Source organism: Theropithecus gelada, chromosome 7b, assembly GCF_003255815.1.
Source record: "Theropithecus gelada isolate Dixy chromosome 7b, Tgel_1.0, whole genome shotgun sequence".
Lineage (NCBI taxonomy): Eukaryota > Metazoa > Chordata > Mammalia > Primates > Cercopithecidae > Theropithecus > Theropithecus gelada.
This window is the reverse complement of record NC_037675.1, coordinates 21688972-21750381: the sequence shown is the minus strand read 5'-3', so window position 1 is coordinate 21750381 and position 61410 is coordinate 21688972. Positions and strand designations below refer to the sequence as shown.

Genomic DNA, 61410 nt, shown 5'->3' with positions numbered 1-61410 from the left:
GAACTTTTTTGAGTTCACAGACTAAGTTCACTTGGGATGGCAGATACTGGCTCATATGGTTTGGCTGTGTGTCCCCACCCAAATCTCATCTTGAATTGTACTCCCATAATTCCCACATGTTGTGGGAGGGACCCGGTAGGAGATAATTTGAATCATCGGGTGGTTTCCCCCATACTGTTCTCGTGGTCGTAAGTCTCACGAGATCTGATGGTTTTATCAGGGGTTTCTACTTTTGCATCTTCCTCATTCTTTGTTGCCTCCGCCAAGTAAGAAGTGCCTTTCACCCTGTGCCATGATTGTGAGACCTCCGCAGCCATGTGGAACTGTAAGTCAAATTAAACCTCCTTTTCTTCCCAGTCTCTGGTATGTCTTTATCAGCATCGTGAAAACGGACTGATACACTGGCACAGAAGTTAGCACAGAAGAGTTGTTCATAAAGGTTTGGTGAAAGAGAGAGGAAAGGAGAGGAAAGGGAAGGAAGGAAATAGGGAAGAACGGAGGCAGGGAGCTCTGAGCAGTGCATGGAGGTCAGCAGTTAAGATTAGCTCAGCAAAGGAAGAGGCTCCCCTGAGAGATGACCTCTGACAGGCTTCCAGGTTCCCGTGCTCTTTGAGAGAGTCTTTCTTATTCCCTTACCCAGTATACAGGTACTTTGGCCTGGCCTGGCTGGCCAGATATGCAGTTGAGGTTTTACCTTCAAAGATGGCGGCTAGAGAAATAAGAAAAGGGAAAGCATTTAGAATCCATAATAAACCGTACTGATAAGTAACACACATGCAGATCTTATGAATTAATGTTGATCTTCTTAGGTAAGACCTTCATAATGCCAATGCTGTTATGTTAGAGAATGTCCTTATTCTTAGAGATGCATGCCAATATATTCAAAAGTGGACTGATAGGCAAATTGTCTGCAGCAGTTTACTTTCAAATGGCTCAGGAGAAAACAAATGTATGGAGCAAATTATTGACTATTGATGGTTTAGGTGAGAGGTACACTAGTGTTCGTTTATATCCTTTCTAGTTTTCTGTAAACCTAAAGATATTCCAAGTTAAAAGTTCAGGACAAATGGACATTAGAAATTTTCCCTAAAATGTATAAAATCCGTAGTAAGCACACCTAACTGGTAACAGTGCTTGCTTATCTTGGCTGAGAGGATAAGGGGTTCTTCCTTGCTTTTTGGTGCTTGTGCATGTGTGTTTAAGGCCACAGCTAGGACCTTTCTTTCTGCCCCTCTGGCCTCTTTCACTGCACCAAACCACCTGCTAATCCCCCTAAGAACCACGTTTCTCAACAAGTGTTTCTATGCCTATCAGTAGCCCCACATGCTTCTTCCCCACAAACCCTTTCCTCATAAACCATTGCCCACACAAAACACACCCCCTTTAAACTGCTGTTCTGGAACAAATGGCTTTCTTCTCTACTGAGTGCACCTCTGCCCAAGGCTTCCACCCACAAACGATTCTTTCTCTAAAGTTCCTGTGTAACCCTACCCCACCCATCCTCTCTGAATCATTGCCTCAATCCCCTGAGGTCTATCTTGTTGCAAATTGAATTCCTGCTGGTGTTGAACCGGAAGATTTCTCAGTTTGGTAAGCTAAAGAGTTGCCCTTCCCTGACAGATGAAGCAATGAATTGCTTCCACTTTTGTCTAGGATCAGGCACAGACCTTACTGTTTCTGCCCTAGCACCCCAGCTCCTCAGGTCCCACTTGAGTGGCGTCAAGCAGAAGTGGACATGCATGGATAGGTATATAATTATTGAAACATGAAAGCACAGTGTAACATCTCACTCTCCTTCTGTAGAACTAGAGTGTTGTGGAACTGTAATTGTTGCTATTCAGGTTTTCGCAGATAAAATGTCTTGAAAAGAATTTTAGAGGTCATAAGGTCAAATATTTCTGTCTACAGCCTTGTCAAATACTCCTCTAGCTCCTATTTCAACATTTCAGGAATGTAACATAACAATGTCTTTTTTGTAGAGCTCTTTTTCTAATATTGAGTGGGATCTCCTGTCCTAGTCAACTCTCCAAAGTTACACGGAATAAATTTGATTCTTCTATATAAATAATGTTTAAAAATAATATAAGGCCGGGTATGTTGGCTCATACCTATAATCCCAATACTTTAGGAGGCCGAGGTGCTAGGATCACTTGAGGCCAGGAATTCGAGATCAGTCTGGGTAACATAGCAAGACCTTGTTTCTACAAAAAAATATTGTTTTAAGTAGCTGGGTGTGGTGGTATGTGCCTGTAGTCCCAGCTACTCAGGAGTTTGAGGCAAGAGGATTGCTTGAGCCTTGGAGTTCAAGGATGCAGAGAGCTATGATCATACTACTGCATTCCACGGAACCTGGGTAACAGATCAAGATTCTATCTCTTAAAAAAATGATGATGATAGTATTAGTAGAAGACAGTTCTTCGCTACCTTCTTTCATCTTCTGTTTACCACCAAACTTAACTACTCTCTGACTTTTCATTCAACGTAAACGTGATGCCTTTTTACACATTCTCCATCCCCATCTCTATATGTAGATCCAATGGTATGGAGACAAAAGTCCTGAGCCTGAAGGAATAGCTTAGCTATTCCTTTGCTGTGTGATGTTGGAAAAGTCAGATAACCTTTCTCTAAGCCTTTGTAAATCAGAAAAATGAAAATGAGAATAATATCAATGATACCTGCTCAAGGATCTCAGTAAGTATCACAACTAAAAGTACCAAAAAATGTAAAATATTTTGTAAACTATAAAGCACTATGTACATATTACCTGCTGTGACTATTCACATTAAAAGTCCAGTCTCAGCATGAGTGTCTCCCTTCTTCCCAGCATAAATTAGGTCCTTCTGTACTAGGTTTTTTTGGTAAAATGTAGCCACACACATTGGAATTCAGCATCAATGGCTCTTATGGAATGATAGTGAATGGCAGTGATTACTCTGGAAAAATCAGTCTATTCATAATGACAATGGTTCAGACTAGTTTGTTTTATTGTTATTGTTTTGTCTTGTTTTTTAGAGAGGGACAGGGTCTTGCTTTGTCACCCAAGCTGGAGAGCAGTGGCATGATCATTGCTCACTGTAACCTGGAACTCCTGGGCTCAAGTGATCCTCCTGCCTCAGACTCCCAAGTAGGTGAAACTACAGGTGTGTGCCATTACAATCAGCTTTTTAAAAAAATTTGTGTAGAAACAGGGTCTTGCTAGTTGTCCGGGTTGGTATCAAACTTCTAGCCTCAAGTGATCCTCCCACCTCAGCCTCCCAAAGGGTTGGAGTTATTGGCATGAGCCACTGCACCTGGCCTAGTTTTTTTTTTTTTTTTTTTTTTTTTTTTGAGACGGAGTCTTGCTCTGTCACCCAGGCTGGAGTGCTGTGGCTGGATCTCAGCTCACTGCAAGCTCCGCCTCCCGGGTTCCCGCCATTCTCCTGCCTCAGCCTCCGGAGTAGCTGGGACTACAGGCGCCCGCCGCCTCGCCCGGCTAGTTTTTTTTGTATTTTTTAGTAGAGACGGGGTTTCACCGTGTTCGCCAGGATGGTCTCGATCTCCTGACCTTGTGATCCGCCCGTCTCGGCCTCCCAAAGTGCTGGGATTACAGGCTTGAGCCACCGCGCCCGGCCAGTTTTTTGTCTGTTTGTTTTTAATGCTTCAATATAACAGCTACATCTTCCTTCTGTACTAGCCATTCTTTTACACTCAATCAGCTTTATAGTTGCTCCCTCCCCTGCAGGGCTCATAGCCTGCCATGTTAGGAATTGTATCCCACAAAGTCTGGAGCCTTTGGGGTCTCTAAGCAAGAATTTAGCACTGAGGCTCTGGAGAGGAAGGGCTGAACTTTCTTTAACATATTTAAAGAGTTTGCTAAAAAGTCTTTACCCTGCAGGGATCACCTTGCAGAGTTTTTCTTTGTTGTTGTTGTTGTTGTTGTTGTTGTTGTTTTTAATTTCCTAGCTCTGCTGCCCTCTTATGGACAGCTATCAAGTCAAAACCAATCTCCTATCTTAGACCAATTTCCTTCTATTGGCAAGATTCCCTATCACACAACACAAGTGTAACTGTACTATAAGCAAGTCATAGGGTATTATATCAATAATCAGTAAAGGTGCCATTTAACTCTCAGACTATGGTACAGGCCATCTTCTCTTCAAATAACACCCAAGTCCCAGTTGGCTTCTTTCCAGTTCAAAATGCCTCCCATCATTTTTTTAAAAAGGGAAAAAAACCTTCCCCTGAACCCATATCCTTTCCCCCAGCTACCACTTCCCTTTAGAGCAATTTTCATTGTTTTCGCTTGCTGCCTCTATTTCCTCATCTCTCATTCTTTCTGGTGTCCGCTCTAATAAATATATCATTTTTGTTACCCCACTGAGACTACTTGTCAAGGTCAGCAGTGACCTTGATCAGTCTCTTTCTTCACTTTCCCTCCAAAGCATCCTACTTCTTGGTTTTCCTTCTACCTCATTAATGTCTCCTCAGACCCATTTGCTAGATCCTTCTGCTTCTCCTGACTTCTGTCCTGAAGTGATATCATCCAGATCATTTGGTTTAAATGCCACCTATGTGCTAATGACTTCCAAATGTATTTATCTAGCTTAAATCTCTTCCCTTGGACCCGAACTCATATACCTGACTGTGTAATCCACGTGTCCATCTGGAGGTCTAGCTTTTCAAATGTGACAGCAGTAAAAGAAACTTTTGACTATCATGCCAAAACTGCTCCTCTGTTAACGATATCTTGGTAAATGGCAACTCCATTCACCCAGTAGGTCAAGCTAAAAACTTAGGAACCTTTCTAAATTCCTCTTTTTTACTCATACTTTATTTTCTATATGTCTATAGAAATAAGGTAGGTCTTTTATATATATATTCTATATATATATAGAATATGTAAATTATATATCTATATAAATATAGGTAAGTCCTATCTGCTCTATCTTCAAATATCTCCAGAATCCAACCTCCTTTTACTGAAGCAGCATCGTTCATCTAAGGTAATACCTGAGGTTTGCTGCCTCACGCCAAGGAAATCAAGGATGTGGACACACAAGGAATGAGGTTAAAAGCGGAGGTTTAATAGGCAAAAGAAAGAGAAGAGCTCTCTGTGCAGAGAGGAGTCCTGGGGAAAATGGACTGCCACTTCCACAGTGAAATGCAAGAGGTTTTATAGATGAGCTTGAGGAGGCAGTATCTCATTTACACAGGGCATGAACGATTGGTTGGACCAGGTATGCCATTCGCATAGCACTCAAAGAAGCTGGCTGCCCCACCCTAATCTTTTATTATTTGGATGGGTTTTTTACCTGGCCATTGCCATGTTGCCTGATTCTTTACTGTGCACGTGGTGACAAAGAAAAGGGAAGATGGAGCCTCCATGTTGAACATTCCTGGTCCTCAGGTAGCCCTTTTCTATTGGCACAGCAGCCAGCATTCACCTGTGCAAACTTCCAGCTTGCTTATCTATGTCTGCAGCTCAATTTTTCAGGTCGCTTTTTGTTAGAAAAGAAATGATTTGGGGGTTGCTTTTAGTTAAAAAAGGAAACCTTGCCAAGGACTCTTGCCCTCACCATCTGCGTAAATAATTTCTTCTACTTCCTGTATCATTTGTCATGTGCGTCCGTGTGAAGAGACCACCAAACAGGCTTTGTGTGAGCAACATGGCTGTTTATTTCACCTGGGTGCAGGCGGGCTGAGTCCAAAAAGAGAGTCAGTGAAGGGAGATAAAGGTGGGGCCGTTTTATAGGGTTTGGGTAGGTAAAGGAAAATTACAGTCAAAGGGGGATTGTTTCTGGCGGGCAGGAGTAGGGGTTACAAGGTGCTCAGTGGGGGAGCTTTTTGAGCCAGGATGAGCCAGGAAAAGGAATTTCACAAGATAATATCATCACTTAAGGCAAAGACTGGCCATTTTCACTTCTTTTGTGGTGGAATGTCATCGGTTAAGGCGAGGCAGGGCATTTGCACTTCTTTTGTGATTCTTCAGTTACTTCAGGCCATCTGGGCATATAAGTGCAAGTCACAGGGGATGCGACAGCTTGGCTTGGGCTCAGAGGCCTGACATCATTGCCATCACTGGTTCAAGCCTAAACCAGCTTTTACCCTAATCTACCTCCAAGGTCTCCTAACCAATCACCCAGTTTTTGCTTAATATTATTGATTTTCTACAAAGCAGCCAGTGAGGTTTTCTTTTTTAAAAAAGTAAATTGGTTAAAAATCATTTCAATGACCTTCTTTCATGCTCAAAATAAAACCTAAACTTGCTTACGTCTCCAATCTTGTCTACTACCACCATTTCCCTTGTTCAGTCTACTCTAATAGTTGACCATCTGTTACTGCTAAATTGTTAAGTTCCCTGAAAACTTGTATGTTTGCTTTACCTTCTGCTTGCACACTCTTCTCTAATCACTACATCGTTCACTCCCTCATTTACTCAGGTCTCTGCTCAACTGCCAGCTCCTTGGAGAGGCCTTCCCTGAACCAACCTATTTGAAATCACTCACACTTTTATCACTTTTTTTTTAAAAAGCAGCCTTAGTGAGCTGTATTTCATGTATCATAAAACTTACTTGTTTCAAGTACAAAATTCAATGATTGTTAGGAATTTTATTCAGTGTTGCAACAATCACGTAGATCAGTTTTGGGACATTTTTATCCCTTAAATGAGATCTCTATGCCCATTTATATTAATCCCCATCTCAACCCTAAGCCCCAAAAAACCATTAATCTACTTTCTGTCTCTATAAATTTTTCTGGATGTTTCATATAAGTAGAATCATGTAATGCAGATTTGTATCTGGATTTTTTTATTTAGCATGTTCTTGAGGTTCATCCATGACATAGCATGTGTCAGTAGTTTGTTCTTTTTTATTAACAAATAGTGTACCATTGTATTGATGTACATTTTTTTTTTCTTTTTCTTTTTTTTGAGACAGGAGTCTCACTCTGTCACCCAGGCTGGAGTGCAGTGGCATGATCTCAGCTCACTGCAGCCTTCATCTCCCTGGTTCAAGTGATTCTCATGCCTCAGCCCCTGAGTAGCTGGGATTACAGGTGCATGCCACCATGCCTGGCTAATTTTTGTATTTTTAGTAGAGACAGGGTTTTGCTGTGTTGGCCAGGCTGGTCTTACACTCCTGGCCTCAAGTGATCCACCTGCCCCAGCCTCCCAAAGTGCTGGGATTATAGGCACAAGCCACCACACCCGGCCTAGATATACATTTTTTTTTAAAATCCATTTACCAGTTGATGGGCATTTAGGATGTTTCCAGTCTTTATTATTTTAAAAGTTGCTGTGGACATTTGTGTATGTTTGTGTGGTTATATTCTTATTTCTCTTAGGCAGACAGCTACAAGTAGAATTGCTGGGTCATATGGTAGTTTTGTGCTTTGCCTTCTGAGAAACTGACAAATTGTTTTCCAACTGGCTACACCATTTTACATTTCTACCAGAAAATGGAAATTCCACAATTTAAAAAGATTCTTGTTTTTCTGCATCCTCACCAACATTTGTTAATGTGTGTCTTATTTATTATAGTCATTTTAGTGAGTGTGAAGTGGAATCTCATTGTAGTTTTAATTTGCCTTTCCTTCCTCTATTACCTTCCATCCTCTTTATTTTTTTCCTTAACACTTATTATTACCTTAGGTTTTTAAAAACATTTATATTTATTGGTTGTCTGACTCCCCTAATTTAATGTAAATACCATGAAGGCAGAAATATTGTCTTGTTCTTCTCCATATCCCTAACCCCTAGAACGTTTGTTGAGTAAGCAAGTAAACATATCCTCCTCATGTGTTCATGTCTTCTTGTTCAGCAGCCTAGAAAGATACACTTCATAGGTGCCCTGTCTGGAACATTGAGAAGCTGAAAAGCTCAGCTTCTTCCAGGTTTCATGCAGATGACAGTTTATAAATTGTCAGTTTTGGTTTTTGCGTATATGCATATATGTATACATATGTTTGTGTATGTATATGCACACACACATAGACATACACACACATCCTGACATTTCTATATGAGGCTTAATGCATCTGATTATCAAAAGGATAAAGTTCAAAGCAAATGCAGAAAAAAAATGAATGAGTGTAAGTGCAATACAGAGTTGTCAAGTAAATGTTATGGTTATCTAGAAACTGAATGGCCATTACATTTACAAATGTCAATACTAGGTACAGATTGATAGCAAGACCTGACACAATGTCACTTGAATAAATCAAACAAGGTTATTTATCCAAAGGGCATGGCATAAAGTCAGCTCAGTCAGAAAAGTGAACACATTTTCCAATTCAGACAGAAGTACATCTTGACTCCAACATCTTCACCAAAAGTGTGCATTGTTACGGAAAACTCCTAAATGAGTGAGAAGACTCCACAGAAATTTAGTCTCTCTCGATACAGCCTATCTGTGCTCGTAAACAAGGGTGAATCTGCCTAGAACCCCTCCTTGGGCAGAGGTATCTCCTGTGTCTAAGGGTTATATAATGACAGTACTATCGCTGGGTCTTAGAGAACAGTTTGGTTCTCTAAGGCATCTCTCTCAGCATATCCTGGTCTGAGAACATTCTTGAACTCAGTATTGTGGAACTGAAGCAGGGATCAGTTTCCTATATCTTTGAGAGACCAGCTAACAAGCCTTCGATCTTTGAGAGACCAGCTAACAGCCATAGGGTGTATCCTGAAGTGAAGAGTCTGTAGATAACAAAGAGTTAAGAAGCTGGACAACCATAAAGAATGGCAGATTGACAGAAAATATCCAAAATTACTCTTACCATAATTCTGTCTTTTTTAATACTGGCCGTTTCTATTTGTGAGGGGGAGGGGAATTTGGCAAAGTAAGCATCGAAGGAAATCTAATGACCTGCCTGCCTAAAAAATTTCAGGCATAACTCAATTTTGCTTTTCAGGGACTTTACTGACTCCATAACATCTTATCTATGATGTCCAGAGTGAGAGCTTTCCCACTGCAAAACAACCGTATGAAAAACAACTACTGTGCCAAATGTCAAGTTTATTCCTTTGATCACAATGAAATAATTTTCATACTTCGATGACATTAGTGGAACAGTAACAATGGTGGTAGCTATGTATTATTATTTTGGGGGAGACGACACAGGCAGACAATAATAAAGATTAATACTGTGAACCAGAATTGACCTTAAACAATCTCTGACAGATAAAAGAATAGTTGATAGAACTAGATCAGGTCAGGCTACACAAGACAAGTACTATATTCTACTAACCTTTTATTATAAATTACAACAGGAGCTTAGATAGAAACAGTTCAAATAAAAGAGGAAAAGGGAAAACCAAGGCCAAAATCAAGTAGCTAGCAAGTGAAACTGTGTTTTAAAAAGAGTAACAGCAAAAAGAGGAAGAGAACAAGAAAAAAAAAAAAAAAAACATTGGCAAGTGAGATAAAATAAAAGCTTTCTAGAATGAACAAACAGACTCAGAATGAACGCGAGTGTAAAAGCCCAGTGGAGGGGTACGGGTTCTTTGACCTGAAAACAAGAGAGCAAATTCAGATTAATCCAGAAGAATATCAACTCTAATTTATGCCAAACTAAAAGACAAATTGATTAAAGACAGGAAAATGTCTATTTTTATTAAAATCCAAATTTACAATAACAGAAAAACCAAGCAGATAACCAGTGTTTGTTCAAAGGCGTCCCTTAGAAACAAAACATTATTATGAAAATCAGGGGCCTATTTGCAAGAAAAAAAAGGCAACACAAATCTAAGCCAAATCGAATTCGGCAGAAGGCACAGCACAAAATGAATAGCTGTCTTCTTCCCACCTTCTTGCTTTAAAGGAGCAGCAGGTGGCATTATCTCTTTGTGTCTATTCCTATTAGTAATCAACGAACGAACTGAGAAGTGGCGAAAAAATTAAGACCATATTCTTCCTTTGCTTCTAAAAAACTGGAGGTGACAGACACATATCCTTGGCAGCATTGATGTAAGTCATCAAGAAAGCACACTAACTCACTGATGTGAAAAGATCTCCAAGATACGTTCAAATAAAATAGCAAGATACAGAAAATATATATAACATACTAAGTACTGTTTATAATAAGAGAAGAAAAATAGAATTTGTATTTGTTTATGTTTATATAGATCCTGGAAGAATGCAAAAGAAACTAATAACGCTGGTTACCAGTGGGTAGGGAAGGAAGGGCGTATGAGAACAGGATGGAGGTGAGAGTTCTCACTAAACACATTTTATGTTGCTTAATTTTTGAACTATGTGATTATATACCTATTCACAATTTTATATTAAAAAGAAACTATTGACTTAAGTGTGTATTTTCATCTCTAAGTTGTTTGCACTTTTGCCTTTACATTTTACTTTATAACAGCTTAGTCTTTTTTTTTGGTGACAGTCTTGCTCTGTCACCTAGGCTGGAGTGCAGTGGTATGATCACGGCTCACTACAGCCTCGATATCCCAGGCTCAAGCTAGCCTCCTATCTCAGCCTCCCGAATAGCAGGGACTATAGGCGTGCAACACCATGCCCAGCTAATTTTTAAGTTTTTTATAGAAACAGGGTCTCACTATGTTGCCTAGGCTTGTCTCAAAAAGTGCTGGGATTACAGGCATGAGCCACTGTGCCTGGCTAATTTACTCTTTTTTATTTTATTTTATCTTTATCTTTCGAGACAAAGTCTTGCTCTGTCACCCAGGCTGGAGTGCAGTGGCGCCATCTCGGCTCACTGCAAGCTCCACCTCCTGGGTTCACGCCATTCTCCTGCCTCAGCCTCCTGAGTAGCTGGGACTACAGGTACCCACCACCATGCCCAGCTAATTTTTTGTATTTTTAGTAGAGACGGGGTTTCACCGTGTTAGCCAGGATGGTCTCGATCTCCTGACCTGCCCGCCTTAGCCTCCCAAAGTGTTGGGATTACAGGCGTGAGCCACCGTGCCCGGCCAAGTTTATTCTTTAAAATGCTACGGAAGACCCCAACCTGACTAAAAATTAAATACTTAACACCAACCATTATGCTATTCTATACGGTTAATTTTGGGTGAAAGTAATTCTGCTATCAAAACAAGCCTCTCTTTTAGTCAGGCTTCTAGCCACCAAAATGCTATAGTGCAATTTTCACCTACCAGTCCTTAGTTTAAAAACCGTCAATGGCTGGCCATCTTGCTTAGAAAATAAGGTCTTATTCTTTTGTTTTGTTTTGCTTTTTAGAGAACAGGGTTTCGCTCTGTTGCTGAGGCTGGAGTGCAGTGGCTCCATCATGGCTCACTGAAGGCTCAGCCTCCCCAACTCAAGCAATCCTCCCACCTCAGCCTCCCAAGTGGCTGGGACCATAGGCATCCACCACCACATCCAGCTAATTTTTGTATTTTTTGTAGAGACAAGGTTTCCCCATTTGCCCAGGCTGGTCTTGAACTTGGTCTTGAACTCCTGGGCTTGAACTTGGTCTTGAACTCCTGGGCTCAAGCGATCTGCCCAACTTGGCCTCCCAAAGTGCTGAGATACAGGTGTGAGCCACTGTGCCTGGCCCTAAGGTCCTACTCTTGAGCCTGGAATCAGAGCTCCTCTCTACCCTACTGCCCATACTCCCATTTATGTCTTCATTTTAACTATTTCAATTTGTTAAATGATTAAACATTTCTGGATTCATCTGTATGTAATGCTCTCTGCTATGTCCTCTTAACCTACCTTTTTTTTTTTTTCAAAGGTGGAGTCTTACTCTCTCACTTAGAGTGCAGTGCCGCAATGACAAAGCCCACTCCAGCTTCAAACTCCTGTGCTCAAGTAAATCTCCCACCTAGTATGTGTGATTATAGGCATGAGCCACCATGCCTGGCATTTCTGTAAGGCCTAAATAATGTCTCATCAATCCTTTCCTACTCCCCAACTCCGGTGATGGTCCTCTTCTCTGAGTTCTGTAGCACATACCATCATTGACACTTAGCATACGCTACTTTTCACACATTACTGTATTCCTTTTTTAAAAAATTAGGCCCTCTTCCTCAGTTCAGTCAAAAAAGCTGATTCTAAACAATGACAATATAACATTTGAAGAGACTAGTAATAGTCTTTAGCAGCTGTAAAGGACTCAAATAACTCAGCCTAGTTATTTCTTTTTCATGCATACATCTTATCTCACATCTAGACTACAGGCACTTCATCTTATACCAACTTACATTTTGGTTTTTAGGACAATGTTCTCTACATTAATACATGATTAATGAATACTTATTGATGCTAATAAAGATGATCATGATAAGGTCAAGAAAACAAGCCTGACTTCAATGTGTTTGGACATCTACCCTAAGATTCAGTAAAATCAATCTCTTTTGCAGGCATTCTGCAGGCCCCTCCAGAAACGAATGGTATCATCACCAGTTTTTTTCAAGAATGTCTTTTCTCTGGGAAGCTCTCCCACACCTACTTCCCTTCACTGTGTGCTGGTATCCTACAATCCTAAACTGATACATTCAGCTTTGGCTGGACTGGTTGGCTTTTTAAAATCAGACACTTGATGAACAAAATGTGGTGTATCCATGCCATAGAATATTACTTGGTCACAAAAAGGAATTAAGTACTGATACATGCTACAACTTGGATGAATCTTGAAAACATTATGCTAAGTGAAGGAAGCCAGCCACAAAAGTCCAATTTCATTAGTGTGAAAGTCCAACATAGTTAAATCTATAGACACAGAAGGTAGATCAATGGTGGTTTGGGGGTATGGGGAAGCAGATAAGGTTTCCCTTTGAAATGATGAAATGATCTCAAAATAACTGGTAATAATTGTGCTTATTTATGAATACACGAAAGACCATTGAATTGCACACCTTAAATGGGTGAATTCTATGGTATGTAAATTTTATCTCAATACAGCTATTTTTAAAAAAGAAACTGAATAGGCTGGGCGCGGCGGCCCACGCCTGTAATCCCAGCTCTTTGGGAGGCTGAGGCAGGCGGATCACGAGGAGGTCAGGAGATCATGACCATCCTGGCTAACACAGTGAAACCCCGTCTCTACTTAAAAAATACAAAAAATTAGCTGGGCGTGGTGGCAGGCACCTGTAGTCCCAGCTACTTGGGAAGCTGAGGCAGGAGAATGGCATGAATCCGGAAAGCGGAGTTTGCAGTGAGCCAAGATTGTGCCACTGCACTCCCGCCTGTGTGACACAGTGAGACTCCATCTCAAAAAAAAAAAAAAAAAAAAGAGAGACTGAATACATTATGTCTTCATATAAATAAATACAAATTTAGTAAATCTACTTACTAAATCTAAAAAGCTTACAATGCTCTTAAACATTCCACTCAATTATCTCTAGGACATATTTTTCAGACGGCCCCATTCTGATTCCTGGTCAGTCTGACCAAGAGACAGATTGGGGTAGGAAAGCCAAGTACCAAATGCAGCTCTCCTCAAACCAATTACCTTTCTGCCTGTCTCACTAGAGCCTTTCATGTCCTGATCTAGTCACACCAGTTGTGACAATGACTCATGAACATGCCTAGTACTTTTTGCAGCTCTGCTTTGGCTCATCCTGATGTGAAATCCTCTTCCCCTGCTTCATCCTTCAAGACTAGGCTCAAAGTTTTCTATAAAACTTTACCTAAGTATCCACCACTTTAAGCAAAAGAAAAAAAGAAAAAAAAAAACTTTCCCTAATCTACCCAATTCTCACTGTTGGGTGTATACAATCAGTCCCTCCTTTGAGCTCCCACGTGTGACTTTGTACTCATTTTGTACAAGCGTTATACAACGGTGACCTTGTAAATGAATCTTAAGATTGTAGAGCAAGGCCAGGAGGATGGTTCACTCCTGTAATCCTAGCACCTTGGTAGGCCGAAGCAGGAGGATTGCTTGAAGCCAGGAGTTTGAGACCAACCTCAGCAACATGACGAAACCCCATTTCTACCAAAAAATACAAAAATTAGCCAGATGTGGTGGCATGCACCTGTGGTCCCAGCTACTCAGGAGGCTGAGGTGAGAGGATCACTTAAGCCTGAGTGATGGAGGTTGCAGTGAACTGAGATCACACCACCACACTGCAGCCTAGGTGACAGAGTGAGACCATGTGTCAAAACAAGAGACAGAGCCACTCCAAGATGCTTTTTCTTTGTGTTGGGCAGTTAAGTAGGTCAGTTAACCAAACAAAGGATAATTTGAAAGTTCTCCAAAGCAGCCTGTGCAAAATATCTCTTCCGTATTATACCACTAACAACTAAAATGTTGTCACTACTAGAGGCTCCTCCAGACTGGTCTTTCTCAAAAGGCACACAGGCCTGGGAGGGCAGTGTGGTTTTGAAACATGCCAGCCAGCTGAATGCAAGTTGATAAGCAAAGATAATAGTGCAGTGAGCCAACAAGGGGGAAATGCCTGGATACAGTATCACAGGGAGGTTCTGACCAAGTAAAGAGAAAGACTGGAGCCCAGAAAGGAAGTGGAAGGACAGAAGCAGACACTCAAAGAGAAGCAGAGTGTGAACCAACTTCACAGGTTTGCCTGGGGCTGGCAGCAATCCAATGAACAACAGAGTGGCTGACAGCAGAGAGAGGCGTTTACCACTGCCTTGTCAGAATGGAGTGAATGGAGAGTGTGGTTACTGACGTTAGAGAAGAGTAGGAGAGAAAAGGCAAACAAGAGGAAATATAATTAGGGCTTTGGTAAGGAAGCGGGAACTAAGGAAGAGGCTAATCAGTGAACTGGTTCAGCTATGATCAAATAGACAGGAAATGAAACAATCAGAAGGCAAGGGAGAGAGGAAGGACTAGCCTGACGGAAGTGGCCATCAAGTGCCAGAAGTTAACTTTTCCTTACCATCTCGTAACCTCTTTCCCACCTTTCATCATTTTGCCCTTCTTCATCCTTTGTTACACTCACATACTATCTCATCTCAGTTCCTAATTACTTGTCTGAGAAGCAGATAGTCACACAAGACATGTGGTCTCACATCCTTTCATGTCAATCTTGTCCTGTGCCTCAGCCCCATCCCAAGCTACACAAAAAATGAAACTATTTCATCTTTCTCTTTATTCTGATAATATTATGACATTAAATAAAGTCCAAGAGGTATTGGGTTAGTCCTTGTTTGGTCTCTGGTGATTTAGATAAGGCAGAACAGAGCCCCCAGGAATGTATTATCTCAAAAAGCTAGTAGCAGCTGCTGTGCAAAGTTCTAAGGCCCAAGTCAAATCCTGGGCACCTCCACAGATGCGTGGTAGGGCATGGGCTCCAGATCTTGTATAAGAAAGAACAGAAATGAGAACAGCTTTATTTTGTAGCGCCAACGTCTCACTATGCTCACACCTGTAATCCCAGCTGTGAGAAGAGGATCTGGCACTAGAAGGGTCTAGTGGAAGAAAGTGGGAAAGGTGAAGGATAGAAATCTTTTCCTTTCTGCTACAACCTAAGGACAGAGGCACGTGACTCCAGCAAGGGGTCAAAGAAGGTAGCAGCTACTTGGATCTTGTGTGAGAGACGCCAGACCACTCCAGGGCAGGTCAACTGGCTTTGTCAGGGAGTGGAATGCTGGCCATAAGAATGGAGACCAACTGTTCCAATTTCTGTGTAGCTTGTTTGCCAGCCGCTAATACTTCTTCATGGTTGGCCTTCTCCAGGCTTTCATAATCCATGATGACCTTGTTGGTGATGAGTGAGAAGCCGAAGACTCGAAGTCCACAGTGCCGTGCAACGATAACTTCTGGTACTGTACTCATGCCTGATGGTGAGAAAGATGGAAACCAACTGTCAGGATCCTCAAATAACTCTTTTCCTTGCCCTTTAGCCTCACTTTCAACAAGAATTAAAAATCTCAAAAAACATCCAAAGATGGCCAGGTGCAATAGTGGTTCATGCCTGTAATGGCCAGGTGCAGCGGTTCACACCTGTAATCCCAGCACTTTGGGAGGCCAAAGCAAAAGGATGTCTTGAGCCCACGAGTTTGAAACCAGCCTGGGCAACATAGTGAGACCTCAGTTCAAAAAATAATAAAATTAGCCAGATGTGGTAGTGTATGCCTGTGATCCTAGCTACTCAGGAGGCTGAGGTGGGAGGATTGTTTGAGCCCAGGCAGCTAGAACTGCAGTGAGCTAGAGACGGTGACACTGTACTCCAATCTTGGCAACAGAGCAAGGTCCCACCTAAAACAAATCCAAAGCAGCAGCTAAATTATTGTTGAGGTATGTTCTTCTGTATTGCCTAAAATAAATACACATTTCTTAAAATCACCAGTGCAATGCTTCATTTCTGTATTTGTGGCAATTTTGAAGTCAATCCTAATGATAGAGTTCCATCTTCAGCTAGAGGTACAGAAGGTGGCTATAGTGAATTTTTTAGAATTCTTAGAAACAGTCATCAAATTGGCCAAGTGCAGTGGGTCACGCCTGTAATACCAGCATGTTAGGAGGCCGAGATGGGCGGATCACCTGAGATCACAAGTTCAAGGACCAGCCTGGCCAACATGGTGAAACCTCGTCTCTACTAAAAATACAAAAATTAACTGCGTTTGGTGGCACACGTCTGTAATCCCAGCTACTTGGGAGGCTGAGGCATGAGAATTGTTTGAACCTGGGAGGCGGAGGTTGCAGTGAGCCAAGATCATGCCACTGCACTCCAGCCTGGGTGACAGAGCGTGACACCATCTCAAAAAAAAAAAAAAAAAAGAAAAAAGAAACAGCCATCAAATCATGGATAGGTCATTCATTAGCACTGCAGCTGTTAACCCCTTGGTGCTTCGTAAGGAGATTTGATGCTACACCAAATCTCACCACTTTGTATTTCAAGAAGTCAGTTTAATTCACCCTTCCCTGAAATCAGATCCTCTCAATCCAATGAGGCCTGTTATCTCCTACTCCTTCCCAGTCCCATTTTGCTAAATCCCTCCCTCTTCAAGCCTCCAGCCAAATTCCCCTTCTCACCAACAGCATCTGCTCCCAGCTTCTGCAGCAGACGAGATTCTGCCACAGTCTCAAAGCTGGGGCCTGCCAGCATCACATAGGTGCCTTCCTGTAGCTCACGTTGCTCCCCCATTTGTTTCCACATACTGAGAGCCCTCTGCCTCATAGTCCGGTCGTAGGCATCAGACATGGCAGGGAAACGAACTCCAAACCTAGGACACAGGTTGAATTATCTCACATAAATGGAATTTTAAAAATTCTCCCAAGGCTCCTAGAGAAGTCCTTAAATCCTACCCATCTGAAAAAAACAGAGTAAGATGCATACCTTTCATCATTGGGCCCTCTGAGAGGGTTCTGACCACTGAAACCAGGTAGGTTGATATGGTCACGGATCAGCATGATATCTCCAACCTCAAACTTGGGGTTCAGCCCTCCTGCTGCATTGGTGACCACCAGGGTGTGCACACCCAGAAGGTGGAAAACCCTCACTGGGAATGTCACCTTTGAAGCAAAAGGTCAGAAAAAATTTTTACAAAATTTCATCAATCCAGCTACACGGAAATGCATGATATACATTGTGAAAGAAAAGGAAAGAGGGGACCAAAAATCCACCTAGCCCAGATAGCTAGGTAGTGAAAGAGGCTAGATAGTTCTCTCCTGCCTCTTCCAGATCCAACCAGCCTATTCCCCTGATTTACCTTCCAGAGCGAGTACCCTTCATACATATGGAACCTGCCCTGCATTATCACACAGGCTCTGCCATTCAGGAACCCAAACACCAGTCGGCCAACATGACCTGGCACTGTATACAAAAAAGGAAGAGAAATGAATGGGATTATACTTTCATGCAACACATATCCATTGAGCACCTACTGTGAGTTACTTGCTCTGCTCAAAATGTTAGGATATAATTAAGTAAGAGACTCATTATTATCTCTGCTTTCAGAAAGTTTAAGTCTGGTGGGAGAGCCAGGCATTACTCATAATTATACAAATACAACCTGAGATTAGAGATATGGGGTAAGGATGTTCAGCATGAACATACAAAGTAGGAAGGGCTTTTTAAAGAAATTTCAAGATAATACAAGCCATACTGCCAGAGAGTAAAAAGGGAGTAAAAAAAAGTAGATACTCAGAAATGGAAGGTTCAATACCACATGCTGTCACTTATAAGTGGGAACCAAATGTATACATATGGACCTACAGAAATAATAGACACTGAGGACTCGGAAGTGAGAAAGTGGGACAGGGATGAGGGATGAGAAATTACCTAATGAGTACAATGTTCACTGCTCAGGTGATGGTTACACTAAAGCACAGACTTCACCACCATGCAGTATATCCATATAACAAAACTGCATTGTACCCCTGTAAATCTATAAAAATTAAAATAAAAAATAGGCCAGGTGAGGTGCCTCACGACTGTAATCTCAGCACTTTGGGAGGCCAAGACAGGTGGATCAAGAGGTCAGGAGTTTAAGACCACCCTGGCCAACATGGTGAAAACCCATCTCTACTAAAAATACAAAAATTAGCCAGGTGTGGTGGCACATGCCTGTAATCCCAGCTACTCGGGAGGCTGAGGTGGGAGAATCACTTGAACTTGGGAGGCGGAGGTTGCAGTGAGCCGAGATCACACCACTGCACTTGAGCCTGGGTGACAGAGTGAGACTCCTTTTCAAAAAAAAAAAAGTGAATGCAGTAATTACAGACCTCTTCAAATTTTTCAAAGTTCTCAAAACATGTATTCTTATATATTGCCCTAACTTAATTACCTACCTCCTCAGTCCAGCAAGCAAGCTCATAGTATACTTACTCTGGCTTCCTAAAGAAGAGGCTACTGAACTAGGGGAAAAGAATTTGAACACATGCAAGTCTCTTTCCTTATGACCCATAGAACAGTCCTATGGGAACACACGTCCATGTAGGGGTGCGTGGGAGAGCAAAGATAACTCCCCACAGACATAACAGCCATTATTACCACTCCCTTATCTGGCAATCTCTTCTAATAGATGGTCAACCTATCCCTTAGGGAATGGGAGAGGGACCAGAACCAAGAGGAAGAGCTGAGGAATTCTCAAAGATAGAGGAGCTTAGGCAAAAAAAAACAAAATGAAACAAAAACAGTAATAAAGTTGACATAGGAAACCCAAGTGGAGTATAAAAAATAAACATGTTGATAAGCTTATAACCCCCTTATCGTTTAATGCAGTGCCCTTCTCACCGGGGGTAGGAGTGGCCAATGGAGCCAACGTCACTACTATCTCCCTTAAAGAAGTATGCCCTTCATACACCCTCTCTTAATGTTTCCCACACCTTCCCCCTCTGCTCTCCCAGTCTTGTTTCAAAGGGTTTAAAAAAATAGCTATTAAAAGTCTTTTCCTGCTGTCAGGTCTTAAAAAAAATTCTTAACTCTCCAGGGAAAAGAAGAAAGAAATCTTAAAAATTAATAAATAAACCAACAGAAGTTAGTTATTTGAGAAATTAAGTAAACCAAATAAATGACCCTTGCCCTTTACTTGGCCCCTGTCACCTGGCCCTCTGCTAATCTTGGTCTCAGTCCACTGACACACACATGCCCTGTCTCTTGTGGGATGTCTGCTAGAGGAATCTCCTGAGTCATTCTGACTCACGGTGGGCTTTTCTCCTCTCTTACAACATTTGTCTTCAGTGAAATGCTAGGTCAAGGAGTAGAAACGTTGGCCTCCTTGGTTGTGTCCCACAGAATCCCAATAACATCCCTCAGTCCCATTCCCCGCTTTCACTTGTCAGTACCTGTACTTTGGGGAAAGTTGGGGATTTCACTGTAGTCAAAGATCTGGGCCTCAGTTAATTTATCAGTCAGACCTCCTAATCCAGAACCACAGATTATTGCAACTTGAGGTCGGTGCTTAGTGTGAGACAGAAGCCATTCTGCAGTGTTCTTATAATCTTCATATGTGTATCTAGGGGAGAAAAAACATCAAGGTGAATTCTGCTCCCATTCCAAGGGCATCACAGACAAATGACCTTTGGTGCAAAAAGGCTGGCAGGTACACTGAGGCAGCAGGGACAGAGAAGTTGGCACAGAGGGAGAGGCCATACTATGCTCACCCATCTACTCAGCCACCCTTCTTTCTGAATCAAGCCCACTACAAGTCTGATATGAAACTCCCTCCATTCCAGAGCCTGGCAAAAATGAATAAAGCCTGTTTCTACTAACAGACCCAACTCCAGTGTTGGATCTACTGAACACTGGCAAGTTGCATACTTATCCTTATGACAAAGGTTTAGAGAGGAAGGGATCAGAGTCTACAGGGAAGTGCAATGAAATAATCAAATTAGGGTGGGTAAAAGGGCTTGACCAGGAGGGAGCCCAATAAGAGTACTCAAAATAGGATTAAGCCCTTCCTGAGGGTGGTGACCACCTAGTAAAATTCCCCTTATTACCTTACCTATTCCCCAAAGACATTCAAAATGTAATTAAGACCAACTACCATGAAGGCAGGGATAAACTCAGATTTCCTTTTGAACCCTCATCCCTCCAGTTCCTTCCTCAGCCAAAGACTTAAGGGCTACATTTTTTTTTTTTTCAGACCAATAAAACACAATGAGAACACACCTGGTAGAGGTCTACATACCATTCTTAGCTCCCCAGATCACAAAGGGGTTAATTCCAGACAAGAAACTAGATAAGCTGCTGTACAAAAAAGCAGACCCAGTCCACAGTACTGGTTGTCAAAAGGCTAAACCAGGACTGACTACACTAATTCTCAGCAGACGCTTGTTAGAAAGACAGATTCTGGCACTCCAGCCTGGTGACAGGGTGAGACCCTATATAAAAAACAAAAAACAAAACAAAAAACAAACCAAAAAATGGATTCTGAAGCCCATGTAATTTTGATGTTAAAACCAGGTTTAGGGGCCAGGCACGGTGGCTCATGCCTGTAATCCCAGCACTTTGGGAGGCCGAGGCGGGTTCACGAGGTCAGGAGATTGAGACCATCCTCGCTAACACGGTGAAACCCCGTCTACTAAAAATACAAAAAAAAAAAAAAAAATTAGCCAGGCGAAAAAAATTAGCCAGGCGTGATGGCGGACGCCTGTAGTCCCAGCTACAGGGGAGGCTGAGGCAGGAGAATGGCGTGAACCAAGGAGGCGAAGCTTGCAGTGAGCCGAGATCACTCCACTGCACTCCAGCCTGGGCCACAGAAAGAGACTCCGACTCAAAAAATAAATAAAGAAAAATAAAATAAAATAAAATAAAATAAAATAAAATAAAACCAAGTTTAGGAATTGCTGGTCTAGAGGGAAGCAGAACTCAACCTAGATTCTAGTCTCAATATTGTCTTTTTAGGCATGTAATTTGTGCTCCAAATTATCTTCTCAGGTATAAACAAGGGAATGTAAATTGGCCCCATCTACCTTATAGGCTCGATCTGAAAATGAATTGAATACTTGCTAACAACCTCTAAAGACCTATGGCTCTGTTACACACAGTATTTGAACTTTTCTCCTGCTTTCCACCTGCCTGTGGTCTTCTTCCTGTCCTTCCCCCTCTCTGCCTCCTTCCAGTTTCCTTTCTCTCCACCGAGGATCTTTGCTCTTCAGGAACCTAAGGGCGCTTACCCAGAACCCCTACACTAGCAAGAATCAACCCGTGTTACTTTTCTTCCATTTCCAAGTCCAGTTCTCTCACACCCATCTGGGAAGACCAAAGATTGCCTTCAGAGGTGGCAATGAGGTGTGACAGAGCTGAACATAACTAACCAAGCTTTCACAGGAAATTTTTTACTCCCAAAGCAGAGCCTGGGAAACCAGATATGATTGCACAATACACCAGCCTACCCTCAGGGAAGCAGTTGGATACGGTAGGTTGGGGGCTGGTCAACACAGCCACAGGATAATGGAGAGAAGCAATTAAGTTGGTAAAATGTTAATCAAATGGCGGCCCCAAAAGGTGCAAAGGAAATGAATGGTGTGTGAAGCTGCCACCACATGGCATGTCTAGCTACAACTCATAGCACTTCCTCATTGGTTATCAGTCCCCACAAGAACACCCTGTCTCCCTGAGCATCCAAAAGCAACTGTGATGCCTAATGCAGGTCACTTGGACTGGGACATCCAGGACCAAAGCAGAGAGAAGAGTTTTCAAAGGCCTGGGGTGGGGGAAGTGAGCAGAGGACTATTGCTCAGTTCGATGACTGATTTCCTTCTCCACTTAGGAGTCAGTTCCCACTGAGTTTATCATACTTCCAGTCTGGAAGGAAGGGAGGAGTGCAACTGGCAAAGGAGGTGAGCAATCTTTCCTCTAAAGGAGGAACTCCGAATTTGAGCACCAAAGTACCTCGCAGCTTTACCCAGACCCTAGCATGGGAATTTATGAAGAGCGCAGGGGGTGAGGACACCTCCTCCTGGTATGGAGTAAGGGATATATATATATCTCTCTCTCTCCATACACTCAATCTCCACTTGTACCCCTAACACACACACGGAGACACACAACGGCTGCTTTTACGGAGTAGCTTAGACCGCACCAAACTGTCCCCTTCCTGCTCCGGTGGCGCCACCCCAGCTCGATTCCCGCGTGCGTCCCTGCCCGCGCTGGCTGCCACATGACTCTGCCGCCTTGCCCCCGACAACAGGCTCCGTGCCAGGCCTCTCTGCATCCCCTGGGCGGCTCGCTCCCTTCCCCGGCTCCCTCTGGGCCCAGTGTGCCAGGTTCCCGGGTCTCACAGCACCCGCCCCTCCCCAAGGGTCCTGCGGGCCTGATGCCCGCCTCACCCGTTCTCCATGGTCTCGCAGCAGCCCTCTCGATGAACCTGCTCCGGTGTGCTCCGGTGTGCTCCGGTGTGCTCCGATCCGCTCGGATCCTCTCCGCTATGCTGAACTGAGCAAGGCTGCCCGGTCTGGTCCGCACAGTTCGCTCACTGGTCTAGGCTCTGGCTTATATCCCCAGCCCTGGAGTCCCCAGCCAATGGCAAGCAAGCACGCGGGCCGGCCCCGTCTCCATGGTGACACACCCTAATTCAATCGGCTGAACCTGGGCTGTAAATCTAATCGGAGTTCTTCCCAGCCCTAAACCTTCTCCCTCGGGGCGCGGGGTTGGGGGGCGGACCGGAGCGCGCCCAGCATTTCATCTCCGTACCCATTCCAGTCCGCAGGGCAGGAATTCCCAGCAAGAAGGCCTGTGCGGAAATAGGGCTAGAAGTCGAGAGGAAAGTCCCCAGCCCTCTCCCTGCAACCTCATTCCAGCTGTGTCAATAGCAAACCGTGAGAGATTCAAAAAGAAAAAAATTTCAAACCTTAGATTGCACAACCCCAGAATAAAAATTAAGCGAGCCTGTGTCTGAGTTGCTGCCTGGACAAGGGAAGCTGGGTCGCCCCTGGCAACAGTTCTTACTTGGAGGATACAGCGTTTAGGAGAGCACATCCAGGCCCAGACCGGGAGAAGAAAAAGTTCTCAGGCAAGAATTCCTGGGTCCTAGATGCCGACGGAAAGGATGAGGACGGATTTGGTGGGTAGGGACACAGATAATCCCTTGATCTGCGCAATACTGATCCAAGCAATTCAGGTAACTAGAGGACTCTTCCCAAGAGGAAAATTCTGTTATCAGAATACATGGGTATCAGAATATAACATAAATAGCGTGTCTTTGGTAGAATACAACTATTTCTTCTCCCCACATTTACAAATTAACCAACCTTACATCAAATCACAAATCAATGGTCCTTTCTTAGCTATTGGAATCTTCCACTTCTTCCTTCCTCCAAACTCTTTCAGCTTGCCGTTTTACCCACTTCTGTGGCCAGCCACTATTTTCCAACTGTTTTTCTCATTCATTTAACAAATATTTATTGAGCATCATCTATGCACCAGTACTGTTCTAGTGCTAGGGACACAAGAATAAAAACAATATCTGTAATATTAAAAAAAAATATATATATACATATATATATATATGAAGGTCAGGAGCCGTGGCTCACACCTGTAATCCCAGCACTTTGGGAGGCCGAGGTGGGCGGATCGCCTGAGGTCAGGAGTTGGAGACCAACCTGGCCAACATGGCAAAACCCTGTCTCTACTAAAAACACAAAAAATTAGCTGGGCATGGTGGCAGGCATCTGTAATCCCAGCTACTTGGGAGGCTGAGGCAGAGAGAATGGCTTGAACCTGGGAGGCAGAGGTTACGGTGAGCTGAGATCGCACCATTGCACTCCAGCCTGGACAACAGAGCGAGTGGCTGGTTCCTGAGAACTTATTAGCACTTTGAAAATAACAATGCACACAAATTGAAAGAAAAATATTTCGTTCTTAAATAACCACAAATAGTTACTTATGGGATGTGTGCATCTGTTTGGCACTACTCAACTTCTCACATGTTGGAATCCAATGCTGCCACCCTCAATTTCTGTTCCATGCTGATTTTTACACAGTACTTTTTTTTTTTTTTTAACATATTACTTAATTTTTATCAGAGGGACCTTCTAAAACCATCTTTTGTAAAGATATGTTGTCTGTATATATATATTTTGAGACAGGGTCTCACTCTGTCACCCAGGCTGGAGTACAGTGGCATGATCTTGACTCACTGGATTCTCTGCCTCCTGGGTTTGAGCCATTCTCTGGCTCATCAGCCTGCCGAGTAGCTGGGATTACAGGCTCCTGCCACCACACCTAGCTAATTTTTTGTATTTTTAGTAGAGACAGAGTTTTGCCATATTGGCCAAGCTGGCCTCGAACTTCTGACCTCAATTGATCTGCCCGCCTCGGCCTCTCAAAGTGCTGAGAGTATAGGCATGAGCTACCACACCCGACCAGATATACTGTCATCGAAAGGAATGTAGCACAATCTAGTGTTCCAACTGTGAATCACCTCAAGTTAATAGGTCACACTGTGTTTAAGAAATATAAAATATTGATGTGTTTCCTTTGAAAATTAAAACTACTCCACAGTACCCTTGGGAGCTTGTACTTTGGCACAGAGTTTGGGAATCATGGCCCCAGTCCCTCCATGACACCTCATTCCTGAATCTACATAGTGTAAATGAATGGGCTCTAATAAAACTATCTGTGTATGAATGCCATCTTCACCCCTTATTTACTCGTTGTGTGGTCCTATGCAAGTAAAATTCTTATTATGCCTCAATTTTTTCCTCTGTAAAATAGCGATAATAGTACTATTTTTGCAAAGATTATATAGAGTACCTTTTACATGTTTAGGTAAGTGCCTGACTATATAATAAGCATACATTAAATGCTGGCTATTATTATTAATCTCCATTGTCTCTTTCTCTTTTGATCTTTCTAGACTCACCTAACCATAAATTGAATCAAAATAAAAACTAGAGGTATATCCAGCCTATCAATTTCAGTGAATCCCACACTGTTCAAAACAGAAGGCACTAGCCATGTGTGGCTATTTAAAAGTAATAAAATTAAGATGAAATATAATAAAAATAAAAATTCAGTTACCTAATCATACTAATTACATTGTAACTTCTCAATAGCCACATGTGGTTAGTGGCTACCATATTGCATAGCATAATTACGTTTTTATGCTAGAGCACAGCACTGCTCTTATCTTTTCTAGTCACTGCTACCTTGTATCCACATAAAAGAAACTGGAACTGTGCTTTATTATTTACTTTTAGGGTAAAAGAGTTCCTGTAGCATTCCTATAGACAGGAACCAATCATCAATCTTGGATGATTAGAGTTCATTAATGCCTTATTACCCTTTCTTCTATCTTTTCATCACTTCTATCTTCAGAGGAACTCCTTGTCCAGGAACATACTTAGTAACACACTTATCCTCTACCCTCAAGATCAAGGAAACTAAAAAAAGGTGGCAGGAATAGGTTCTCAGTCACTCAGTATTGCTTTGTGAAGTGGGGAGACATCTCTAGATAGTGACTCCCAATGTCAACAATTATAGAAGGAAGCTCTATAGGCCTGTCAGGATCCTTTAGATAGGGAACCTATTTTATTCCTGCCCTCTCAACTGAGATCTCTCATTATCTCTAGATCACAAGCTAAATATGCTCTTTTAAAAATATCTACCCCTGGCCAGGCACAGTGCCTCAGACCTGTAATCTCAGCACTTTGGGAGGCCAAGACAGGAGGATTAGTTGAGCCCAGAAATTTGAGACCAGCCTGAGCACATGGTGAAGCCCCACCTCTACAAAAAATACAAAAATTAGCCAGGTGTGGTGGCATCTGTGGTCCCAGCTACTAGGGAGGCTGAGGCAAGAGAATCACCTGAGCCCAGGAAGTCAAGGCTGCAGTGAGCCGTGATGGTGCCACTGCACTCCAGTCTGACAAAGTGAGACCCTATCTCAAAAAATAAAATAAAATATCTACTCTCCTTACCACCATAATCTTTGATCTTCCATTTTCTCCAATTACTGAAATTAAAACATTTTAGGGTTTTTCCTGGTTTTTTTTTTTTTTTTTTAGATAGGGTTTTGCTCTGCCACCCAGGCTGGAATATAGTGGCTCAACCTCAGCTCACTGCAGCCTCAATCTCCTAGGCTCAAGCAATCCTCTTTCCTCAGCCTCCCAAGTAGCTAGGACTACAGGCATGCACCACCACATTCGCCTATTTGTCATTTTTATTTTTTTAGAGATGGGGCCTCTTCATGTTGCCCAGGCTGGTCTCAAATTCCTGGGCTCAGGTGATCCTCCCACCTCAGCCTCCCAAAGTACTGGGATTCTGGGTATGAACTGCCACATTCGGCCCTTTTATTTCTGTTACAGAGATCACTTTTATTTCTCTTTTCTAAGAGTGAGACTTCCATTTGTGCCTCACTCAGTAGTAGGAAGAACAGAGTAGAGATTAAGGACTGGCCTACCACCCTCTATTCCAAAGACCTTAGCTCCTAGAAAGGGAAGCCAAGAATTCCCTAAAGGAAAGAGTAAAGAACTGAGGCCTAGGAAGAGCAAGGAGCACAAGGGAGCAAAGTCCCAATGTAATTAACATAAATTAATTAAAACCAGGCCATACCCTACCCCAATCTCATCCAACTCCCGGCAAACTACCCCTGGTCTCAGTTAACTCACTCTGCACATTACCAGAAACTTTCTGTGCCTTTGAAATGCATTAAGGGATTGTGTTGTTTTCACACAGGTGATAAACTACCACTTCAGGAAAGAGGAAAAAATAAATAGGGCATGTGGAGTATGTGAAAAAAAAGAAATCAAATTGGGACACTTTGGGTCATAGAAGCCAAGCAGATGTTTTCCACCGCATCCTCTGGCCATATACACACTGTAGTGGTTATCACTTTGTTGGAAATCTAAAGAAAAAAATGCTTTGAAATCTTCACAGTTTCTTTATATTCTATTATACAACACACTGAACTGTGTTCCCCCAAATTCTTATGTTGACTCTCTAACCCCCATTGTGACTATATTGGAGATAAGATCCTCTAAGAGGTAATTAAGGTTAAATGAGGTCATAACGGTGGGGCCATAATCCAACAAGACTGTTGTTCTCATAAGAAGAGAGGCCAGGCAGGGTCTGTAATCCCAGAATTTGGACACCAAGGCAAGAGGATCACTTGAGCCCAGGAGTTAGAGACCAATGACCAGCCTGGGCAACATAGTGAGACCCTGTCTCTACAAAAAATAAAAATATTAGCCAGGCATGGTGGCATGCACCTGTCGTCCCAGCTACTTGGGAGGCTGAGGTGGAAGGATTGCTAGCACTCAGGAGTTCAAGGCCACCATAGACTATGACTGCACCACTGCACTCCTGCCTGGGAGACAGAGTGAGACCCTAAAAGTGTGGGAAAAGAAGAGAAAGGAAGAGAAAGCAAAAATGTGTGCAGAGAAAAGTCCATTTGTGCCACAGTGAGAAGGTGGCCATTTGTAAGCTAAGGAGGGAAGCCTCTAGAGAAAGTAAACCTGCCAATATCTTGATCTTGGGCTTCCAGACTCCAGAGCTGTGAGAAAATAAATGTTTGTCGTTTATGCTATCTGTAGTGTTTTGCTATGTCAGTCCTAACAAATCAGTACACCTCAATAGCCTAATTGTTCTCAATCTAAGTGGGAAGATCCCACCCCATAAGTAAAAATCAGGCAGTACCTGAGATGCCCAATATTTACCCGAGACAATATTAAAATGATTTATCTGTATAATACAGGTACCAACCAATCAGAACCAATGCCACCATAAACCAATGCCAGCCACCCTGTAGTGTCCCAGCTGAATATCCGCCCTGCTTGCAACTGCAGCTAACAATATTGTTCAGTACCCAGCAAATTTATCCCAAGATGGGGCTTAAGTTACTTTGTTAATTAATTTGAGAGCCATTTATCAAGCAGCTTCTATGTTCCAGGCATTTAGCATAAAAGGGGGCCCATCCCAAGCACCTTCTCTTTGCCACCTCTGTGCTTCTGCCCCTTTCAGTCTACCTATCAAATTATTTGAATGTAAACCATTAGATCATAAGTCAGAAGACCGGGATTTAGAGCTCCATTTCAGTCTGTCACTTAGCTTAATTGACTCCAGTTTACACAGTTTCAGTTTCCACATCTGTAAAATAAAGATATAGTTTTGGCTTCCCTGTCCATTTCACACTGGATTCTGAAATCAAATGAATACAACTATGAAAGTGCTTTATTGGCTGAGCACAGTGGCTCACGCCTGTAATCACAGCACTTTGGGAGGCCGAGGTGGGCAAATCAAGAAGTCAAGAGATTGAGACCATCCTGGCCAACATAATGAAACCCCATTTCTACTAAAAATACAAAAATTAGCTGGGTGTGGTGGCGTGCGCCTGTAATCCCAGCTACTTGGGAGGCTGAGGCAGGAGAATTGCTTGATTCCGGGAGGTGGAGGTTGCAGTGAGCAGAGATCATGCCACTGCACTCCAGCCTGGCGACAGAATGAGACTCTGTTTCAAAAAAAAAAGAAAGAAAGAAAAGAAAATGCTTTATTAACTGTAATCAAGTTACAAATATTATTATTTTTTGCATTTTTCTGCCTATTGACCTACTCAAGACAGAGCTCAGGTCCTAGTTATCCATGCACAATATTCATTTTTCTTTATGTTTTAGAAGTTTTCTCTTGCTGCTCTAGTTAGACGTGATCTTTTCTGGAACTTGTATTACATTGTTTAATTCTTTTATTACGAAGCATGTGCTGTATCATGAATTTCTAGTATTGATATTTTTCCATATCATTTTTTTTTTTTTGAGACAGGATCTTGCTCTGTTGCCCAGGTTGAGATCATGACTCATTGTAACCTTGAACTCCTGGGCTCAAGCAATCCTCCACCTTAGCCTCCCAAAACATTGGGATTACAGGCATGAACCACCACTCCTGGCCTGATATTTTATACTGTCAATGTTTACAGTATTCTGTCTCCCTGCCCAGAATGTCTTTCACACTCCTTTTTAAGGAGTGTCTTTCACAAAGTGTAGATATTTAAAAACTATTTTTAGGACAGTTTTTGGAATATATGTGTAACTACGGCACACATAATGAAATCTACTCCAACCTCAGACAATGCTTGAGTGTCCGTGTGCCACAAACAGCAGAAAGAGCAGCAGACTGGCCTCTATGGAGCTACAACCTCTTCCCTATTTTGTATCTGGAGCTTCCTTAGTTCTTTAAGTGTCTGTGAGGGGCTCTTATCTAACTGGTCGAAGGTTACTAGCTTCTAAGTAGAAGTTGGCCTGAGAAAACCCTGTCTAAAAAAATTAGGAACTAGATGAAGTCTCCAGCCCCTGTAGCAGCCAAGTGCTGGGACGTCAGCAGTTCCTTTGTTATTAAATATTTGGGGCTGGCTGTACTTTCTTTCATGCACGTTCCTTCTCAGTGGAGAATCTGCTAGCCAAGCTGATAATGGACCTCCTCGCGGTTTATTGTTTTTATCGATTCCTTGTTGCTTCCCATATTTAAAGCAGTCCCAATTTGGGCTATGACTCGGGAAAAAATCCAAGTGCGGTTCAGGTGCCCATAAAGACCACAGGAGACTTCAGGTAGGGGAGGGAGGCACTGCCCCTTTGCTGGAAGCAAAGTTGAGACAGGTCTAAAGACTGTCCCATCTGTCAAATAAGGTGACAAAAATAACCTTGGATTTGATTAATCCAATCAACAAACTGCTAATAACAAATGTTAAAGGTTGGTGGTCATAAAATTGAGTAAAGGTACGGTGGCTTGCGCCTGTAGTCCCTCCCAGCTATTGCGAAGGCTTAAGCGGGATATCAAACCCAGGAGTTTGACTCCAGCACAGGCAAGACCCCATCTTTATTGAATTTTTTTTTTTTTTTTTTTTTTAGCAAAACGACGAAATCTTCTAGTATTGGAGACACTCATGAAAAGATAATTTAACAATTTGATCAGTAGTGGGGAAAGACGGGCTCTGTAAGGGCAGCTTCCAGGAGAACCGAGTCTTGTGTCCTGTCCCTAAAGTAACTCCAGCGACAAAGGCTGGAGAGATAATCTTAACTTTTTAATCCATTTCCTCCTGGTACATCATTACCCTGACTTTTTAAAGGTACTTCTTCGAGCAGAATGGCTAACTTTGTCTACTGTTCCCCACCGTCCATCTTCTCCCCGCTCTGAAGATCCCAAGCTTCCGCACTCCTTGATTGCACCCGCCCAGCCTCCTTTAAAATGCATAAGCCACGCCCCCCATGTTCTGGCGCTAAGTTCGGGCCAATGCAGTTCCGCCGCTAGTATCACAGGACTAGGGAAGGAAAGTCACCAGCCAATAGAAAACCAGTTATAACGCAAAGCCGGAGAAAAGTGTTTCAGTGTTGTCTTTGAACCAATGAGGGGCAGAGCAACAGAGCCCGTGCAGCTTCCAGAAGACCAGTTGAGCAGAAGCAGCCTAGCCCCACCTCCTGGTCTGGAGGTAGCGCGATGGGCGTCGCTCCCAATAGCTTGCAGAACCTCTAGTCACGTGCAGGTTTTGCAAGCCCAGCAGCATCTGGCAGGTCATGTGACAGTTGACGTTTGTGCGACGCTCCCCAATGGAAAAGGAGAGCTGCCTTCACAGGACTAGGAATTGGTTTATCTACGCGAATAACAGCATGACAGGGGCGGGGAGAGCCTATCAAGTGCTGCTAGACGGAACGGGGCGGGGCAGGCCACTGGTTGCGGAGTGAGCTGGGCGCGCGGCGCGCAGGCGCCCTGGGGACCCGGTAGCGGCGGTGGCGGTGGCGGTGGCGGTGGCTGCGGCGACGGCAGAGGCGAAGGGAGCCGGATCGCCGTCCTGAGCGGGAGGCGGCGGTGGCGGCCATGGCGGCAGATGGAGAGCGTTCCCCGCTGCTGTCCGAGCCCATCGACGGTGGCGCGGGCGGCAACGGTTTAGTGGGGCCAGGCGGGAGTGGGGCTGGGCCCGGGGGAGGCCTGACCCCCTCCGCACCACCGTACGGAGCCGGTAAACATGCCCCGCCCCAGGGTAAGCCGGGGCGGGTCCGAGGTGCTCCCCGGGGTACTCTGAAAGCCGGGAAGGGGGCGGGACCGAGGGCAGAGGCGGGTCCCAGTCGCCAGGTGCGGGACTGCTGCACCTGTGACTGGGCGAGGCTTCCTTCCCTCCGCAATCGCGACCACAGCGTGGGACGGAAGGGGGTTCTGAGCAACCTGATGGAAGCGCCAATTATGAGAAGCCCTCCAAGCTTGGTCAGAGGGTTGAAGATCAGAAAGACTTCCCTACCACCGTGGAGCATCAGTGGAGGATATCTGTAAGTGATCCCAGCCCTTCTATTTTCTTCCTCTCCAGCATTTCCCCCGTTCCCCGAGGGACATCCAGCCGTGTTGCCTGGGGAGGACCCACCCCCCTATTCACCCTTAACTAGCCCAGACAGTGGGAGTGCCCCTATGATCACCTGCCGAGTCTGCCAATCTCTCATCAACGTGGAAGGCAAGATGCATCAGCACGTAGTCAAGTGTGGTGTCTGCAATGAAGCCACCGTGAGTTATACATATCTATGAAATGGGCCCTGTTTCCTGGATCCTCTTTCTGATGTCTTGATTCTAGACCCCGACCTTGCGGCTGTTAGCCAAGTGCTCTTGATGATACCCAGGTTTCAGTTCCAGGTGTCTCACACAGCCATTTCCCCAAAAGCCACTCACCAAAGCTAACGTTTACTTTCTCTCACTTCACACCTAGCCTAGTTCCTATTTGCAAATCTCATGTTATAGTCTGTTTTATTTCTCCTTCCTGGCTAGCACCTTATTTTTCTGATCTCATAAAGTGTTTTTGGAGGGAAGTGGAGGGGATTGGGATTAGAGGTTTGCTTGCTGATGACCCTGTTATTCTCTAGCCAATCAAGAATGCACCCCCAGGGAAAAAATATGTTCGATGCCCCTGTAACTGTCTCCTTATCTGCAAAGTGACATCCCAACGGATTGCATGCCCTCGGCCCTACTGGTAAGAGGCATAATGTGGGGAAGGGCATAAGTGGAGAACTGGAAAGTCAAAAAAGGATGAGCGTATGTAGAGAATGTAAAGGTGAGAGAGCCTAGTGTTTAGTTAGAAGGAGAAAAGACTTTGAAGCATATCCCTCAGGAATGTTACAGCTGTCTTTCTCATTTCTCAATAAAAATATTGGGATGAAATGATGTCGTTTAGGAGAATAGAGAGCTTTGGGGACTGGGTGTGTTATCCTGAGGTCGGAGGGGAATTGGGGACCTGAAGTTTAAGCAGTGCTCTTTCTTTCTCAAGGATTCTTGAGGGTATACAGTGTACAAAGTGTACAAAGTCGAGTGACTTGATAGGCAGGGAGTGGAGGATGTGAAACAGGGACTGTGTGAAGATTTTTAGGATTAAAAACTTTTCAAACACAGTCTTTTTCTTTTGTATAGCAAAAGAATCATCAACCTGGGGCCTGTGCATCCCGGACCTCTGAGTCCAGAACCACAACCCATGGGTGTCAGGGTTATCTGTGGACATTGCAAGAATACCTTTCTGGTGAGGAAGGGGTATTGGGAAGGGGAGGGGAGAGGAGACTAGGAGTCATTTCAAGTATATTTCTTGGAGTAATGGTAACGACCCCTGAAAGTCTGTCCTATGGGAACATGTTCTGCATCCCCACCCCAAGGTTCTCATTGAGGGGGACCCTGCTTGTGCTATTATTTTCGTTTTCTTTCTCCATAGTGGACAGAGTTCACAGACCGCACCTTGGCACGTTGTCCTCACTGCAGGAAAGTGTAAGTGATTAGGGATTGAGCTGGTCATTGATGTATGGAGTAAAAACTCTATGGCTGTAGAAAGCATCCATTTCTATTTGCCTCCCCACAGGTCATCTATTGGGCGCAGATACCCACGTAAGAGATGTATCTGCTGCTTCTTGCTTGGCTTGCTTTTGGCAGTCACTGCCACTGGCCTTGCTGTGAGTACCCTTGCCCCAGTCTCTTTCATTCTGCAGCCTCATCTCCATAGGCTAAGATTTGGGAAATTGCTACCCTTAAAAAAAGTGGAAGAAACTTGGGGGAGTAGTTTGTTTTAAGATATGGATGAGCTAAAGTGTAAGGTGGCTGATCAAACAGACTTTATTACTACTAAGAGTGCAAAATAGCCATCCTTTGTCTGTAGGATGAGGATAGGACAGTGAAGTGCTTAATTTAAGAGTTGCTATTTGCAAACCTGGCTCAGTTGTCAGATATGAAGAAAAACTGAGATACAGTGTGGGATGGGATGAGTATGTTACTGCCTAAGGGAAGGGAGCTGAACAGCTCTGCCTTTAAGAAGGTCCCTGAGGGTGGCTACATGTGGATAAGGAACAAGGACTGAAGCATGAGTTATTACTGTTCTTAGGACTAATAGGAGGTAGTGGAGACCAACATTAACCCCATCTTTCTTTTCTTCTCCCTCCTTACCTTCATCAGTTTGGCACATGGAAGCATGCACGGCGATATGGAGGCATCTATGCAGCCTGGGCATTTGTCATCCTGTTGGCTGTGCTGTGTTTGGGCCGGGCCCTTTATTGGGCCTGTATGAAGGTCAGCCACCCTGTCCAGAACTTCTCCTGAGCCTGATGACCCACAGACTGTGCCTGGCCCCTCCCTGGTGGGGACAGTGACACTACGAAGGGAGCTGGGGTAGTTAAAGGCTCCCGGGGCTTCTATAAGGAAGCCAAGCAGCTGCCTTCCTTTTCCCTGGGGAGAGGTAGGAAGGAACCAGGCCCTCACTTAGGTTTGGAGGGGCAGATAAGAGCACTGCTGACCATCTGCTTTCCTCCAAGGGTTGCTGTGTCTAGGGTGAAGTAGGCAAAACGTTGCCCTTAAAACTGGGTCCTAAAGACGGTTCCAGCCTTGTCCTTCCTGTGTGCTCCCTGAGAGCCATTCCTGTCCCTTACACATTCCAGGGCAGGGTGGGGGTGGGTAGCCCTGGGGGTTCCCCTCCCTCTTGTGCACCATTAGGACTTTGCTGCTGCTATTGCACTTCACCAGAGGTTGGCTCTGGCCTCAGTACCCTCAGTCTCCTCTCCCCACATTGTTTCCTGTGGGGGTGGGGTCAGCCGCTGCTCTGTACAGAACCACAGGAACTGATGTGTATATAACTATTTAATGTGGGATATGTTCCCCTATTCCTATATTTCCCTTAATTCCTCCTTCCAACCTTTTTTACCCACCCCTCCCCCCCCCCAGTTGCAGTATTTAACTGGGCTGGGTAGAGTTGCTCAGTCTTTGGGGGAGGTTAGGGACTTATCCTGTGCTTGTAAATAAATAAGGTGATGACTCTACCCTTTTTCAGTTGTTAACTTGTATGCACGAAAATATGAGGAAGGGAATATGTAGCCCCACGAAGGGGTAAGACACAAAGACAGCAAGGCTGAAACTATGGCTCTTTATTTTCGTGTGGATAATTCAAACAAACTCATTAGTAGTCTTTGTTCAATTTTTCTTAAAAAAGAAAAAAACCCTCAAATAAAAACTCTTGGGCTTAAAAGAACTCTAAGTCTGTCACAGGAGCCTGGTTGGAGGATTCTTATTTTTATAGATGAGAAATACAATGCAGATTTCTCCAAAGAGTGTTTAAAGAAGGAATGGTAGTTGAGAGGGCTTATTTCCCAGGCTCAAAGTGATTTAGGGGTGGTGTCACAGTGCTAGGTATAGGGTGATAGGACAGTGATCACTGCCGAGGGCCTTGGAACGGATCTTGCTATCACACAATGCAGGTAACAGAGAGTGGGACAACAAAAAGTAATCAAGGCGCCAACCAACATTCTTGGATCGAGCATTCATCATGTAAGTCCAAAAGGTGTAGGCATAGGGTGTGTTGGGGTAGAGGTGCCTAAAGCTGTCAGCCAGTGGCACAGCCTGCAGTAATTCCCCAAAGCCTTGGCGCTCTTGTGGCGTGAAGCCAGCATTCTTTTTGTTTCCCTTGGGGTTGCGAAGGTCAATTTCTTCATGTGCCACATTGAGGTCTCCACACAGCACAAGGGGCTTTCGGGAAGCCAAGCCCTTCAGGAACTTGCGAAAGGCTTCATCCCAGCGCTGCCGGTACTCCAGTCGTACCAGACCCCGGCCTGCATTAGGTACATAGGTTGTTACCAGCACAAACGAGTCAAATTCAGCCACAATCACCCGGCCTTCCTGATCATGCTCCTCCTCGCCTACAGAAATGAAACAGAATTAGCATAAAAAACTGTAAGAAAAGGGAAAGCCATCAAGAGGTGGGGCAGAGATGGAGAATTAGCAATTGGTCTTGAAGAGTTCAGGCATTAAGCATCAATAGGGTCTCACCTATGCCATAGGAAACTTTGAGTGGGCAATGGCGGGAAAGTAGGCCCACGCCACTGTATCCTTCCTTGTCTGAAGGAGCGGACCAGTATTGATGAGAGAGTCCAGGCAGCTCTTGAAGTTCAGCTGGTAGTTTGTTCTCTGAACATTTGGTCTCTTGAAGGCACAGTATATCTGGGGCTTCTTCCTTTACCCACTATAAGTGAAAAGAAAGGTGATAAATGTATTATCAATTCAGCAGAACATTTATTGAATATATGCTAAGTCATAAATATGCACAGGTTAAACAGTCAAGCAGTTCGAGGTTAAACAATATTTAAACAATTCAAAGCTAGATAAATGAAAACAGAGGTAAGAAAGTCTTACGTGCTATACTATGTGTTTTTTCTATAGGCAAGCTAAGAATTTTTTTTTTTTTTTTTTGAGACGGAGTTTCGCTCTATCGCCCAGGCTGGAGTGCAGTGGCCAGATCTCAGCTCACTACAAGCTCTGCCTCCCGGGTTCACGCCATTCTCCTGCCTCAGCCTCCCAAGTAGCTGGGACTACAGGCGCCCGTCACCACGCCCGGCTAGTTTTTTTTTTGTACTTTTTAGTAGAGACGGGGTTTCACCATATTAACCAGGATGGTCTCGATCTCCTGACCTCGTGATCCGCCCGTCTCGGCCTCCCAAAGTGCTGGGATTACAGGCTTGAGCCACCGCGCCCGGCCGGCAAGCTAAGATTTTTAAGCTATAGTTAATGAAATGGAGGACATGCTGAAGATAAAATGGAGGAAATATAGTAAAGAGGTTTTTGCAACATTCTGGGATGAGGAGAGAACATTAAAAAAGAAAATGGCAATGGAAGTGAAGGAACAGACATTTAGGAAATACAACTGGCAAGACTGGGGAAGCCCCACAGAAAACTGCAGGCAGGAGAAAAAACAGCCTGAAGGCTATACGGAGAAAAGGGGTGACTAAACCCTAAGATCATTCAATACTAAAGAATGTCTCTCCCTCAAATACCACTCACATCTAATCCTTTCTTCTTAATCCAGGCTCGAAGCCCATCCACGTTCCAAGAGCAGATCTTGAGTGTGGCAGGTTTGCCACTGGGTGAGGTTTTCTGATCGGGGGGGTCCTCATACAGGGCTGGGCCCTCTCCTGCTGCCTCCTTGTCATTTTTCTTTGCGGCCGTCTTACTCTTCTTGGGCTCTGGCTCTATAAAATGAGTAATATATACTGACAAAAAGTGGGTGGTTTCCAACCGCGATCCGGCGTTAACTATGGACCCAACGAAAGCCTGCGGTTACTGCGTCTTCACAAACCCCTGCAAAAATGAGTCGGCCCGTACTTACCGTTCATCAAGGGAATTACAAACACCCCCGCCGTAGCTTCTAGGAAGAGGGGCTCATTTTATTCTCTTACCTGTCTTGAGCTCATCCCCGTCTTCTGCCACCGCTCCCTTTTTCCCACGCTTCGGCATTCCCGTAACGAACGCTCTTCGGCACCTGTACCGCGTAGCCCACCAAAGCAGTATTTTTACCGCGTTGCCTACAGACGCAAAGAAATCATGAAACCAGCTAAGCCTGGGGAGAAGACTCCTCTCAAGAGCGTCCCCGCACCAGGTCCCGCCTTTCAAACCACGTTATCTCTAAATCCTTTCCCCGCCTCCGTGCATCATAGGCCCTTCAGCCCCTCACCCACGTAACTAGATCATTTCATAGTGCCTTGTACCCTACTCGCGAGATCTGCCCTCCAGCCAATTGAGGATCTTAATTAAGGGTCCTGACTCAAGCTTGCCCTTCAGACTGCCAGCGATGCCCCTCTTACGAGCAAAAGAGCAACCCCGTATCTGCACCGGTCCGATGGCAGCCTAGCTCCTCCTAACCCGAGCACAAAGAAGGATGCACGCTGAGCCCCCACGTGGGTAGCGGACCTGGTCACGTGATCAGAGGCACGCGTCACATGGCCGAAGAACGCGCGTGATTGGTCTGTCTGACACCACGTGATGAAGTCGCTTGGCCTTGCCTCCCTCATCTAATTCTCTGGGAGACCTAGGGCCCCAACCCTCCTTCGGGCTGTTTATCGTTGTGCCCGACGCACGGCACATTGTTTGACTCTGACTTAAGAGTCTAACGCTGTGCAAGAGGGAAAAAAAAGTGGAGAAGGTTGGGCTGGACCACGGGAAAGAGATAGGAAAACGGATAGGATTGTAAAGCACAGAGTCTGCTCGGCGTCCCTGGCAGTTAGGAAGACAGGTCCTTGGAGGGGCCTTGGCGGGTCTCCGCTCGCGGGAGTTCTGCGCTGTCTTTCCCACTGTTATCTGCAGGCTAGCCTGCTTCGTCTGCGCTCCGGAAAGGTGCGGCCCAGCGCAGACTAGTGAGGACTTCCACAGCTCCTGACGTTGCTAGGAGTCCTGTTGGCGTTTTCTCCCAGGCTCCGCCATGCCGGCGGTGCTGGGTTTTGAAGGCAGCGCCAATAAGATTGGCGTGGGTGTGGTGCGGGATGGCAAGGTGCTGGCGAACCCGCGGCGGACTTATGTCACGCCTCCGGGCACAGGTGGGTGAGTAGGGGAGTTAAGAGTTTTCCGCGCACTTCCCCGCAGAAAATCAGCCTTCCATCTTCCTAAATACTAGTGAGGTGCAGCTTTTGATCTGAGTCTTATTGAAATTATGTGATATTATTAACGTCACAAGGCTGATGACTAGAAGAGTTACAAGCACTTGGACGTGGATCTGATGAGTTCGTTTACCGTTTATTGAGCTCATTTTATGTGCTAAGCATTCAGAAATAGATGTTATGATACTGCTGTGGAGTCAGACATATAAATAGATGTTTATACTACAGCATGATAAACAGTGTAATAGAGATGGACTCGAAATATTCTGTTTAAAAAACGCTTAGCAGGAGTATATATTCCAGTTGCCCTGAATATACACTCCTTTTTTAAAACAATTTATTTTTTGAAATATTCTAGGATGAGTAGAGAGATGACAGTGGAAAGACTCCCAGCTTACATGTCAGAGAACTGGCTGGCTATGCTGTATTCACATTAAATATTTATGTTTTGGACATTTGGTCTTTATTTTTTATTTTAATTTGTTTTTGAGACAGTCTTGCTCTGTTGCCCAGGCTGGAATGCAATGGCACGATTTCGGCTTACTGCAATCTCTGCCTTCCAGGTTCAAGAGATTCTTCTACCCCAGCCTCCCGAGTAGCTAGGACTACAGACAGGTGTGTGCTACCACACCCAGCTAATTTTTGTATTTTTAGTAAAGGCGGGGCTTCACCATGTTGGCCAAGCTGGTCTCCAACTCCTGACCTCAGATGATCCGCCCACCCCAGCCTCCCAAAGTGTGAAAATTACAGGCATGAGCCACCGCCCCGGCCTAGTCTTTGTTTTTAAAATGGGAATAATACCTGTATCATTAGGTCTTGAAGATTAGATGAAAGTACCAAACACGTCTGGGTGTGGTGGCTCACGCCTGTAATCCCAGTACTTTGGGAGGCCGAGGCGGGGTGGATCACCTGAGGTCGGAGTTCAAGAACAGCCTGACCAATATGGAGAAACCCTGTCTCCACTAAAAAATACAAAAAATTAACCGGGCGTGGTGGCGCATGCCTGTTAACCCAGCTACTCGGGAGGCTGAGGTTGTGGTGAGCCGAGATCATGCCATTGCACTCCAGCCTGGGCAACAAGAGTGAAACTCCGTCTCAAAAAAATAAAAAAGAAAAAGAAAGTACAAAACACATAACAACTTGTAATTGATACTTTTAATAAGCCATTGTATCTTGCCTACTCTCCCCTCAAACACTTGCATACATAGGAGAGGGGCAACTGATTTGCATGTATCTGAAAAGCCTCCCTGAACAGGTGATGTGACAGATTACTCATTAGAAATAGGTATGTATGTTTAGCATTCACTCCTCTAGGCACTTGGGCACTGGAAATACAAAGATAAACAAAATACTCATTGCTTTGAGATACTCATGATTAAGCTGAGCAAACCACAGAAAATTATAATGCTGTAATTGTTAAATAAATGACATCATCATGCACAGAGTTCTGTAGGGTCACAGAGAAAGAAGGTCACCAGGCCGGGCGTGATGGCTCAGGCCTGTAATCCCAGCACTTTGGGAGGCCAGGGCAGACAGATCACGAGGTCAGGAGTTTGAGACCAGCCTGGCCAATATGGTGAAACCCCGTCTCTACTAAAAATACAAAAATTAGCTGGGTGTGGTGGCGTCGCCTGTAGTCCCAGCTGTTTGGGAGGCTAAGGCAGAAGAATTGCTTGAACTCAGGAGGCGGAGGTTGTAGTGAGCCGAGATCGTGCCACTGCAGTCCAGCCTGGGCATCAGAACAAGACTCCGTCTCAAAAGAAAAAAAAAAAGGCCGGGCGCGGTGGCTCACACTTGTAATCCCAGCACTTTGGGAGGCCGAGGCGGGTGGATGATGAGGTCAGGAGATCGAGACCACAATGAAACCCCGTCTCTTCTGAAAGTACAAAAAATTAGCTGGGTGCAGTGGTGGGCACTTGTAGTCCCAGCTACTTGGGAGGCTGAGGCAGGAGAATGGCATGAACCCGGGAGGTGGAGCTTGCAGTGAGCCGAGATCGCACCAGGCCACTCTAGCCTGGGTGACAGAGCTAGGCTCCGTCTCAAAAAAAAAAAAAAAAAAAAAGATCACCAAAGGGTATGGGTAGATACCACTTGCATTGAGACATGAAGGCTGAGTAGGGTAAGAGGAAGATAATTTCTGAAAGTTGAACAGCCTATATAGAAGCTGGAAAGAGTGTATCCGAAAATGTGGACGATAGGATGCTTGGGGAAAGTGAAAGGACTCTTACTACATCACTAAAACTCCTGTTGCTTTCTTTAACTTCCTACCTACCTTTGCTACCAAAAATCCCTGTGATCTCTGACCTGTGTTCATTTTCTAGGATTCCTTCCAGGTGATACAGCCAGGCATCACCGAGCTGTTATCCTAGACCTGCTGCAGGAGGCACTAACAGAGTCTGGATTAACCTCCCAGGATATCGATTGCATTGCATACACCAAGGGTATGGCTGGGAGAGTGGTCAACGATGGAGGAATATACCTGCAACCTGGCTAGGTCAAAATAGCCAACACCTTACCTCTGCCACCACCACTACCCCTACCCCACCTCACATCCCTTACTTCCCCCACCTATTTTTTTTCCAATCTCTAGCATTGTAACTTCCATTTCTATCTCCCTAGGCCCTGGCATGGGTGCCCCACTGGTTTCTGTGGCTGTTGTGGCCCGTACTGTGGCCCAACTGTGGAATAAGCCATTGGTGGGTGTGAACCACTGTATAGGCCACATTGAGATGGGCCGCCTCATCACTGGAGCCACCAGCCCAACCGTGTTGTATGTCAGTGGAGGAAATACGCAGGTAATTAGGGTGCTCTACCCATTCCATCTCAATTTCTGAGGCACTGAACCAATATCTTCTTTGTTCTATCTGAGTCATGGGAATGTCAGGAACAAAGTGAACTCATCTGAACCTAAAATACTGTAGACCAGAAAACTCCCAACCGAGTTTGTAACATTGCAAATTTTGGCAGCATGTTCAGAACATTAGATGACTTATCATTATCAGACTTTATATCTGATCATAAAGATTAGGAATTTCTACTTCAGGAAAGGAATGAATGGTAAGGATTGAAGCCTTCAAAATAATGAATATCTGAAAGATCTTGCATTATTTTGAAGCTTATTTTTTCTGTAAATCTTAGCAACTGAAACTAACGGTTACTGGGCATGGCAACTCACACCTGTAATTCCAGCACTTTGGGAGGTCAAGGTGGGTGGATCATCTGAGGTCAGGAGTTTGAGACCAGCCTGGCCAACATGGCAAAACCCCATTTCTACTAGAAATAACAAAAATTAATTTGGCATGGTAGCAGGTGCCTGTAATCCCAGCAAGTTGGGAGGCTGGGCAGGAGAATTGCTTGAACCAGGAAGTGGAGGTTGCAGTGAGCCGAGATCACACCATTGCACTCCAGCCTGGGCAACGAGAGCAAAACTCTGTCTCAAAAAAAATAAATAAATAAAAATAAGGAACTAAGGGACGCTACCTGATTTATTATTTTAGGGCAACTACATGTTTTGTTTTTGTATTACTGGGGATGATTATATAGACTTTGTTCTAAAAGTTTAGAAATATAAATAACTATAAAAATACTTTATAAATTATAGAAGATATTTTATTTTATCTTATTTATTTATTTGCAACGGAGTTTCGCTCTTATTGTACAGGTTGGAGTGCAATGGTGCGACCTTGGCTCACTGCAACCTCTGCCTCACAGGTTCAAACTATTCTGCCTCAGCCTCCCGAGTAGCTGGGATTACAGGCACCTGCCACCACACGTGACTGACTTCTTGTGTTTTTAGTAGAAACGGGGTTTCACCCTGTTGGTCAGGCTGGTTTTGAACTCCTGACCTCAGGTAATCCACCTGCCTCGGCCTCCCTAAATGCTGGGATTACAGGCGTGGGCCACTGCCCGGCCAGAAGATATTTTAAATTTATAAGTGAAGCTAAAGTTGTTTGGGATACCTTATATGACCTTTTGAAGGTTGGGATTGGATTCCTTTCCAACAGAACACTTAATTATCATTAGAAATAGTTCAGCATTGTCCCCAGCCCATGAAAGGGTTGTGTCTAGAAGATGAGGCACGTGTTTCCCATGAAAACGATGCGGAAACTTCAGCAGGTAGAGGGCAAGTAGTTGGTTGAGGCCTGAAGGATGACATACAAGGTTAGAGACTTGGGTTGTGGAAAGTATAATGGAGACTACAAGAGGTGATAAAAAGGAGCAATGGCGGCTTTGTCTTCCTCTTTTAATGTTTGCTTAGGTGTAAGAAACAGGGAGGGTAATTAGGTGGAGGGGAGTGGATAGCAGGAGCAGAAAGGCAGGGTTTTTCCTTCTCCTTTGTTACTATCTTTTTGACAGCAGATTAAGATGTGTATCAGAAAGGGAAGAAATCCCTGACAGCACTGGGAAGGGAAAGGGACTTCTTAAGGTTCCTAGGAAACCCTTGGTGTTCTAAGTCTGCAGCATATGTGTCAGTAGGTGACAGATAATCTCTGTGCTAAAAGTTGGTCACATATGAAGAATGGCCTTAATACGTAAAATAGTTGGGCATGGTAGTGGGCGCCTGTAGTCCCAGCTACTCGGGAGGCTGAGGCAGGAGAATGGCACGAACCCGGGAGGCAGAGGTTGCAGTGAGCTGAGATCATGCCATTGCACTCCAGCCTGGGCAACAGAGCGAGACTCCGTCTCAAAAAAAAGAAAAATGGTCTTAAGTGGACTGCTATTGCTGACTTGGCTGGGCCATTAATCTGCCTCCATATGAGATTTTTGAGTTCTTCAACTCTGCTTCTTGGTTCTAAATACCAGTGCCCAGCTGGATACAATGATTCACACCTATAATCCCAGCACTTTGAGAGGCCGAGGCAGGTAGATTGCTTGAGACCAGGGGTTTGAGACCAGGCTGGGCAATATAGTGAGACCCGATCTCTACAAAAATATAAAAATTAGCCACACATGGTAGGCCAGCTACTCAGGAAGCTGAGGTGGGAGGATCCTTTGAGCCTAGGAGGTCGAGTCTACAGTGAGCTATGATCACACCACTCCACTCCAGCCTGGGAGACAGAGCGAGACCCTGTCTCAAAACAACAAATATCACTGTCACTATGTCATAATTTAGAAGGATTCATGTTCTCTGCCTCCCAGCAGAAAAGCCTGTTCCCTACTGTCAAGACTGCATTTAAGGAATATATTAGGAACTTCTAAGCTGGAAAAGAAATGTATTTGAAATGATAATTTATTTCTGCTTGGACCTAGACTGTCTTGTAGATTAGGACTCTATTCCTGGAATCCTCAGGGTATGCAGATTTCTTTTCAAATCAGAGCTGTAAAAACATTACCCATTCACCATTTGGGAAACACCTTTCTTCCACTTCTTATTGGAAGCTCTGGTGGTCATGTTGATCCTCTGCTATGTTTTTCTCCCAAAGCCAAATAATCCTGTTTACAGACTTGGGGTTTCATGGACATCCTCATCACCCTTAGGTGATTGCATACTCGGAACATCGTTACCGTATCTTTGGGGAAACCATCGATATTGCAGTGGGTAATTGTCTGGATCGTTTTGCTCGAGTGCTGAAGGTAAGCCAACGGGGCTGCAGAGAACATAAAATGCGGGTGAACTTTTGGGAAGCCATGGAGGTGGAGGGAGGAAATAGTAAATAATCTTCTTATGCTTCTTGCATATCTGATTTCATCCTATTCCATTCCCTCTTTCCTTATTTTTTTCTTCTGCTAGATTTCTAACGACCCAAGTCCAGGATACAACATTGAACAGATGGCAAAGCGGTAAGGGAACATAAGGTGGAAGCAGGCTGGCTGCTGGGGCTTCAGGGATTTCCCCATATACGGTATATATGAACAGAACTTGGGAGGGGCTTTGGAGGGTCAGAAGCCGGTTGACTGTAGGCTTAGTGCCTGGTGTACTCATTCCCACACAGAGGCAAGAAGCTAGTTGAGCTGCCGTACACTGTAAAGGGGATGGACGTCTCATTCTCAGGGATCCTGTCTTTCATTGAGGTGAGTGTGAGAGAGGTGATGAGACAGGGGCACCTTCATGCTTTTTAAATGAGGCATATCTGTTTTACTTACTGTTGTATTTCACATAGCTCAGTATGTTCATATAGCACATTCCTGGTCCATATCATGTGCTGAGTAAATTCATTTATAAGGTATTCATTGAATATCTCTGTGTGCCAGGTACTGTTCTAGGTAGTAGAGATGCAGCATGGAGCAAAACAAAAATCCTTGCCTACATGGAGCTTAGATTCTAAATGGGGGGGGGGGGGGGGGGGAGATAAAAGAAAGAGGAAAATAAATGAAGTGTTAGATGATGATGAGTACAGGTGAAAAATTAAGCAGGATAAGTAAGGGGTGAGACATGTCAGGACAAGCATTCAAAAAGTTAATTATTGCATCTTAAATGAGTGCTGTTCATTCTATACCATGATGCCAGTGAAGGGAATGTGGTACAGGATGTGCTGGTAACTTGAATTGTGGTGAAACATGGTCACTCTCCGAATGCATTAACTTTTGTTCTTATGTAATCTCAAAACCATGATTTGCTGATTCATTTGTTTTTCCCTTTAATTGTAGGATGTAGCCCATCGGATGCTGGCCACAGGCGAGTGTACTCCGGAGGATCTGTGTTTCTCCCTGCAGGTAATGCAGTAAAAAGCTGGGACAGAAAGTTGGGACTGGAGGAGGTTTTATATTGTAGAGCAGAACTAATCTGGGGCGCCCCTCTAATATTTTCTCCTTATGTGTCCCCGACAGGAAACTGTGTTTGCAATGCTGGTAGAGATCACAGAGCGAGCCATGGCACATTGTGGCTCCCAGGAGGCCCTCATTGTGGGAGGAGTAGGGTGTATGTATTATTGAACAGTGTTCCTCTTTCCTGTTCTTAGCACTGTGCGTCTTCCTTCTGATACTCTAAATCATTAAGGGTTTGGAGTAAGCTTCCCAATCCTTGCCCCGGTCCCCTACATCATTGTTCTAAGTAAGTGCACATGACGTGTTCTGCTGGACCATGAGGAGACAGCTAAAACTAAGCTAATCCTGTTCCCTACCTCTTTGTAGGTAATGTGAGGCTACAGGAGATGATGGCGACAATGTGCCAGGAACGTGGAGCCCGGCTTTTTGCTACAGATGAGAGGTAAACACACTTTCCCTTTGGTTTCTTTTTTACTGCTCCCTGTTATAGGGATTTTCCACCCTTAGATCCCAATTTTCATGTCTCTTGCATCCCAGATTCTGTATTGACAATGGAGCCATGATAGCCCAGGCTGGCTGGGAGATGTTTCAGGCTGGACACAGGACCCCACTCAGTGATTCTGGGGTTACACAGAGGTGAGTGATTCAGCTCTTGGTGAGGGTAGATTTTTGGGATGTAGACAAAACAGCAGGGAAGAGAGTCCAGGAACATGAGGGCAGAGAAGAATGGAAGATGTTAAGGGCTAGCTCTCTACCATGTTTCTTCTGTTTTTCCACAGGTATCGGACGGATGAAGTAGAAGTGACCTGGAGGGACTAATAAGATTAACAGAATCACAGCAGATAGTTCCTTAATTGGAACCCAAAGGACCATGTGCCTCAATCTCTATCCTGATGTCACAGGAGTCCTAGCAAAGATATAGACTCCAAGCAAGGCTTGGGGTCCTTTATGGAACCCCAAGATGACTCAGCAATAAAATATTTTTGGTTTTTTGGTTTTGTATGTTGGTGATTGGATTGTGTTGTTCAGGACCAATATAGATTTGGTGCTGGATAAATTCTTGTTGGAGGCTACTGCTGTGGAACGAAGAATGAGGTATCTTTTTTTTTTTAAGAAACGGAGTCTTGCTGTGTTGCCCAGGCTGGTCTCAAACTGGGCTCAAGCTGTCTTACCACCTCAGCCTCCCGAGTAAGCATGCCACTGTGCCTGGCAACAATAGTATTATCGTACCTATTAGTTTAGTATCAGATCCTGTGCTAACTGCTTTACTTTCATCCTCTCATTTAAATTCTTTGAAGTAGGTACTCAAGACTTCTCTCAAAATAGCCTGGAGGCTAGGTGCAGTGGCTCACACCTATTATCCCAGTGCTTTGGGAGGCCAAGTCAGGAGGATCTCTTGAGCCGAGGAGTTTGAGCCCAGCCTGGGCAACGTAGCAAGACACCACCTATTTGAAAATTTTAAAAATTATCTGGGCATGGTGGTGCACATCTGTAGTCCCAGCTCCGAGGGAGGCTGAGGCGGGAAGATAGCTTGAGCCTAGGAGTTTGAGGTCGCAGTGAGCTATGATTGAGTCACTTCTCTCCAGCCTTGGTGACAGAATAAAACCTTGTCTCTTAAAAACAAACAAATCAACAGCCTGGAGATTGGTCTAATTTGTAACTCTAGAGTAAAACTGCATCTACTCCATATACTTTCTCCTACATGCATATCCATTGGCAGGCTTGAGGAATGCCCGTAGATGCACATCCCTCCCTGTCACAACAGAACGAATCTCATACCCTTTATCTTATTGACGTTGGTATCAGTCATCACAATTGGTCCTAAACTACTGAGTCATCTCTTATTTTACACTTAATAACCACATATCTCCACTCTGTTTTGTCTCCATCTACCTAACTTTTCCAACTCCGGAAGCTCTTCTACTGTACCCTCTGGAAATGATGGCCAGTCATTTGTCAAATTCTCTGTATCCTCAACCTCTTCTCTGAATGTTCCTTCACATTTATGCTCTCCAGACTTGGTTTCTTATGAGGACTCTGCTTCTCCTAAGGTGGTGTTTTCCCTTCCACACCCATTGTACACTGGGACTGGGGGTGGTGCACATGTCCTCATTTTTACTCATACTGTTTCCAGACCATTGTCCCTCATCCCTAGTACCCTTCTGCTTTGAAACAAACTACCACATGAACACCATTCTTGTCATAAATCTTGATGATTTCAATATTCAGGTAGATCATACTAATAGCCACTTATTTCCTTGGTCATGTTCTAGAGCTGCAGATCCTCCACATCTCAGTTTCAGACATCCCACTCTCTGGGATGAACCACCTGTCTTTCCAGTTCATTTTCTTTAATATGATAAATCCAACAGTTCATCCCTTCACCAGGACCTACGGTCCATTGTTCATACTTCCTTTCTACAGATTTTATCCCCCACGTATTTTTATTTCCCTCCGCCTTCAGCTAAATTCCCATAATCCACCTCATTTCCCTTCCTTTTTTTTTGCTTTTGTCATATTCAACTCATCGCCTACTTTAGACCCATGCAGCTGAAAGGGGTAGTAAAAAATAGCCGTGCTGACTGCTCTTACTTTAAACTTATGACCACGACACTAAAATGGGGGCCCTTTATGCCACCCAGAAATATTCCATCTCTCTAGTCCTTTCACTTGCCCTGTTCTCTGGTGACTGTTTCATACCTTCTGACCCCTCAAATCTCTTACATCTCCTCCTGTTCTGACTCTTAGTTCCTATTTCAGTAAGAAAATAGAAGCAATCGGTATACATTTACAGGCTTTTGCCCGTGAAACTAACCACCTTCCAGTATCTGTACCCATGTACTCTGCCTTCCTGTTACCATAAACCAGTGGTTCTCAACCAGAGCCGATTTTGCTTCTCAGAGGACACTGGATTGTCACTGTAGATAGGAGGGTATTTTACTGATTAGAAGTCAGGGCTGGGTGCAGTGGCTCACGCCTGTAATCCCAGCACTGGGAGGCCAAGGCAGGTGGATTACTTGAGGCCAGGAGTTCAAGACCAGCCTGACCAGCATGGTGAAACCCCTCTACTAAAAATACAAAAAATCAGCTGGCATGGTGTCGCACGCCTGTGATCCCAACTACTTGGGCACGAGGATCACTTGAAACCAGGAGGCGGAGGTTGCAGTGAGCCAAGATTGTGCCACTGCATGCCAGCCTGGGTAACAGAGCGAGACTCTCAAAAAAAGGGATAATTCTCCCTCTTTTCCCAGAGAGTCAGTATTTCCTTCTCTCCTGAATCTTGCCATTGGCACACAAATATGCCACTGTTTTCCTCATTTTACAAATAATGCCCACTTGGCCCCATTTGCCCTTCCAGCTGCTTCCCATTTTTCTGTTCCACATTACAGCAAAACTTAGAAAGACTTGTCTTCGATTTCTCTCCACCAGTTCCCTATTAAATCTCCACCAAAACTATTCTTATCACAGTCACTAATGACTTGCACATAGCTAAATGTAATGGTGTATTCTTCATCCTCAGAAGCTGTTGGCAGCATTTGGCACTCCCTCTTTGAAAAGTTTCCTTACTTGGCTTTAGGATGCATTCTTTGGTCTGCCTCCTAGCTTACTGACTGCCCTTTCTTAATCTCCTTTGCTAGTTTCTCCTCATCTCCACAGAGTTTAGTCCTCAGACTGCCCTCTTTACACCTACACCTGCAGTGACTTCATCTCGTTGTATACATTAAAATCATTTTGATGGGGGTTACTCCCAGTTATAGTTCCAACCTGGACTTCTATCCTAAATACCTAGCTGCCCATTGGCACCTCCACTTGGATGCTGAATAGGGATCTCAAATTTAACATATTCAAAATTGCACTTATTCTTTCCCCAGCTTTGTCCTGTAGTCTTTCTTGTTTCTGTTAACGACAACTCCATTCTTCTAGTTGTTCATGTCGAAGTATCTGTGTCAGTTTCCTTTCTTCTCTAGTTAATCAAATCCTCTTGGTTCTACCTTCAAAATATATCCAGAATTCCATTTCTCCTCACTTCCACTGCTGCCACTGTAGAGCAAGCCAGAATTATGTGTCTTCAAGATTATTGTAGTAGCTGGTCTTTCTCCTTTTACCATTGCCAACTTAGAGTCAATTCTCCACATAGCAGCCAGAGTGAATAGTGTTAGCATGGAAGCCAGATCATGTTACTCTTCTGCTCAAAACCCTCAGTGTTTTCTTAATTCAAAAGAAAACCCAGAGTCTTTTTAAAGTCCTGTGAGACTGTCTATGATCCACTCTGCCCTTCCCTGCTTACCACTTTCATCTGCTACTCAATTCCTTGTTTGCTCTGCTCCAGCAACACTGACTTTTCCGTTGGCCTTTAAACACCACAGTTGTCCTCTGAGGTGGGAGGAGAGTATTGGGTCCTTGGTAAATGCAGAGTTCATTTTCTAGTCCTTTCTGGTTTATATGTCACTATCTTCCCTTTCCTATTCTCCCTGGAACTTGGAGAACTTGGGACTTCATGGGGAGCCATGGAGTCCCTACCTTCATCATCACCAAGCCAGTACACGTCCACTGCCCTCTGGCCCTGCTTGGACTGGAACATTGAGGCTGCTGGAGTAAGGATGCTGTCTGAGAAAAGAGAAGAAAAGAATGAGACAAACTCCTTATCCTTATCCAGCTGAGCAATTGCTCCTAATTCAGTATGATACCTCTCCTTCCCTAAGAGAATTATTGCTGTCCTAGAAAAATGTCATGTGGCTTCTCTCCACATTGACTAACCACATTCCCTTTTTATTTTCCTTGGTGCCTGCTTCTCTAACCCACTCTACAACTCTGTTTTTCCTAAAACAGGACATGTTTTAGGATTGGTCTCCTTCCTGCTAAGTATCCATCCCTATGACATCCAAATATGGTGGATTTACTGGGAAAAGTAGGGGTATAACATAATGTTATCTTTTTGCTAAGTATGCCCATTGTAAACTGGTAAGATGTGTAATATTATTAGAATTGGGGTAGTGCCAAAAACCCTTCTCTAGAATTGGGCCATAGCCCTTCCTGACCACACGCCAGCTCACCCTGCTGTGTTGTATCTTTTGATCCAAATTTCTCCCACCTGAATTTAGAAGATACCTTTAAAGCTTTCCCCCACCCTAAACATTTCAGAAGAACTAAACCTTAAGTAAAATTCATTTCTCTCACATCCTGGTACGCAATTCTATTCAGTCTTAGGTCTTGGTAACTCTAGATGAGTTCATTTGCCTCCCAGACTGTCTTTGAGAGCCAATTTCTATACCTCCCACACCACATCCTTCTCTTAGGCCCACTTCTTTTCACTCACCTTGAGCTTGGTGTTGAGTAGCCAGGCTTAACCCTCCTGGCATCCTTATGAGGCCTATGCCATAGTTGTAGTCAAAGGCATCACTTTATGGAGAGGAGAGAAAAGGAGATAAAGGAGGAAGAGATGAAAGGGTTGGGGTCTCTTTCCTGGGGACACAGGCACTGCTGGGCAGCTGTTGGGAACAAGGCTTTCACTACAATTATATTTCCTCTTCTTTCTAGTTCCTGACCATTTCTATGCCCATCTCACTCTTCTCTATCTCACATTCACAGTAGAATGCCTATGTAGTACTCCATGGTAGATATAGGCCCTTTCTGCCAATTTTGCTTATATCCCAAGACCAGCACATTGGACTTCAGTTGGTTCAAACGCAAGACCTGAAAGGAGAAGCAAAAAGGAAAGAAGGGGATATGGTATGTTGGGTGAGGGGTGACAAGAAGACTTCCTTTTTCTCCGCTACCCCTCCCAGATTTCAGGAAGCTAGTTTCCTTCTGTGTCTGAGCAGATAGCCCTGCAGAGGTTCATGGTTCTTGCCATGGCCTTTCCCAAAAAAGCCAAAAGTCTGCAAGAACCAGTTATGTAGTAGTAAAGAAGGGAGTGGACCAAGTGGGAACTGTGGCAAACTGGAGAGCACCAGACTTATCCCATGGGACAGGAGCTACTCAGCCCCAGCTAACTGTGTCGTGTGGGTTGGAGACCCAGGATTAGCAGATGCCTGGATCTTAAATGTTGGCAGTTTATTTAAAAAATTGTAAATGCTGTGCAATCAGAAAACTCATTCCCGGGCAAGATTCCATCCATAGGCCACCATTTTCAATCTCTCGTCTAGAGACTTCCTTACTGTAAGTTCTTAATGTGATCTTGCTCATTGGTGAGGCTCACTGAGTAGGACAGTGCCATGTGGTAGGTGTCTGCCTGGACTGAAGAGCCCCAGTTCACAACTGTGCAGAGGAAGGGGTGGTGCAGAATGATTAGGGGTGGCGCATCAATCGTCAGGTAGAAGAAGAAACAGATTTTACTCTTCGTAGTTCTGGGCTTCTTGTGGGGGTCAGTCTCCTGTTGTAACTCACTTCCTGACTCCCTACCCACCCGCCTACTCACTCACCAGGTTTTGTAGGTCATATAACAGCAGAAGGGTAAGCATCACAGTAATCAGTGTTGCCCGCCACGTGAGGAGGAACATGATGAGCAGGCAGAGCAGAGAGCCCAGGAGAGAGACCCAGGGACTTTACCTGCAGAAGGAAGGGCACCAGCCTGCAGGGGACCACCACCCACTCATGTACCCCAAGGATGCTCTCCCAACTCCCCGGGTCTTTCCAGACCTGGACCTTACGTCAACACCTGCCCACGCTAACCAGGCAACCAGGTAAAGGAGGCATAGAAACAGCCAAAGTTGACGAGGAAGCAGAGGAGGAAGCTGGCAATGATATTCAGCTCAGCTTTGGGGGAAATGAAAGGTCAGGAGTGAGTCTCCACACTAATGACATAAGATCCAGGTCTAGGAGTCCAGGACATTGTTTTATTACTTTCTCCATTCTCTCTATTCCCTTCTTACTCCTCACTCCACCCCCACCTCCCACCCCACCCCACATACCACCCCTACTACTGCAAGGTTAGGAGACATTTTCATCCACTTTCAGGAAAACAGAGATAGAAAAGAGGTTTTAGGATCAGGTCCTAGAAGCCAGAGGTAGGGCTGGGAAGGGCATGAGAGGAATGGTGATTAACAGAGCCTGGTGTGGAGGGTGGGGTGGGGAGTACTCACCGATAAGGATGAAACCTACAGCAATGAGGAAGGTGAGCAGATAGCCCCACAGAGGCTCGTGGTTCTTGCCATGGCCTTTCCCAAAAGCCAGTGACTCGGTGTGGTTTATCCTGGCACAGCTGCTGCAAGAGGTCGTGGCGTTCAACAGGGGAGGGTCCCAGGAAGTGGGAGAATGAGAGTCCTCTCTTCCTGTAAAGAGGCAGGAGAGTGGGGAGCATAGACAGAAGTCAAGGGAGTTTAGGGGTCAGAGGCAGAAAGCATAGGAGTAGGGGGAGTAGGGTGTGTAAGATCCCTGAGAATGAGGGAGGGGAAAAACTGAGAGTGGGGAGGTAGATAAAAGGGTTACACTGGGCTGGGCACGGGAGCTCAGGCCTGTAATCCTAGCACTTTAGGAGGCTAAGGTGGGCAGATCACGAGGTCAGGAGTTCGAGACCAGCCTGGCTGACATAGTGAAACCCCATCTCTACTAAAAATACAAAAATTAGCCGGGTGTGGTGGCACATGCCTGTCCTTGGGAAGCTGAGGTAGGAGAATTGATTGAACCTGGGAGGCGAAGGTTGCAGTGAGCCTAGACCATGCCATTGCCCTCCAGCCTGCGTGACAGAGTAAGAATCTGTCTCAAAAAAAAAAAAAAAAAAAAAAAAAGAGTGACACCTTCCCCACATTTTCCCTTGATTTACAGGCAGACTTTGAATTTTGCTATATGGGCTTGGATTATCTCTTTAAACGCTAGCCAGCTACAGTCATCTCCATCTCCCGAAGTTACCATCTAACTCCTGGTTGCTGAGAACTGAGCCCTCTTTTGCCCCTCCTCCTCAAAAATTATACACATGGCATGACCATGTCTACGGACATTCTCTCCTTTCTCTTGCAAGCCTCTTGCTAAGATCTCAACTAGCCTGGAAGATATTAGGGGCTGCAACAAAGCAGGAAAGGGCACAGAACAGAGCGGCACTCAAGATTCCAGCAGATGTCAGAGGGCTAAAGGCAGACACCACGTTCATGGCCTGAGGTAAAGGGCAGACAGAGGCAAAAATCAATGCATTTCCAAAGTAATGCATTCCACCCATATTTTTACCTAGTTTTCCCAGACTTATTAAAATTGATCTGCATCTTTGAAGGTTTTGCCCCATTCAAATTAATAAACATCTATGCTATGCCAGGCAATGGACAAGGTTTCCCTCTCTACATTTCTGCTCTGGTTCACCCACCTCGTAGTGATTAGAGAGCTCATAGAGGCAGGACCCTTGCTCTCGACAACTGCTGAAATCCCAGCTATACTGGCACTTTGCACCCAGGCAGCTCCCATTCTGCACACCCATGTCAGTCCTATTTTCTGAAGCATCTTGAATCATACAGGAGCCTGGAAATGAGATTGACGATACCCATTGTTTCATGGGAAGAAAACCCCATCCCAAAGCAGTAGGGCTATCTAGGTACCAATAGTACCAAAAGGGGAAATGAAAGTGTTTGTATAGCAGGGGTTGGGGGAGTGAGGAAATGACCAAATGTGGTCATCGGAGAACACCATACAATTCATTAACAGATATGAGGGATGGGGAAACATGAAGGGAGGAGCGGGAGTCACTACAGACTCACCAGCCTTGACTTTGCCGTTACTGGAGATGGCTGAGGTAAGACAACCCAGTGACGGTATGACTAAGGACGATGAGCCATGTGAGCCTTGGGGTGAGGATGGGAATTTGTTCATACATGTACATCCCTTCCTACTGCCCAGGAGAGCTCTGAGCTCATACCTGTGCCGGCCTGAGCAGCGATCCAAGGCAGCTGCAGGTAGAGAATGATGCCCCAGATGTTGAGCATACAGGGAGCAGGGTGGTAAGGGAGGGGTCACAGTCTCCAGTGTGAACCCCACCCCTTGCCCCGTTCTTCAGAGGTACTTCCCAAAAACTCCCCTGGAGCAAAAAGTTCTCGCCTGCCTAGATCCCCAGACTTAGGGAACCATGAGCGCCAATCCATTACCATGGCTCCTGTGACCCAGCTGAAGTGCACTGGGGCCTTTCCGGTTTTGGCTCCAGAATTCTCCAGATCATCTGGGGAGTGTGGCTGGGTGTGGGGTTCCTCTTGAGGTGGACGTGGCGCTACTTCATGGCTGAGATAGCACATACATAACTGAGATGCCAAGACCCCTCGCTAGCCAGCGTGTCTGCAACCAGGAGGACAGCTGATGGACCTGGAGGGCAGTCCCAGAGCTACATGAAGGGTGGTGGTAGCCCACATGCAGATTTTGTCCTACCTTCAGGAGTTCACTGTGGGGCCTGGGTCTTACCAAGCTGTATGGAGCCATCCCAGGACTACAGAGTTGGCATAGAACTCGTAGCAGGGTCCGGTGTCCTTGTCCTTGTAAGCAGGTGGTGAGTAGAGGCTGGCTTGGGGTATGTCTCCACCAGATTGCAGTTCCTCCAGCTCCTGGTTGGGGGTCAAGATGCTGGCCACATTGTCTTGCTCTGGGGACACCATGAGAGGCATTAGAAATGTCTGAACTGGGAAAGAGGGTGCAGAGCCTGGACACTCTCTCCCCATTTGCTGACCAGGATAACCATAAACTGCCTCTCAGTAGAACCATTTTGGGGAGTGCACCTGCTGGCTAGGCTCACCCAGGGAATGCTAGCTACTCAGAGTTGCCGAGGTACCCAGGCCACAAAAGGGGAAATGGAGACAGCTCTGAAAGTAGGAGGGGGTGCTGTGCGGGTCAGCCCACTTTCCCACCCTACCCTGCCCTCCACATGAGCCCTTTCATCTGAATCACAAGGAACAGTTGTGCCTCCTTCCGTTATTAAGTCTGCCTGTGGAGTCAACCTATCCAGCCTGGACCAGACATTTTATAGGCCAGGAAGTAGGAGCCCTTGGCCTGTCCTGCCTCCCCAAGAGAAGGGAGAGGAAGTGTGTCACTGCACCTTTCCCTAAATCCTTTCCGCAAGATGACATTCAAAACTGCGGCACAAAGTGATTGCACAGCTTTTAGGGGCTTTAGTTAAGCACTTGGCCTCAGGATGAGAAAGGAAGTGTTGTCTCGGAAGGAGAAGGAGTGGCTGTTACCGTCTGGCTCAAATGGAATACCTGCATGTCCATAGCCCATCTAGTCCAGGACTCTGGTCCTCACAGCATGCAGATCAAGCACACCTTCCACTGTCTGGTTCTGATCCCAGCACCAAGATAAGAGTTAGAATTCCCCAGACTTTTCCAAAGACACAGGATTGGATTTCAGGCTCTCACCCTGGACCCCACCTCTGGACAGATAGGAAGCGCTGTGCTGGGGTGAGCCACCTAGGTCCGTAGCCCTGCCCCCTGGCCCTTCACTTTCCCCACTCTTCTGCCCTCTGTGGGTAAAGCTGGGCTATGTTTGCTCCTGGGTCTCAGCTTTTTTGTTTTTTGAGACAGGGTTTTGCTCTGTCACCCAAGTTGGAGTGCAGTGGTGCGACCTCGGCTCACTGCAACCTCTGCCTCTTGGGCTCAAGTGATCCTCCCACCTCAACCTCCTAAGAAGCTGGGACTAAAGTTGTGTCCCACCATGCCTGGCTAATTTTTATATTTTTTTGTAGAGATGAGGTTTCACCATGTTGCCCAGATTGGTCTCAAACTGCTAGCCTCAAGTGACCCATCTGCCTTGGCCTCCCACAGTGCTACGACTACAGTCATGAGACACTGCATCTAGCTAATTTTTGTATTTTTTGGTAGAGATAAAAAATCTGGGGTTTCATCATGTTACCCAGGCTGGTTTCAAACTCCTGGGTTCAAGTGACTCACCCACCTTGGCCTCCCAAAGTGCAGGATTACAGTCAAGAACCACCATGCCCGGCGGGGTCCCAGCTTTATCATGCACAGAAAAGTCAACAGCCAAAGCCTGGTCCAAACTCTTTGCCTGACCCTTCCAGCCCACTCTAGTGGCACAGCCCTTCTGGCCTTGGACGCATTCCACCGGATCCCCTCATTCTCCTTGGTTTTCTAATTTGCCTAGATCAGCACCCCCTATGACCTACAGGTGGAAGGGTGGGGACGTTAGTCTGGGAGGGAGCCCAGGGGATTGGGTGTCAGAGTTAGGACACCAGGTGCCAAGTGCCTAGCCAGCCAGGACCGGCTATAATTAGCCCCATGGGGCCACTGGCTGAGTGGGATGCCATGTGGGCAAGTTCCCACTGCCACGCAGCCCCAAGAACAGCAGGCACTCAAGTGAGAGGGCAAGCGGAATGTTGGTGTCTCCTGAGGGTGACTAAAAGGATGGGGGCAATAGGGGAGGGGTGTGGTCCCGGTTACTGGATCTTTACACGGCTTCTTGCATGTTTCACTGCACCGTGTGTACCCTATAGTTTTCCTGCATATCCCAGATACTCCAGTGTTGGGATGTGGCTTAGGGTAGGAGGAGGGTGTTGGAGCAGGGGAGAGACTGACATTTTGACTGGCTGGAGACATGGTTGCTCTGGCCTCTTTGGGTCCAGCTCTGACGCCAGGCTGTCTTGCCTCTGCTCACCCGCAGCTATCCAGCAAACCTCGGCATGAGCGTCTTGGACACCCCCCATCATCCCCCTGAGCTGGAGAGTGGCTCTCATCCCGTCCAGAAGGACTGCCTTGGACTCCCTGTGCACGCCCAGAGAACCCCCTCCTGGCCTCCTTCCCCCGACGACGAGGACCCCAGTTTGCCTTCCTTTCCTCAGGAAGAGCCTGGCTCCAGGCCCCTGGTCCCAGGGAACCTTCCCTTTCCAGCCTTGTCCGTAGAGGAAGAAGAGGAAGAGGAAGAAGATGAAGATGCGGCAGAGCCGGAGTGGCTGCGCAGCGAGGAGCATCCGAGCCAGTTTTTCGCTGAGGCCCAGCGGCTGCGGGAGCAGAGATTGTTGCTGGACGAAGAGGTGTCAGTCGCGGGGCGGGTATACGGGGTGCATCGGGTGATCCTGGCCGCCATCAGCAGCCTCTTCCGAGACAGGCTGCTGGGCGGCGGAGGTCCGCGGCCCACCTTCAGCCTCGAGGTGTCCCCAGGGGGCTGGGAGGCCGTGCTGACCTTTGCCTATGAGGGGGTGCTGGGCCCCGCCTCGCAGGGAGATGTGCTGGCCGCAGCCGAGGCGCTGGGAGCGCCCCGGGTGAAGGCTGCTGCCCAGCGGACATGCGAGAGGGCTGGAAATGCCGGGGAATGTGTAAAGAAGCCCAGCCAGGCAGAGGAGCTGAGGGAGAACCTGCGCGGAATCGAGCTCCTCTACCGAGAGGGCGTCGGGTGTGACTTGAAGCTGGAGGCAGGCGGCTGCCAGCTGCGAGGTGAGGGCCTGTGGGGCATTAAATTACTGCAGGTGCATATGCTACCGGAATGGTGTGTGCAAGCAGCAGGTGGTTTGATCCCAACCATGATGGTCGTGATCCCTGCTGCTGTCAGAATTTCCCTGGGGTGGCCTTTGGTGCCACTCCTGCCCCACTGAGAGCCGGGCATGCGCAGTCGAGTTGTTTTCTAGGCGCACTGACAAATTTAAACTGACCCTCTGTCTGACTTTTCCTGTGTCCAGTAACAAGGAAGCTCCAGCCAGCTGGCTAGAGCTAAGGGTACAATACATGGCAGTAGAACAAGCAGAAAGCGGATTGACTCAAACAGAAATTAACCAAAAGCCCTTCTTGGCATCTTCCATTCAGGACACAGGAAAGCCAGGGGAACATGGTGGAAAACTCAATGTGTCCTTTCACCTTGGTGTGCTTGACACCATGGCTGACTTATGGGTCTGCAGCTAATGAGCAAGCTCTGATACTGTTTAAGGTTACCAGGCCATGGCATTTTTTTTTTTTTTTTTTTCCTGAGACAGCATCTCACTCTCACCCAGGCTGGAGTGCAGTGGCACGATCTTGGCTCAATGCAACCTACATCTCCTGGGTTCAAGCCATTCTCCTGCCTCAGCCTCCCTAGTAGCTGGGATTACAGGCACCTGCTACCATGCCTGCCTAATTTTTTTTGTATTTTTAAGTAGAGACAGGGTTTCACCAGGTTGGCCAGTCTTGTCTCGAACTCCTGACCTCAAGTGATCCACCTGTTTCAGCTGGGATTACATGCATGGGATTACTGCACCCGGACTGGTCATGGCACTTTGAAGTTAACTCTGCTCATCACCAGGAAAGCTAAGTAGGGTTGCATAAGTTGAGTATTATTCAGAGTCTACTAACATTTAGTGAGGCACTGGGTACCTGAAATTTTTACACATGACATCTCTTTTTAATTTTCACTGAAAGCTGGTAAGGTCTATATCATTATCTATAGGTGCAGATAAGGAACATTAAATTCAGAGCTGTTGACTTGGGACAACCAGGATACAAGCCTACATCACTAATCCAGTCTGCTTCCACTAGGCCATGTGGACACGTGAAAGTTTAAAATTACAAGGGATTAGTTTAGAGATTATCTAGTTGGGCTCTTACACTTTGCTGATGAAGAAATCAGAATCCAAGACTTGTCCAAAGTCACATAGCTACTGTCCACTAGAGGAGTGACTGGGAACTAAAGTGCTTCTGGGACTCCTAGAAGGAAAACTACTCCAAAAGTCTTTATTTTCATTTATGATAGCACTAGATGGAGAGGGAATTTAAATGTTTCATAATCATAAAATTCTCACTAGGCTTTTGAATTTAAGCATACTCATATCACTGCTTTTATTTCCCTAGGAAATATTCCTACTTAATGGTTGGGAATCTGTCACTTAAAATCCTGGGGAATAGTAATGAGTAAGAGGTGAATACAAGTGGTTGTGAGCCCTTTCAGGGTTGACTCTGAACTATAGGTTGATTGATGATATGGGAGCTGAGATGGTTTAGCTTGTTTTGAGGAATGCAGATTTTCTCAGACAATATATATTTGAGATCTGTCATTGATGTTTACTGGTTGGGAAGCACCAGGCCACTACCTACTGCTTAAAAGACAGTGGAAAGTCATATGAACAACACCTGCCCTTTGGGAGAGGCACGCATGCGTCAGTTGGTCAAAGCAGCATGGAGTTCTTAAAGAGCTTGGCCCTCTGTGACCTGCCTAAAAGGACTTCTAGCAGCATTACCCCCCACCTTTTTGTTATGAAGCATTTTACAAAGCAAAAAATATTAAGATGAACATTCAAACACCCATCACCCAGATTTAACAATTAATATTTTACTATATTTATTTCATCTGTTAATTTTATTTTTTGCTGAAGTTTAAAGAAAATTTATGACATTTTACTCATAAGTATTTGGGTATGTATCTTTTTAAAACAGGACAATTCTGTGGGACTAGGTGTGAAAGGAAAAAAATAAAGAGGACATTTTCTCATAACCAGAATACCTTTATCTTGCATGACAAAATTAATAGTAATTTCTTTCCTTTTTTTTTTTTTTTTTTTTTTTTTGAGATGGAGTCTTGCTCTGTCGCCCAGGCTGGTGTACAATGGCATGATCTTGGCTCACTGCAACCTCCACCTCCCAGATTCAAGCGATTCTCCTGCCTCAGCCTCCCGAGTAACTGGGATTACAGGCATGCACCACCACGCCCAGCTAATTTTTGTATTTTTAGTAGAGACGGGATTTCACCATGTTAGCTGGTCTGGTCTCGAACTCCTGACCTCATGTGATCCACCTGCCTCAACCTCCCAAAGTGCTGGGTTTACAGGCATGAGCCACTGTGCCTGGCCAGTAATTTCTTAATATCACCTAGTCCACATTTATATTTTCCCAATTGTCCAAAAAACATTTTTTAAATTGAGTTTGTTCAACCCAGGAATTAATCAAGGACTATGCTATTTTCAGTTGCATGTCTCTTAAGCTTCCTTTAATCTAGTACAGTCCTCCCTCCCCCCTTTTTTTTTTTATTACTTTATATATTGATTGGTAAAGACAATAACGTGTAAGATTGGTTATCCTGGGTCGGGTGCGGTAGCTCATGCCTATAATCCCAGCACTTTGGGAGGCCGAGGCAGGCAGATCACTTGAGGCCAGGAGTTCAAGATTAGCCTGTCCAACATGGCGAAACGCCGTCTCTACTAAAAATACAAAAATTAGCCAGGTATGGTAGCGTGTGCCTGTAGTCCCAGCTAATCCGGAGGCTGAGGCACGAGAGTCACTTGAACCTGGTGGGTGGAGGTTGCAGTGAGCCAAGATTGCACCACTGCACTCCAGGCAGGGTGACAGAGTAAGACCCTATCTAAAAAAAAAAAAAAAAAGAAGATTGGTTATTTTATAAAATGCTCCATTTTCTTGATTTGTATGGTTTTTCCCCTCATGGTTTTGTCTAAATTGTTCCTTTAGCCTTTCAACTTCCTATAAACTTGACTTTAGATCTAAAGAGTTGAACAGATTCAAGTTAAATATTTTGGCCAGAATAATCCATAGGTGATGCTGAGTATGAGGTCTAATTGTTTAACAGCATAGGTTAATAGGACAGTTTCATTGTTGTGAGGACCATGCAGATAACCAAGGTACTGGTACACAAGCATGCTTATTGCAGCCTGACAACAGTGGCAGTGGATGGAGATGATCTGCCCAGACAGCCACTGCATGGAAATGAAAAATAAATCACATGCTTTCTCTAGGACTCAACTCAGTTTCCATATTTTATTTATTTATTTATTTATTTATTTAGAGATGGAGTCTCGCTCTGTCACCCAGGCTGGAGTGCAGTCGTGCAATCTCAGCTCATTGCAACCCTCGCCTCCCAGGTTCAAGCGATTCTCCTGCCTCAGCCTCCAAGTAGCTGGGATTACAGGCACCTGCCATCATGCTCAGCTAATGTTTGTATTTTTGGTAGAGATGGAGTTTCACCATGTTGGCCAGGCTGGCCTTGAACTCCTGACCTCAAGTAATCCACCCACCTCAGCCTCCCAAAGTGCTGGGATTACAGGCATGTGCCCCCACCCCCAACCAGTTTCCTTATTTTAAAGGGAATAATTGAATTATATTATTCTGAAGGTCTCAAGTTTCAGATCTCGTGATTCTATAAATTATACCAAGAACAGGAGAGGGTTATGCAGAGAAAAGCTGGAACACGTGGAAAACATTAAACACTAAATCTTAGGCAAGAGGAGACAGCAATCTGATGAGGTTGGACTACGGCCATTCCCGAGTGGTGCCACTTTCCCAGCAAAATCTAACAGAATGGCTTATAGTTTTGGCTCTTGAAATGGTAAAGAATTTTATTTTGTGCACAACATAGACAGACCTATATAAGTTGCATGTTGGTCTTTTCCATTTATTTTGTGCCCCTCTTAGCAAATGCTTTCTTCTCAACCTGATTCATCAAGACTCTTTTTCTAACTGATCTGACCAAAAAGACTAAAGCAATGTTTATCAAAGTGTCTTCAGACCACTAACATGAGAATCACATATGGTTACTTGAAGTGTTAAAATACAAATTTCTAGGGTCTCCATCCAGAACCGTTGAATCAGAATCTCTGGGAGTGAGCCACTGAAGCCCACATTTTAACAACTACCCCATGGTATTCTGATACACACCACAGTTTGGCCTGTAGCAGTG

General features: G+C 45.0%; 5 protein-coding genes across 16 annotated transcripts in view; 3 read left to right on the top strand and 2 right to left on the bottom strand.

The window, feature by feature from the left end:
• Positions 1 to 14972: 14972 nt before the first annotated feature.
• PNP (purine nucleoside phosphorylase) lies at positions 14973 to 22959 on the bottom strand. Its single transcript, XM_025391930.1, has 6 exons — positions 22624 to 22959; positions 19636 to 19805; positions 17559 to 17662; positions 17186 to 17361; positions 16882 to 17072; positions 14973 to 15683 (listed from the first exon to the last, which is right to left on the bottom strand). Exons 1-6 carry the CDS (start codon positions 22632 to 22634, stop codon positions 15466 to 15468), a joined length of 870 nt encoding a protein of 289 aa, XP_025247715.1. The 5' UTR covers positions 22635 to 22959; the 3' UTR covers positions 14973 to 15465.
• A 7850-nt stretch (positions 22960 to 30809) lies between these two features.
• Positions 30810 to 34547, top strand: PIP4P1 (phosphatidylinositol-4,5-bisphosphate 4-phosphatase 1). 2 transcript variants are annotated; one of them, XM_025393040.1, is made up of 7 exons: positions 30810 to 31256; positions 31578 to 31768; positions 32122 to 32228; positions 32663 to 32768; positions 32955 to 33007; positions 33099 to 33189; positions 33686 to 34547. In XM_025393040.1, exons 1-7 carry the CDS (start codon positions 31094 to 31096, stop codon positions 33827 to 33829), a joined length of 855 nt encoding a protein of 284 aa, XP_025248825.1. In that variant the 5' UTR covers positions 30810 to 31093; the 3' UTR covers positions 33830 to 34547. The 2 variants fall into 2 exon arrangements, with proteins under 2 accessions (XP_025248825.1, XP_025248826.1); XM_025393041.1 differs by having other exon boundaries at positions 30810 to 31235; positions 33686 to 34543.
• Positions 34548 to 34630: 83 nt separating this feature from the next.
• APEX1 (apurinic/apyrimidinic endodeoxyribonuclease 1) lies at positions 34631 to 37521 on the bottom strand. 11 transcript variants are annotated; one of them, XM_025393028.1, is made up of 5 exons: positions 37258 to 37521; positions 36949 to 37074; positions 36554 to 36741; positions 35546 to 35738; positions 34631 to 35415 (listed from the first exon to the last, which is right to left on the bottom strand). In XM_025393028.1, the coding sequence occupies exons 2-5, from the start codon at positions 37004 to 37006 to the stop codon at positions 34898 to 34900; spliced, it is 957 nt and encodes a 318-aa protein (XP_025248813.1). In that variant the 5' UTR covers positions 37007 to 37074; positions 37258 to 37521; the 3' UTR covers positions 34631 to 34897. The 11 variants fall into 11 exon arrangements, with proteins under 11 accessions (XP_025248813.1, XP_025248817.1, XP_025248815.1 ...); XM_025393032.1 differs by having other exon boundaries at positions 37263 to 37521; XM_025393030.1 differs by having other exon boundaries at positions 37314 to 37521.
• A 23-nt stretch (positions 37522 to 37544) lies between these two features.
• OSGEP (O-sialoglycoprotein endopeptidase) lies at positions 37545 to 45849 on the top strand. The gene is made up of 11 exons (XM_025392454.1): positions 37545 to 38082; positions 40464 to 40583; positions 40762 to 40937; positions 43621 to 43716; positions 43874 to 43923; positions 44076 to 44154; positions 44731 to 44796; positions 44911 to 45001; positions 45214 to 45289; positions 45385 to 45483; positions 45627 to 45849. Exons 1-11 carry the CDS (start codon positions 37968 to 37970, stop codon positions 45664 to 45666), a joined length of 1008 nt encoding a protein of 335 aa, XP_025248239.1. The 5' UTR covers positions 37545 to 37967; the 3' UTR covers positions 45667 to 45849.
• Positions 45850 to 56615: 10766 nt separating this feature from the next.
• KLHL33 (kelch like family member 33) overlaps positions 56616 to 61410 on the top strand; it is a 6802-nt gene continuing 2007 nt past the window's right edge. Inside the window, exon 1 of the mRNA XM_025392880.1 lies at positions 56616 to 56794. The gene's annotated coding sequence lies outside the window, so the exon portion shown is untranslated. The remainder of the gene's footprint in view (positions 56795 to 61410) is intronic.

What these genes read in the sequence shown, in the direction of transcription:
- OSGEP (XM_025392454.1), top strand. Translation starts at nt 37,968, where the DNA reads ATGCCGGCGGTGCTGGGTTTTGAAGGCAGCGCCAATAAGATTGGCGTG. An exon ending in TTGCATTGCATACACCAAGG is followed by an intron (nt 40,584 to 40,761) that starts GTATGGCTGGGA and finishes CTATCTCCCTAG; the next exon opens with GCCCTGGCATGGGTGCCCCA. An exon ending in GTTTTGCTCGAGTGCTGAAG is followed by an intron (nt 43,717 to 43,873) that starts GTAAGCCAACGG and finishes TTCTTCTGCTAG; the next exon opens with ATTTCTAACGACCCAAGTCC.
- PIP4P1 (XM_025393040.1), top strand. Translation starts at nt 31,094, where the DNA reads ATGGCGGCAGATGGAGAGCGTTCCCCGCTGCTGTCCGAGCCCATCGAC. An exon ending in GCATGCCCTCGGCCCTACTG is followed by an intron (nt 32,229 to 32,662) that starts GTAAGAGGCATA and finishes TCTTTTGTATAG; the next exon opens with CAAAAGAATCATCAACCTGG. An exon ending in ATTGCAAGAATACCTTTCTG is followed by an intron (nt 32,769 to 32,954) that starts GTGAGGAAGGGG and finishes CTTTCTCCATAG; the next exon opens with TGGACAGAGTTCACAGACCG.
- APEX1 (XM_025393028.1), bottom strand. Translation starts at nt 37,006, where the DNA reads ATGCCGAAGCGTGGGAAAAAGGGAGCGGTGGCAGAAGACGGGGATGAG. An exon ending in CGGGGATGAGCTCAAGACAG is followed by an intron (nt 36,742 to 36,948) that starts GTAAGAGAATAA and finishes CTCATTTTATAG; the next exon opens with AGCCAGAGCCCAAGAAGAGT. An exon ending in TTAAGAAGAAAGGATTAGAT is followed by an intron (nt 35,739 to 36,553) that starts GTGAGTGGTATT and finishes TTTCACTTATAG; the next exon opens with TGGGTAAAGGAAGAAGCCCC.
- PNP (XM_025391930.1), bottom strand. An exon ending in CAACTTTCCCCAAAGTACAG is followed by an intron (nt 17,663 to 19,635) that starts GTACTGACAAGT and finishes TTTTGTATACAG; the next exon opens with TGCCAGGTCATGTTGGCCGA. An exon ending in GCTGGGAGCAGATGCTGTTG is followed by an intron (nt 15,684 to 16,881) that starts GTGAGAAGGGGA and finishes TCTCACCATCAG; the next exon opens with GCATGAGTACAGTACCAGAA.